Source organism: Lithobates pipiens, unplaced genomic scaffold, assembly GCF_037356315.1.
Source record: "Lithobates pipiens isolate NorthernLeopardFrog02 unplaced genomic scaffold, aLitPip1_a1.2 Scaffold_16, whole genome shotgun sequence".
In the NCBI taxonomy this organism is placed as follows: domain Eukaryota; kingdom Metazoa; phylum Chordata; class Amphibia; order Anura; family Ranidae; genus Lithobates; species Lithobates pipiens.
Window position 1 is genome coordinate 590,987,919 of NW_027507748.1, and position 63,654 is coordinate 591,051,572.

The window sequence follows — 63,654 nt, forward strand, 5'->3', positions numbered from 1 at the left end:
ATCTCCTAAACCTACATGGTTTAGGAGATATTTACAAAAAGACAGGCACCGCTGTCTACGGCGCAGGCGCATGCGCCGTAGACAGCAGCGTGCAGGCGCACTGGGCATCTTGCTTGCACAATAAATGGCACACAATCCTTTTACCCACATAATATGTATTTTACCACAAGTGACAGTCTAAATGACACACCCAAATCTCAGCACATTTTTTAAAAACTTAACTTTTTTATGGTATATGCTTCCTACACACAGAATATAGAGCTAACACTTTGTTTGAACCTACCTTAACGAACGACTATATTAAAATAGTTGGGGACTACATAAATTAGAAGTTTAGCCATAATTGAACTAACTCTATAGCTACTCGCTGCCACATTCTTAGCCCTTGTACACGCGGTCGGACATTCCAACAACAAAATCCGTCAGATTTTTTCTGACGGATTATGTCCTAAACTTGTGTGTTGGAAAATATGATCGTTCAGAACGTGATGACGTTCGTTCGTTACGACGGGACTATGTTGAGGCTACTAGCCAATAGCTTTGGTCTCGTAATTTGATCTGAGCATGCGTGGCACTTTGTCCAATCGGAATTCTCTACAAACGGTCGGAAAAAGTCTGATGTGTGGGATTTTTTTGTCAGAAAATTTGAGATCCTGCTCTCAAATTTTTCCTGTCAGAATTTCCGATGGAAAAAGTCTGATAGAACCCACACACGATCAGATTTTCCAACAATATAATACGATCGGACCTTTTCTGTCGGAATTTCCGACCGCGTGTACAAGGCATTAGTCTTATCATCTCAGTTTCATTACTGCTAATTACTTATTTGAATGCAAGCTCAAATGGTACCCTAAAATATTGGAATTGGGCTTCAACTGCAACTTCAACTTTAACTGCATGTCCCCTGCAGCCTGTGGCATGATATTCCTGTGGTAAAGCCAATGGTGCGTTTAGAAGATCGTGACCTATTTCTTTCTGGATTTTTGAGTAAATGCTGTTCAGGTAGAGAAGAAATGGTTCCAAGCCACCATTGAAGGTCCTTATAAGGAAACAGGTTATTAAATACAAAATTCTCCTCCCATACCGCAACATCCGTAAGTGGCAGAGTGACTTCCCCACCAGCAATTACAACATATATAAAACCAGGTCCTCCAGGTCACAGTATGTGAAACATAGCTACCCAATCCCAAAGAGTTTTTTTACAAGCTTCACAGAGAAGGACAAAAAAAAAACTTTTATTCCATATCAGATCCCATTTGCCCTGAGCATGGAGAAAAATAGCCAAGAGATCTAGTGTTCTACATGTGCAGCAAGACATTCTTTGCTCTTTTTAAGTGTGAGTTCATCATTACAATTTAGGCTTAGTATAGCATTTCTCCACAATGTCAAAAAAAAAAAAAAAAAACAGTATGTGGGGTTGCCTTTTTTAACTAAATCCTCCATAGGAGGGTGATTCTGACAAATAGGTAGATGCCCCTTATGCACATTATCCAGTTCTGAAGAGAAATTCTCAGCGTTGTGATAATGGAAGAACATTCACATGGGTACGTGTGCTAGAAAGTTTTCCTCGAGGCAATTCATTTTGAGATTATATTATTCTCTTTGTAAAGTGAAGATAGAAAGGTAATGACTTATAATATTAAAACGGCTTTTACAAGCAAGTCAGCTCACATAAATCTGAGCAATACCGTCAAATTATGTTATAAAGTAGTGTATCCAAACTAGTTTAAACTTATCTGGAAATGTGATGATGACTACTTTGTACCATATATTTACTCTGTTAAACAGAAACGTAACCTCAGAGGTAAGGATGAGCTGACATAAAGCATCAGGATTCAGCTGATGGGAAGATCGCCAAACAGCTCACTAGTTCTGAATGTTAACCTGAACCCCACTGAGGTCAAAGGGAGCCTAATCTATAAGATACATTTTATATTCTATTTTGAAGGCTAACAAGCAAGGGATTGCCAAATGAATAGCATGGTGGGGGGGTCTGGGTCCTGTCAGGGGTACGTGTACCAATGCTAAAAAACATTTTAAAAATACTGTATATGGGGAGCAGTGGTTTTAATAATATTTAACATTAAACTTTAAAAATGTCCAGTTCCACTTTAATACAGGACACTTTCACCCCCTTCCTGTCCAGGCTTTCAGCACTGTCACACTTTGAATGACAATTGCGTGGTCATGCAATGCTGTACCCATATTAAATTATTACCATTTTTTTGAGACAGAGCTTTCTTTTGGTGGTATTTTAGCACCACTGGGTTTTTTGCTAAATAAATGTAAAAAGACCAAATATTTTGAAACATTTTTTTCTGTTATAAAACTTTGTAAATAAGTAAGTTTTCCCCATTACTGATGTGCACTGATGGGCACTGATTGGCACTGATGAGGAAGCATTCATATTCAGCACTGATGGGCACTGATAGGCGGCACTGATATGCAGCACTGATGGGCACCGATAGGTGACACTGATGGGCACTGATAGGTGGCACTGTTAGGCAATCATAGGTGGCACTAACAGGCAGCACCAATGTGCACTGATAGGCACTGATAGGTGGCATTGATGAGGAGGTACTGACAGACATCACTGATGGGCACTAAAGCCATCACTGATGGCCACTGTTTGGCACTGATTGGCATCACTGGTGGGCACTGGAGGACATTGCTGATGGGGCTGCACTGATAATCAATGTACTGATTATCAGTGCAGATCCCCCTGTCAACAAGAGGGGCACTCACCCCCCCATGTTGAGGGCATGTGGCCTGGTATGGTTTAGGAGGAGGGGCGCTCGCTTGTCCCCCCCCATCTTTCCTGACCTACCAGGCTGCATGCCCAGATATGGGTCTGTTATAGATTTTGGGGGGACCTCTAGCTGTTTTTTTCTTTCTTTTTTTGTTTCATTTTTTTAAAATAGCTGGGTGCCAGGATTTGTACCCATGAGTCAATTTAAATGTGATTGGACTCGTTTTTTTTTCTTTAGAAATTTCATTTTGGCTGCAGCATGTGTTATACATACTATAGATGTACCAATTTGCAGACAGACTGAGGGGACCCCCCCAGGCACTATATTTAAAAGAAGTTAGAATTTATATTGTTTCACTTAAAGTGGGGTTTCCACTTTAAGTGAAACAATAAAAATGAAAAATTCCATTAAATATAGTGCCTGTGTGGTCTCCTTAGTCTGCCTGTAAAGTGGCACTTCTGTAGCATGTATAGAATATGCTGCAGCAACAATGACATTTCTAAAGAAAAAATGCATGAAAGGACATTTAAATTGCCAGCAATACAAAAATGTTTAAAAAAAATACTAGATTTTATGGGCCTGGTATGCCTACTGCAGGCTCCTCTGTTTGACAGTTCTTTTTTTAGGGAAGGGGCGGCACTGCCCCCCTTCTGACATCACAGACAGGTGCATGCTGGGTCCATGACGTCAGAAGGGGCAGTGCCACCAGGTGACATAGACAGGAGGCCCTGCCCTTCCCTATAAAAGAACTGTCAAATGGAGGAGTCTGCAGCAGGCATAGAGCCTCTGTGTCAGAGAGACCAATTTGTTTTACATTTATTTTCAGGTTTGTGGGCAGCATGATTGATGACTGATCTACTTTATTTATTATTTTTATTATTTTTTTGACACATAAAGGGGGGCCTGGGATCTAGGGGCCCCTTGTTAAAGCGGGGCTTCCAGATTCCGATAAGCCTCCTGCCCACAGACCCCATCAGCATGGGAACAAGGTGCTTTGCGGTGAGGGGGCAGAGCCCCCCTTGACCGAAAGCACCCACCCCCCATGTTGAGAACATGTGACTTGATATGCTCGCTCCCCCCCCTTTTCCTGACCTGCTGAAGCTGCATGCTCGGATAAAGGTCTGGTATGGATTTTGGGGGGAGACCCCACACTGTTTTTTCATATCATTTTTCCATTGCTGGGCAATGCTGGCATAATTTTCTTTACATTCATCTGTCAATGGGGAAGTCAGCTGACAGATGATGAATCATGGTTGTTAACCACTATACCAACCGCCCTATAGCAGAAACATGGCGGCATAGTGGTTTCAAAATACTCTCCCGATGTCATATGACGTGATCAGAATTTTGAGCCGCTGCGCGCCCCCAGGGGTGCACATCGTGGTGATTGTTGTTGCGAGGTGTCAGCAACTACAATCTCGGTGTCCAATCACGGCTGATCACAGTGTAAATAGGAAGAGCCAGTGATCGGCTTTTCCTCACTTGCGTCTGTCAGACGCGAGTAGAGGAGAGCCAATCAACTGCTCCTCTGATGGGGGGGGGGGTCGGTGCTGATCGATTATCAGCGCAGCCCCCCCCCCCCCCGAGGATGCCAACACTGGACCACCAGGGACGCCACCAGACCACCAGGGATGCCCAGCACCAGGTATGCCACCCTAGACCACCAGGGATGCCAGTCAGTGCCCACAATGTATGCCAATCAGTGCCCACAATGGATGCAAATCAGTGCCCACAATGGGCATCACTGATTGGCATGTATTATTGTTGGCATTGATTGGCATCCATCAGTACAATATAATACAATACAATGCTGCCTATCAGTGCCCATCCGTGCCGCCTATCAGTGCACATCCATGCCCGCCTATCAGTGCACATCCATGCCCGCCTATCAGTGCACATCCATGCCGCCTATAAGTGCCCATCTATGCCACCTATCAGTGCCCATCCGTGCCACCTATTAGTGCCCATCCAGTGCCCATCCATGCTCAATGGAAATGTGCATTACATCAGAGGGGGCGGAGTCACCCATACGTTATTAGGAAATCCCTGGCTCCCCTCACCAGCGTCAGAGGGGGCGGGGTCAGGTGACGGGTGGCCCCGCCCTCCTGATGTAAGAAACGTCAGCGCTGGGATCCCCGCAGTGTCTCCAGAGTGGAGACAGAAGAAGGATGTATGGACAGCGCTGGACTGAGAGATCCCCCGTCGCTGGATCAGATCAGCCATCGCTGGACCCCGGAGATCTGTCGCTGGATAGCAAGAGTGGATTAGCACCGGTGGAATCTTTTTTTTACTTTTTTTATTTTTAATAAAGGAATTTTTCAAAAGTGTGTTGGTCTTATTTAACCATTTTTACACTTTCTTTGTGAAATGGTAGGGGTACTTTTGTACCCCCTTACCATTTCAAACAGGAGGGAGGCTGGGATCTGGGGGTCCCCTTTTGTTAAAGGGGGCTTCCAGATTCTGATAAGCCCCCACACGCAGACCCCCACATCCACCGCTCAGGGTTGTAGGGATGAGGCCCATCTCCACATCAACATGGGGACATGGTGCTTTGAGGGGGTCACAGACCCCCAAAGCATCCTCCCAATGTTGAGGGTATGTGGCCTGGTACGGTTCAGGAGCGGGGGGCGCTCTCTCGTCCCCCCTCTTTTCCTGCGGCCTACCAGGTTGCATGCTGGGATAAAGGGTCTGGTATGGATTTTTAGGGGGACCCCCACGTCAAATTTTTTTTTTCATTTGATGCGGGGTTCCCCTTAATATCCATACCAGACCTGAAGGGTCTGGTATGGATATTTAGGGGGACCCCCACGTCAATTTATTTTTTTAATTTGACACGGGGTTCCCCTTAATATCCATACCAGACCTGAAGGGCCTGGTAATTGAATTTAGGGGAACCCCCACGTTTTTATTTTTTTTATTTTTTATCAATGAATGAATTGTTGGCTAATACAGAGAACACTCATTGAGTGTTCTCTGTATTACGAGAGCCAACAATGGAAAGTGATTTTAAAAGACTTTTTTTCCTTGCAAAATGACACTTTGTGCAGGGACAGTTCTAAGCACGGGAAACATGTGCCCCTTCACAGGCATACTATAGATACCCCCCAGGTACGAAATTTAAAGGAATATTACACTTTTATTGTTTCACTTTAATCATTATTAAAATCACTGCTCCTGAAAAAACTTCAGTTTTTAAAACTTTTTTTTGCATTGATCCATGTCCCCTGGGACAGGACCCAGGTCCCCAAACACTTTTTAGGACAGTAACTTGCATATTAGCCTTTAAAATTAGCACTTTAGATTCTGAACGTTTGAGTCCCATAGACTTTAATAGGGTTCTAAAGTTCACGCAAAGTTTAGGTCTGTTCGCAGGTTCTGGTGCGAACCGAACAGGGGGGTGTTCGGCTCATCCTTAGTTCTGAGGCACCTTCCCTGCTTCCAGGGAGAATGTTCTAGAAGAGTGTCATGGCCTGGGACTGGAGTGGCAGGCAGCTTGTGTGGGAGCCTCCTATATAAGCTAAGGTAACATGCCACGAGGGGGGGGGGAGAGTTGTCAGCTGAGTGAAATAGAGGATGGAATACTAGAAAGCAGTAGGAGGGCACTCCATCGAGGAGGCTCAGCTGTGAAGGAACTTTACCATTACACGGTCATTGGCAATGTCTTTATCATCACATGGTCGTTGATAAAAAAAACTCCTGGAGCAGAGGAGCAGGTGAAGCTGTTGGAATGTATGGTCCAGTCAAGTTCTCCATCAAGGACTCAGGGCAGAGAAAGGTCGGTGAGTGTACCACACTGGGCTGGAGGTGACAGGAAATCTGTGAGGGAACTTTGCTTTTACACGGTCATCAGCAAAGTCTTCATCATTACACGGTCAATGATGGGGAGTCCTGGATCAGAGGAGAGAGACTGTGGGAATATGTGCCAAATCGATGTAGCCTAAGGGCACAGGATTTACAAGCTGCGCTGGCTGGGAACAGTAGTCCACCATTCAACAATGTGCTTTTAAATTACTAGGCCTCCGGAGAGAGGTGCTGCAGGTCTCTGGTCTAGTAGCTGCGAGCAACCAGAGCCAGCTTAAAGGATTTATGCAGAGTCCTTCTAGCTTCAGAAAAGAATGTGACATTACTTTACTTCAATATAAGGATTGCACAGGAGGAAAGGAGAGCTGTTAAGATTTTTGCAGGAGGAGAGAAGTTTTGGGAACATTACCCCAAGTGATGTCCTCATCCTTTACACGGTAATGGATGGGGAACGCCTGAAAGTAATAGTCTGCGGGAGTTAAGCAGAGGAGAAGCAACAATCTGGTGATGCAGGAGGAAAGATCATAGCCATAAAAATATGCACATCATCTCTTCTGGCTCTAACTATGTACTAACTTTTACAATCTTTGAAGTATGAGGGCAAATCAACTATACTTTGGGCATCCCATATACCCTTTTCCCCTATTTAGTTGTACCCCCCAATAAACAAAAAACAAAACCAGCAAAAGACTGTTCATTGTCTCTGCAACTGATGTATGGGAGTCTGGCAGTGGGGTGATTTGGTGGATGTTTGTTACTAGTTGCAACTACCCCGCTACATACATACATGTTTTATTACATCTTTTTCAGGATTCCTGCTCTATGGGCCCCAGCACAAGCAATTCGCTCCAGCCTAGGGCATAAGCCCCTTCTTGATTGGGGCATTGTCCACATATATATATATCCCTCTTCTGACATCAAACCTGGGTTTGAAATATTCCTTCTAGAGTTCTATTCCAAGCAGGGAGAATGTGGATAGGATGGTGGATGGACTCCATGTGACAGGGTCTCTCTTTTGAAAAATGGATTTGGATGATTTTATGTATGTGCAATTCAACAAAATGTAAGTCAGTTGTATCTTTCCTTATGGATAATGCAACTTGGGTTAAATATGCTGAATTGATTGTTGATTATTTGTATTATATTTTATAGATTACATATTTCTTGTTAAATCCCTGATGAAGATGACCACCTACATCTCCAAAACGCGTTGGATATAGGATGTAGACATGTGTGATTAATTTCATACGAAACGAAACATCCATATGAATTTCTGAAAATTCGTACATTCAGAAGCATCCGAAATATGAATTGCTATGCTTCTAAATTTTATACAAAATTTTGCTGACGAATTTCGGATTTAAATTACGTTACAATGGAAACGTCACTGGTGTTTTGTTGACCAATCAGAGGTTTTCTTCTGCTGCTGAGTGGGGGTTGGGAAATTACCTTTTTTAATATGGGAGTGGGAGACTGGTACTGCTAGTCGATGAGAGATTCAGAATCGGACAAAAAAAGAATGATCATTAATATCATTTTAGTATTGGCATAATAATTATGATTATTTGTTATGATGAAGTTAAAAACCCAGGGAGTCAGCACAGCACAGGGATGGTGGGAGCCCCTCATAATGAGCACATCAGGGGTACAGCCCCAGGAGGAAGTCAGCACAGGATGGTGGGAGCCCCTCATAATGGAAAGGTATTTTTTACTTTTTAAATTCATCATAATGAACATTCGTAATTGTTATGAAAAGTTAACGAACGAAAATTCGTATTTCATACAAATCCAAATGGAATTTTGGACACAAAATCCGAATTAGCGGCTAATACGACACGGAACGGAACTAAAAAAATTTATTGATGGCGCACATGTCTAATAGGATCTCTGTATCATCAATTTGTACAACTTTGATGTCTCCATGTCCAACATTGTGTTCATTACTATATGTATTTTTCTAGATAGTTACTTAATAAAATTTCTATTTTTTCTATAGTGTGTGTTGGTATTGCCTTAAAAATCCCACCCCCTAGGGGTTTCTCTCTATTCGAGTAAATTTTCAGCGGACGGTCTGTTGTCAGATTTTCCTATCATGTGTACACAAGTCCGTCACACAAAAGTCCAAAGTACAAACATGCATGCTCAGAATCAATACTCACCAAACACAACATTAGCAGAAGGTGCCCAAAGGGTGTTTGTCTCTACACTTCCTGTCTTCTCTCCTGCCTTCCTTTTTATTCTGTCTTTTTCTGTTTATTTTCCCCTTTTCTGCTTAAACTGGTTGTAAAACCATAAGGTTTTTCACCTGAATGCATTCTATGCATTCAGGTGAAAAACCCTCTGTATTGCAGCTCCCCCCCTTTTCTTACCTGTACCCAGGGCTGGACTGGAACAAAAATGTGGCCCTGGACTTCATCCAGACTGGCCCACTTTAATTTTGAGTGTCCCCATCAGCACCTCCGTTACATCAGAGTGTCCCCAACAGCATCCCCCTCATATCAGTGTCCCCAACAGCACCTCCTTACATCAGAGTGTTCCCAATAGCACCCCCTTACATCAGAGTGACCCCATCAGCAATCCCCTTACATCAGAGTGTCCTCATCAGCAGCCCCCTTACATCAGTGTCTCCATCAGCAGCCCCCTTACATCAAAGTTTTCATCAGCAGTCCCCTTAAATCAGTGTCTCTATCAGCAGTCCCCTTACATCAGTGCTCCCATTAGCAGTCCCCTTACATCAGTGTCCCCATCAGCAACCCCCTTACATCAGTAGCCCCCTTACATCAGAGTGTCCTTACCATCAGCCCCCTTACATCAGAAAGACCCCATCAGCAGCCCCCTTACATCAGAGTGTCCCTATCAGCAGCCCTCTTCACATCAGTGTGTCCCCATAAGCAGCCCCTTTACATCAGAAAGTCCCCATCAGTAGCCCCCTTACATCAGAGTGTCCCCAACAGCACCCCCTTACTTCAGAGTGCCCTCCCTCTCCCCCTCCCACGTGTACTCACACTTCTGAAGGCAGCTTCTCGTTCCTCTCTCCAGTCATTTGATAAGTGACAAGTGATAAGAGGCGAGAGGAAGGAAAGCCTGCCGGCTGTCTATCTCCCCCTGCAGGTTGGAGGGAGTGGAAAGCCTAATCCTCTCTCCAGCAAGTGTAAGGAACTGCTTCTTGGTGACAGGAGTGAAATTGCAATCACTCACTGTCAGAGAGGAGTGGCTCCAGGACTGCACCTGACCAGCCCACTGAGCCATCGGCCCACCGGGAAACTGTATCCAATCCAATCTAGCGATGTGCACGAGCAGCTGTATCTCTTCTCAGTGGATAGATTTATAGTAGCATAAGTCACGTGGGGGGGGGGGGGAATAGTCCCTCTGTCTGTGTCCATGGAATGGACACAGCAGTGGGACTCAGGAGCGAACCCACACGGGTACCCCCAGGGAAAGCTTTCCCTGGGGGCACCCAATGAAGTGGAGGAGCTAGGAGCGCCAAAAGGGGACACCAGAAGAAGAGGATCAGGTCTCCTCTTTGCACAACCATCGTCCAAGCAGGTAAGTATAGACATGTTTGGTATTTTTTTTTAAAAGGCTAGGATAGTGGTTCATGAATCTTGCTGTTTAATCCCAATCCTCCCAGCAAGAACAATAAAGAAGCCCCAAGATTAAACAATGCCAACTTCGTTCACTTAGAATGCCGAGCAAAAATTAAAGGTTTCATATCTGGAACCATTCATTCAGGCATCTTAATTAGTCCAGTTATATAATTCATCTCATGTAACCTGGCAATACCCTCACCTATCCTTCTCTACATGATGCATTTTTCAAGTCACTAGGATTAGTGTATATTCAAACTATTTGATGAGGTCTTATGCCATGTATACACGGCCGGACTTTTCGACAGCAAAGGTCTGATGGAAGAAATCCATCAGACAATCCAATCGTGTGTGGGCCTCATCAAACCTTTGCTGTTGAAAAATCAGGTGGACTTTAGATTTAAAACATGTTTCAAATTTTTCCAATGGACTCGAGTCCGATCGAAAAATCTGTTCGTCTGTATGCTAGTCCGATGGATGAAAACTAACGCTAGGGCAGCTATTGGCTACTGGCTATGAACTTTCTTATTCTAGTCCAGTCGTACGTTATCACGGTCGAATCCATTGGACTTTGGTGTGATTGTGTGTGGCCAAGTCCGTTCATTTGGAAAGTCAGTCGGAAGTCCGCCAAAAGTCCGTTGGGAAGACAGTCGGACCTAGTCTGCCAGAAAGTACGGTCGTATGTACACGGCATAAGAGTTGTAAATTCACAGTAAACTACCACATCCACTTCTTTGCCTGACAAAAGAACATTAGATAAACATATTCAATTATTAAAGTGATAGGTGCTCCAAATAAAGTGCATATGTGCTCCAAGGAAATATCTGGTGCCATGTGCAACACTCCCCTCTTGTGACCCCATTCACCAGAAATTATAAACCACCAGCTTTGGAGTCTGGGGTCAAAAATGCTGTGATCAATCAGATCTATTATATGTCAGATGAATATGTAAAGGAGCCTCTTCCAAAGTTGTTCTGGGACTTTTAGAGTACATGACCAAGCTCAAAAAACGGGGAAAAAAAGAAAGGACTGACAGTGACTTACTGTTGATAAAGTGTAGAATCGTGGATCTCAGGCGTCACTTACGCGATGGCTGAAAAAACAGGCATCAGTACAACCAAGAAATGCCGCTGGTCGGTGTTCATTCCACGGAGGACGGAAATGGCATCAATGGTTACACATAAAGTGCGTCAACGCGTTTCACCCCTCATCCTGGGCGTCATCAAGGACATCACGTCTTTGATGTCCTTGATGACGCCCTGGAGGAGGGGCGAAATGCAGTTACCCACTTCCGTTTTTTTCTAACCATTGATGCCATTTCTGCCCTCCGTGGAATGCATGCCAATCAGTGGCGTTTCTTGGTTGTACTGATGCCTGTTTTTTCAGCCATCGCATAAGTGATGCCTGAGATGCGCGATTCTCCACATCATCAACAGTACTTCTCTATCAGTCCTTTCTTTTTCTCCCCGTTCTTTAACCACTTGAGACCCGCGCTATAGCCGAATGACGGCTACAGCGTGGACCTCCTTTGCCGGGACTACGTCTATTGACGTCGTCCCGTGCACGAGCGGCCTGCGCGCCCCCTAAAGGGGCGCGCGCGGCACGCTCTGTGATCAGCGAGTCTATGAGACTCGCCTGATCACTGATCCGAGCAAGGGGTCGATCCCGACCCCTTATCACATGATCAGCTGTCAGCCAATGACAGCTGATCATGTGATATAACGGAGCCGGTAATCGGCTATTATTCCTCCTCGCACTGACAGCGCGAGGAGAAAAAAAAAGAGCCGATCACCGCTGCCAGTTCCACCTCATTAAAAAATAAGTTCCCCCGTCAGTGCCACCCAGCAGTGCCCATAGTGCCACCCAGCAGTGCCCACAGTGCCACCCAGCAGTGCCCACAATCTGCCTCAACAAAGGTGCTGCACCCCAGTGCCACATATCCGTGCCCATCAGTGTCATCTACCAGTGCCCATCAGTGCCCAGCAGTGCCACCTATCAGAGCCACCTATCAGAGCCACCTATCAGTGCCACCTATCAGTGCCCATCAGTCCCATCTATCAGTGGTACCTATCAGTGCCCCTTAGTGCCACCCATCCATGCCAACCATCCGTGCCACCCATCCGTGCCATCTTATCTGTGCCCATCTTTGCCCATTAGTGCCGCCTTATCTGTGCCCATCAGTACTGCCTTATCTGTGCCTATCGGTGCCACCTTATCTGTGCCTATTAGTGCCGCCTTAATCAATGCCCACCAATGCAGCCTATCAGTGCCCACCAGTGCAGCCTATCAGTGCTGCCTCATCAGCGCACTTCAATGAAGGAGAAAAATGACATGTTTGCAAAATTTTATAACAAACTATTAAACATGATTTTTTTTTTTTGCATCTTTTTTTGTTTGTTTAGCAAAAAATAAAACTCCCAGCTGTAATTAAATACCACCAAAAGAAAGCTCTATTTGTGGGAAAAAAATGATAAAAAATTCATTTGGGTACAGTGTTGAATGCCCGCACAATTGTCATTCAAAGTGTATCAGCGCTGAAAGCTGAAAATTGGTCTGGGCAGGAGGGGGGTTTAAGTGTCCAGTAAGCAAGTGGTTAAGCTTGGTCGTGTACTCTGAAAGTCCCAGAACAACTTTGGAAGAGGCTCCTTTACATATCCATTCGAAATATAGCAGATCTGATTGATCACAGCATTTTTAACCCCAAACTCCAAAGCTGGTGGTCTATGATTTCTGGTGAGAGGGATCATAAGAGAGGGGTGTGGCACACGGCACCAGATATTTCCTTGGAGCACACATTCACTTTATTTGGAGCACCTATCACTTTAAATATTGAATATGTTTATCTATTATCATGTTGAAAGTATCACTGCAGGGCTATAATAATTCATGCCTGTTTATTGTCACTTGTTTGTACAATTTTTTTCACTAAAGCCGCGTACACACGTAGCCGTCTGTCCGACGGACTTTCCGAACGGGCTACTTGCTCACACACGGCACTTTTTCAGCGGACTAATACGGCGTACTAAGTCCGCCGTACTATCCGTCCTACTTTTGAAATGAACGGACTCGCCCACACATGCGGAGGAAAGTCCGCTCATTTTGAGCGCGTCTCCAGGTAGGCTGCCACTTATATAGGGACAAGGGGCAGTGTCACATGGGTTGATGTCACATGGGTTGGTGTCACATGGTGACCCCGCCCCCTTACGATGTCACAGTCCCGGAGGATGCTGGGACTGTCGCCATGTGACATCAACCCATGTGACCAACCCATGTGACATCAACCCATGTGACACCGCCCCTTGTCCCTATATAAGTGGCAGCGCAGCGCGTCCCTGGCATTGCGGCCGGAGAGAACGTCGAGTCAACATCTCCAGGAGAAGAAGAAGAAGAAGAAGAAGAACGGAAGGTGGCGGCGGCGGCGGCGACAGAAGAACCGAAGAGGGGGACAAGACCCCCGAAGTCGGAAGAAGAGGCCGCGGCGACGAAGAAGAATGCCGGGCTCCTCCGCTAGTAAAAGAGCTACAAGAAGATAGCGGAGGAGTCCGGCGAGAAGACCCCCGAAGCCGGAAGACCCCCGGAGCTGTGCAATAAATTATTTTATCTTGTGTTTTTTTTGTACTTTATTTTACAGGTGAATGGGTAGGGGTACATTGTACCCCATACTCATTCACATAGGGTGGGGGGCCGGTATCCGGGGGCCCCCTTATTAAAGGGGGCTCCCGGATTCCGATAAGCCCCCCGCCCGCAGACCCCGACAACCAACGGCCAGGGTTGTCGGGAAGAGGCCCTTGTCCTCATCAACATGGGGAGAAGGTGCTTTGGGGTGGGGGGGCCGCGCATGTTGAGGGCACGCAGCCTGGTACGGCTCAGGAGGGGGGGCGCTCGCTCGCCCCTCCTTTCCTGGCCGGCCGGGTAGCGTGCTAGGACAAGGGTCTGTTGTGGACTTTGGGGGGACCCCCACGCCGATTTTTTTCGGCGTTGGGGTTCCCCTTTAAGTCCATACCAGGTGGCGGGGCCAGCGACGTATCCTTCGCGGGCCCCGCCCACCTGGAGACCTGCTCGAAATTAGCGGACTTTTCTCCGGGCGGGAAAAGTCCGTTCATTTCAAAAGTACGGCGGACTGGCATACACACGGCCGGACTGTCCGCTGAAATGCGAGTCCGGCGGGAAGATTGGAGTGTAAAACTATATTCTAAGTCCGCCGTACTTTCGGGTCAAAAAAGTATGCCGGAGGCTACATACGGGGGGGATTGTTTGGCGGACTTGAGTTTGCCAGACTTTTCCACCCGCTTGTTTGATCGTGTGTACATGGCATAAGACCCCTTTCACACTGTTGGAATTTTGCAAGCGCTATAGCGTTAAAAATAGTTCCTGCAAACCGCCCTAAAACAGATGCTCCATTCACTCCAGTGGGGTGCGGTGCATTGGCAGGGCGTCAGAAAAAGTCCTGCCAGCAGTTTCTTTGGAGCGGTGAGTTCACCGCTCCTCCACCACTCCTCCCCATTGAAATCAATGGGGCAGCGCTGCTATACCACAGGGAAAACGCCGCTGCGGCGGTGTTTTGCTGGCAGATTTAACCCCTTTTTGGCCACTAGTGGGGGGGGGGGTTAAAACTGTCCCCACTAATGGCCGAATAGCACCGCTAACACTACGGTAAAGCGTCACTAAATATAGTGCCGCTTTACCGCTGATGCTGGTGGAGACACAGTGTGAAAGGGGTTTTATAGTTATCCTACGACACTGTATATATACCATCATCGTCTTTGTGAGGTTCGGTACCTTTTGTGACAGCTGTTGTTAGGTCTTTGGTATCTAAGATTTATACTTGTTTATCCACATATATAATTTAATTAATGTGTGAAGTTTATCCTGCTAGCGCTGTTTATATATTTTTTTGATAAAAGAACGCTGTCCACCCTTCATGCCATAAACATGGGAGCAAACTCATAAGGGTTCCCCGAGATCTGTGTTTGTATTGCTTTGCAAGCGTGAGGATCTCAGTTTGTATAAGCTCTCTACAACACATCTGGGCTTGCTGCAATGCAGTGGCAGCTGGTGATAAAAAAATGTTGGGGGGGCGCAAACCCCTCCAGGTCCCTATCTACCCATCCTCTGCTGTCATGGCTCCTAATACCCGAATACATACACAGAGCGCACAGTACATACAGAGCACACAATGCATACAGAGAACACACAGTACATACACAACAGATACAATACACACAGTACATACACAACACATACAATACACACGGTATATTCACAGAACGCACAGTGCATACACAGAACACACAGTACATACAGAACATACAATACACACACAGTACATACAATACATACACAGAACACACACAGGACGCACAGTACACACAATACATACACGAAACACACAGTACATACAATACATACGATACACACACACAGAACACACAGTACATACAGAACATACAGTACATACAGTACACACACAGTACATACAATACATACACAGAACACACACAGGACGCACAGTACACACAATACATACACAGAATACACAGTACATAAACAGTACATACAATACATACGATACACACACACAGAACACACAGTACATACAGTACATACAATACACACACAGTACATACACAGAACACACATAGTACATTACACACACACAAACACACACACACACAACACACAGTACATACAATACATACACAGAACACACACAGGACACACAGTACACACAATACATACACAGAACACACACTACATACGATACACACACACAGAACACACAGTACATACAACACACACACAGTACATACAACACACACACAGTACATACAATACACACACAGTACATACAATACACACACACACACACACACACACACAGAACACACAGTACATTTACAGAACACACAGTACATAGTACATATAATACACACACAGTACATAATATACACACAGTACATACACAGAACACCCACAGTACATATAACACACACACACACACACACACACACACACAGAACCCCCAGTACATACAACACACACACACACACACACACACACACACACACACACACAGAACACCCAGTACATACAACACACACACAGTACATACAATACACACACACACACACAGAACACACAGTACATATAATACACACACAGTACATAATATACACACAGTACATACACAGAACACACACAGTACATACAATACACACACACACACACACACAGAACACCCAGTACATACAATACACACACATACACAGAACACACTTCTTCCCAGCATGAATGTCCGTTTTGAGTTTTCCACATTTTAAAACAACCTGTTGCTGTGAAGCTTCCCCATCTTATCACAGAGTCCCACAAAGTAGCTGGCAGCTGCCATGCCATGAGTTACTGTATCCGGAGCAGTCTACCTGAAGGGGGGTGAAGAGCAGAGTGACATACAGAGTTCTGATGATATCAGCCGATTTGTGAGCAAAATTCAGTGGAGTAAATGCAGGAGGGTTATAATCACACTTGCATTAAATTTTTTGGAATGTGTATTGAAAAGGGGGGGATCTAATCTGGCTTCTAACAGTACTAACAAAAAGCCTCAGGGCTGCAAGGCACTTACCTTGCTTCCAGCTCCACTCGGGCCATGCAAAGAATGGAGCTGTGAGGTCACTTCCGGTTTGCGCAAAAAATGTTGAATTTTTTTTTCTGCTCTTAGTGTGCATGGAGCCCTAAACTATACATACTGTATGTGAGTGCAATTTTTTCATTTTTTCTTTTAATCAATAAAGGGTTTCACTGCGCTAGATGTATGCACTTTCCATTGTCTAAGTGATCTGTCAGATCTGCTTTTATTCCAAGGACAACATACCTCTATGAAACTTACAGTATCTCACAAAAGTGAGTAGACCCCTCTCATTTTTGAAAATATTTTATTATATCTTTCCATGTGACAAAACTGAAGAAATTACACTTTGCTACAATGTAAAGTAGTGAGTGTACAGCTTGTATAACATTATAAATTTGCTGTCCTCTCAAAATAACTCAACACACAGCCATTAATGTCTAAACCACTGGCAACAAAAGTGAGTACACCTCTAATGGCCTCTACACACGGTCAGAAATTCTGATCGAAAAGGTCAGATCGGATTAAGTTGTCGGAAAATCCGATCGTGATTGGGCTCTATCTGACTTTTTCTGTCGACAGAAAAAATTTGAGAGCAGGATCTCAAATTTTCCGACAAAAAAAATCTGATCTGACTTTTTCCAATCGTTTGTAGAGAATTCCGATTGGACAAAGTGCCATGCATGCTCAGATCAAGTTACGAGACCAAAGCTATTGGCTACTAGCCTCAAAGTAGTCCTGTAACAAACGAACATCATCACGTTCCGAACGATCGGATTTTCCGACAACTTTGTTCGACCGTGTGTATGCACCACCAGTTTCGGACAAAATCCGTCGGAAAAAATCAGACGGATTTTGTGGTTGGAAATGTCCGACCGTGTGTACAAGGCAATAGTGAAAATGTCCAAATTGTGGCCCAGTTAGCCATTTTGCCTCCTCGGTGTCATGTGACTCCTTAGTGTTACAAGGTCTCAGGTGTCAATGGAGAGCAGGTGTGTTAAATTTGGTGGCATACCTCATGGCAAAGAGCTCTCTGAGGATCTGAAAAAAAAAGAATTGTTGCTCTACATAAAGATGACCTAGGCTATAAAAAGATTGTCAAGACCCTGAAACTTAGCTGCAGCATGGTGGCCAAGACCATAAAGCGGTTTAACAGGACAGGTTCTACTCAGATCTAGCCTTGCCATGGTCGACCAAAGAAGTTGAGTGCACCCTGTTCAGCATCATATTCAGAGGTTGTCTTTGGAAAATAGACATATGAGTGCTGCCAGCATTGCTGGTTGAAGGGGTGGGGGGTGAGCATGTTAGGGCTCAGACCATACGCCACACACTGCATCAAATTGTTCTGCGTGGCTGTCGTCCCAGAAGGAAGCCTCTTCTAAAGAAGCTGTAAACAGTTTGCTGAAGACAAGTAGACTAAGTACATGGATTACTGGAACCATGTCCTGTGGTCTGATGAGACCAAGATAAACCTATTTGGTTCAGTTGGCATCAAGCATGTGTGGCAGAAACCAGGTGAGGGGTACAAAGACAAGTGTGTCTTTCCTACCGTCAAGCAAGGTGGAAGGAATGTCATGGTCTGGGGCTGCATGAGTGCAGCTGGCACTGGGGAGCTACAGTTCATTGAGGGAACCATGAATGCCAACATGTTCTGTGACATACTGAAGCAGAGCATGATCCCCTCCCTTCAGAGAGTGGGCCACAGGGAAGTATTCCACTGTGATAACTACCCCAAAAAAAAACCTCCAAGAAGACCACTGCCTTGCTAAAGAAGCTGAGGGTAAAGGTGATGAACTGGCCAAGCATGTCTCCAGACTTAAACTCTATTGAGCATCTCTAATATCCACCAGTTCTGTGATGTTGTCATGGATAAGTGGAAGAGGACTCCAGTGGCAACCTGTGAAGCTCTGGTGAACTCCATGCTGAAGAGGGTTAAGGCAGTGCTGGAAAATAATGGTGGCCACACAAAATATTGGCACTTTGGACCCAATTTGGACATTTTCACTTAGGAGTGTACTCACTTTTGTTGCCAGTGGTTTAGACATTAATAGCCGTGCCTTGCGTTATTTTGAGGGGACAGTACATTTACACTGTTATACAAGCTGTACACTCACTACTTTACATTGTAGCAAGTAGTAATTTCTTCAGTGTTGTCACATTAAAAGATATAATAAAATATTTACAAAAATGTGAGGGTTGTACTCACTTTTGTGAGATACTGTATATAGTAGACATGTGCATTCGTTTTCGTCTGAATGCATTTTCGTCCGAATTTCAGCTATTTTCGTTTTCGTTTTGACAAACGATAACGAAAGCACAGAATCCGAAAAACGAAAGATCCAACATAAATAAATGCTTTATTTTCGTTTTCATTGTTACAACAGTTCGATATAGAATAGGAGATTCGACATGACTCTGACAATAACAATCTGTCTATAGAACCTGTGGTGGAATGTGCCTAACCTTACCTTTATTAGTCCAAGATTATATAGAGAAAATATTCGACAGAGAGAAAAGATTTGACAGAGAGAAAAGATTCTGCAAGTTACTGTCCTAAAAAGTGTTTGGGGACCCGGGTCCTGCCCCAGGGGACATGTATCAATGCAAAAAAAAGTTTTAAAAACGGCCGTTTTTTCGGGAGCAGTGATTTTAATAATGATTAAAGTGAAACAATAAAAGTGTAATATTCCTTTAAATTTCGTGGGGGGGGGGGGGTGTCTATAGTATGCTTGTGAAGGGGCTCATGTTTCTGGTGCTTAGAACTGTCCCTGCACAAAGTGTCATTTATGCAGGAAAAAAAGTCCTTTAAAATCACTCGCAGCTATTATGAATTGTCGGCTCCCGTAATACAGAGAACACTCATTGAAAGTCATTGATAAAAAAATAAATAAAAACAAAAGCATGGGGGTCCCCCAAATTCAATTACCAGGCCCTTCAGGTCTGGTATGGATATTAAGGGGAACCCCACATCAAATTAAAAAAAAATTGACGTGGGGTCCCCCTAAAAATCCATACCAGACCCTTTATCCGAGCACGCAACCTGGCAGGCCGCAGGAAAAGAGGGGGGGACGAGAGAGCGGCCCCCCTCCCTCCTGAACCGTACCAGGCCACATGCCCTCAACATTGGGAGGATGCTTTGGGGGTCTGTGACCCCTCAAAGCACCTTGTCCCCATGTTGATGAGGACAAGGGCCTCATCCCCACAACCTTGGCCGGTGGTTGTGGAGGTCTGCGGGCGGGGGGCTTATCAGAATCTGAAAGCCCCCTTTAACAAGGGGACCCCCAGATCCCGCCCCCCCTGTTTGAAATGGTAAGGGGGTACAAAAGTACCCCTACCATTTCACAAAGAAAGTGTAAAAAATAGTTAAATAAGACAAACACATTTTTGAAAAATTCCTTTATTAAAAATAAAAAAAATTAAAAAAAGATTCCAGCGGTGGTAATCCACTCTTGCTATCCAGCGACAGACGGTCATCTCTCCAGCGAGGGCTCATCTCATCCATACACACAAACTCTACTTACAATTCCTTTATAACTGGTCCACAGTTTCCTTATTGAACAGGACTTTGGACATTAAGTCTTTCAAAGGAAACTTAGTTCCTGTTCTTGCCAGTCTTTCTATCTTGTAGTGCAGCTTTAGCATTGTCTCATCTCTATAATTGAAGCATTGCTTGCAAAATCTAGATGACTCTTTGTCAAAAGGTCAAACTATTCTTGATTCATAATGTGTGAATGGTGTGCATGTATTATTTTTGAGTGCTTAATTTAAACACACAGTTAATTTAAAGTGTAATTTAAAGTGTAACTCCAGCTTTATTGAGGAAAAAAATTCCCTCTGGTTGATCAACATACATTGCACTTCAACATACTTTGTAACAAGGCCCTACCGTTTTGTGTTTTGAAGAAATGGCTGATTGTTTCACCAAGCCCTTTTCAGGCTGATTCCTGGATGGGAATATATGTGTTTATTGTTACCACATGGTGCACTTTAAAGCTTGGTTCTCACTAGGAGGTGCAACAGAGTATGTGCTTTTTATTTGCACGTATTCAACTGTTCCCAGTTATCACATGTAGAGCAATGGGCAATGGACACAAGGAATTGACCCCCAGGCTTGAGAGAGCATGACCCCCAGGCAGAACCACTTTCTTCCCTTTCTTTCTATTCTTTTTAGACCTACTATTCTTTCTTCTATACTACCTTAGTACCTCCCTTCTCTTTGATTTTTTCAATTTCTTTTTGTATGTATATGGCCCTTCTGGTATTGGTATAGAGGTCTTTGGACCCATATACATGGTCGAACAGCTGTCTGGACCTGGCCCTGGAAGGGTACTTGTTATAAGATGAAAATATTGTTGTTGTATAGATTTTTCATTGATGCTCAGATTTTATGATGCCCTAAATTTTAAGGGCTTTTATGTTTCTTACAAGGAAAGGCAATGTTTTCCTTCCAATCGGGGTCCCTCACATCATAGAACTGCTGTGAGTCAGCCCACAATCACTACCTAGACCTGTAATCAAACTATCGAGTAGGTCCCTTAGTACACCCTCTTCTGTGTCGCAGGTGTTATTCCTTTTGCATCAACAGCGGCACTAAGAATATTTAGGGCATAATTGCTGTCCCCCTTCTGTGTCGCATGAGCTTTTCTTACTGCACCAGCAGTGTTTTTTTTTTTTATCATTATCATATTTTTTATTTTTATTTTTTTGCTGAAGCAGAAGCACTCAAAATATTTAGGGCATAATTGCTGTTCCTCCATTCTGCATTCCTCCTCTATGTCAGCTGTGATTCTCCTTTTTTTTTTTTTGTGCTTTTTTGATTTTTTTTTCCAGCAGCAGCAAAAATACATTTAGCTGCACCCTTATTTTCTTTATAAATACAAAAAATAAAACAGTTTATACTGTGCCAAGTACAAATGTACTGAACCCAAGCACCATATTCCCACCCCACGATCTATAATAAAGTTATACAAATCCCCCCCAAAAAAGAAAAAACAATAATAAAACAGTTTCTAGTGCACCAAGCACAAAGGTATTGCACCCAAGCACCATATTTCCATCCCACACTCTATAATGTTTTACAGATACATGTGAGGGGTTAAAGTGCTCAGGCAACACCCAAGGCCCAATTTTTCTGCACCTGTTGGTGCATGTAGCTTCAATTCTTTTTTCACATTTTTATAAGCAGGGTCCATTACTGCGCCCAGCATAAGCATAAGTCTGGCTTGAACATTGCCCATCCAGGTACTCACACCTGAAACTTTCTGGGCACTTAGCAGGATGTTCGCCAGCCAAGCGCACAGTCAATAGGTTGTTAAGGCTTTCCCACTGAGAGCTTAATTTTTTTTTGTAATTCCTTTATTTAATGCCGGAAGAAATAACAGGCACATGGACAACAATAATAAAACATACAGAATTTCAAAACATACATCTTTCGGTGGCACCCAGGTGGGATATACATAGAGACCACCCCCAATATAGGCTCAAACTAAACATGAAAACATTCCCGAACCGGGGGCTAAATTCCCCTCTCAAGACCTCCAACACCAATTAGGCAATCCAATCCCACCCAGGTGAGCAGTAATCATCACATGGTCATGCATTACAGTAAGATGCACAAATTTTTGTTATTTTATAAAGAAAGGGAAGAGGAGGGAGATGGGCGATGGGCCGGGCTCCAGGCGGACAGAGCATACATTTGTTGAAAACTGATCATTCCCAGGGAAGCCCACAACCCGCCGCTGCCCGCCTGGGCTAACCGGCATGATCTAATCATGAAAGACAAAGGGCTGAGGAGGCGAAATGGTAAGGGGGAAGGGGTTACGGAAGGAAGGGACTACAGGGGGAGACAGGTAGGAAGGGGGGCCAGGGGGAAATGAAAGGACAGCAGAGCAGAGAGACAGACCACGTAGAAGAAACAAAGAAAAGGCTCCAGGCGAGCTGAAGCGACGAAGGCTAACAGAAAAGAGCAAAACAGGGACTGTGAGCGCCACCAGACCGCGGGGGGGGGGGGGGGTGGCCGAAGCCAGCGAACAGAGACCCTCTCTCAATGGGCATTTAAAGCTACCACCCGGAGGTAAGCCTCAGTGTAGGGGAAATGATTCCAAGGTCTCCAAGTCTCACGAAAGGCCTCCTCCCTATTATGAAGCGTCGCTGTGAGGTCTGCCATATCTCTTAATTCGTTCACTTTAGAGAACCATAGAGCCATAGCCGGTGGGTTCTCTGATCTCCAGCACAAAGGGATACAGGCCTTCGCCGCATTCAGCAACTGAATAGTCAACGAGTTCCTATACTTTTTAATGGATCGCTCCGACAGGTGCAGCAGGCAGGCCGCAGGGTTCCCCTCCAGAGAGACCCCAGTCAGACGACCGATCGTGTCGGTCACCCCGTGCCAGAAGGGTACCAGCTTGGGACAGGCCCAGAAGACGTGCAGCATCGTTCCCTCCGCCTCCCCACAACGCCAGCAACAAGCCGACACCTGGGGGAAGATGCGGTGGAGAACGGATGGGACCCTATACCACCTAGTTGTGATCTTGTAGCACGTCTCCTGAACCCGTGTAGCCATAGAGGATTTCTGTGCAAAATGGAGAATTTTCTGCTGTTGATCTGGAGTAAAGTGGGTGCCAAGCTCCGCCTCCCACTTCGTCACGAATGGGGGGACATACCCCTCAGCTGGGCGAATCAGGGCAGAGTAAAGGAGCGAGAGGCAGTGCCGCACCGGTTCCCCCCGATGACAGATACGCTCTAACTCCGTGAGGGGGCGAGAAATGCCCGGTGTCCGCAAACAGTTACGCAAGAAATTCCTCAATTGCAGACCGCTCCAAAAGTCCAGTGGAGGGTCCACTGCCCGCTGCCCTGCCTCCGGGGTGAGTCGACCATCCGGGCCAATAAAGTCACATAGCCGCCGCCTGTCACCCATCTGCAGACGATGAAAGCAGGGATTCTGGAAGCCCGGTATAAAGTCCGGGTTGCCCAGAACCGGCACCATAGGGGAGGGCACCGGGGACACCGACGAGTTCCGAAAGGCCTCCCTCGTCACCCGCAGGGTGCCCCCCAATGTGGGATGATCCAGTATAGCCCTTGGCAAAGGCGTTGATAACCAGGGCCTGCTCCCGATCATGTCCCCAGAGTCCTCCCTCTCCATGGCCACCCAATGCTTCGCCCCATCATGACAATGCCAGTCCACCAACCTGGACAGGTGAACTGCCCTGTAGTATGTCCTCACGTCTGGAAGACCAACTCCACCCCTGTGGTTAGGCAGATGCAGAATCTGTAATCTAAGACGTGGTCTCCGGTGCGACCAGATAAAAGCACGGAATAGGGAATCTATCCGCTTGAAAAAGGTGGAAGGGAGGTAAATGGGCAATGCCTGCAACAGATACAAAATTTTGGGCAACAGAGTCATCTTAAGCGCACTGCACCGACCGAACCATGTCAGCGTTAGTGAATGCCAGTGCAATAGATCAGCCCTTAAGCGGTCCACCAGAGGAACAAAATTGGCTGTATAGAGGGACGCCGGGTCAGGGGTAACCTCAACACCGAGGTAGCGGATATGACTGGTAGCCCACTTCAGCGGATAGGCCCCCCGTAAGTGTTGAGCCACCTCTCCCCCACGGTGATGTTAAGGATGGAGGATTTAGCTAGATTAATTTGGAAAAGGGAGAGAGAACCGTACTCTGCCAAGGAGGACAGCAGGATAGGCAATGACGTAAGGGGATCCGTTAAAAAGAAAATTAGGTCATCTGCAAATGCGGCCACCTTGTGGGTACCCGACGCCTTCGCATAACCAGCAATGTCCGTATTTGACCGAATATGGCACAAAAAGGGTTCAAGAGACGAAATAAAAATCAATGGGGACAGGGGACAACCCTGTCGGGTGCCGTTCTTGATAGAGAAGTAGGGAGACCTCGTTTCGTTTACCTTAACCGCCGCAGTAGGGCTTGAATAAAGGGACAAAACCCAGTGGAGCATGGAGTGGCGTAGCCCTATATGTTCCAGGGTAGCTCTAATAAACGACCAGTCCACGCGGTCAAAAGCCTTCTCCGCGTCAGTTGACCTGAGAGCCTAATTTAACAAAATTATTAATTATTATTATTTAAAAAAAAGAATGTAAATAAAAAAAAAATGGGCGTGGGGGGACCCTTTGGGTCTGGTATGATTTTTAAGGGGAACCCCATGACGGAATTAAGAAAAAAAATTGCATTGGGTCCCCCCAAAATCCATACCAGGACATTTGGATCTGGTATAGGTTTTCAGGGAAACTCCACACCAAAATAATAATAAAAAAAGGCATGAGGTCCTCCTAAAATCCATACCAGACCCTTATCCGAGCATGTAGCCTGGCAGATCAGGAAAGTGGAGGGGACGAGGGGGCGAGTGCCCTCCCTCCCTGAACCATACCAGGCCACATGCCCTCAGCATGGGGGTGGGTGAGCCTACCCTGCCCCACAGCACCTTTCCCCATTTTGATGGGGACAAGGGCCTCTTCCTGACAACCTTGGGCTGTGATTGTCAGGGTCTGCGTGTGGGGGGCTTATCGGAATCTGGAAGCCCCCTTTAACCCCTATGTGAATGGGTATCGAGTACATCATACCCCTACCCATTCGCCAAAAAAGTTTCAAAAGGTAATAAAGACAAGAAACAGTTTTTGACAAGTCCTTTATTAAAAAATAAAAAAAATAGTGTCCCTCAATGTACATCCATTGTCAATCATGCCACAACCAGAAGGGGGCGGTGCAACTGAGTGACCTAGTCAGGTGGCCACGCCCCTTGCCTATATTAGAACTGTCAAGGCGCAGAGTGGGCAGACGGTGGAAGGCCTCCCAGGAGGTGGAGCATTTTTTTTCTATTTTTCGTGTCCGAAGGGCATTGTGATTGATTATGGATTTACATCAAGGGACACTATTTTTTTTAATAAAGGCTTTGTCAAAAACAGTTTCTTGTGCTTTATTTAACTTTTTCTTTTTTCACATGCAGGAGAAGGTGGAATCTGGGGGCCCCCATGTTAAAGGGGGCCTTCCAGATTCCGATTAGCCCCCTGCCGGCAGACCCTGACAATCACAGCCCAGGATTATCAGGAAGAGGCCCTTGTCCCCATCAACGTGAATGTCGTCCCTGCCCCAAAGCACCCACCCTTCCAAGTTGAGAGCACATGGCCTGGTATGGTTCAGGAGGGGGGGGGGGTGTTTGCTCAGCCACCCCTTTCCTGGCCTGCCAGGCTGCATTCTCGGATAAGTGTCTGGTATGGATTTGGGGGGGGGGGCACTCCATTTAAAAAAAAATTGGCATGGGGTTTCCCTTAAAATCTATACCAGGCCCAAAGGGCCTAGTATGCAGGGGGGGGCCCCAAGCCATTCATTTTCATTTATTTTTCTTTATCTGAATTGCTGGCAGCTGGCAATACATTACAGCAATTAACAACTTTAAATTACATTTTTTCCTTTATGGCTCTATAGGCAGGTTTTATATATCATACACATGCACCACTTTACAGGCAGACTAAGGGGACAACCAAGGCACGATATTTAAAGCAATTTTTTCACTTTAAGCACCATTAACATTACTGCTCCTTTAAAAAATTATTGTTTTAAAAAAACAAATTGCATTGATACATGTCCACCAGGGCAGTACCCAGGTCCCCATAACCTTTTTATGGCAATAACTTGCATATAAGCTTTTAAAATAAGGACTTATGATTCTTCATTTTTGTGTCCCATAGACTTTAATAGCGTTTGCATGTTCAGTAGAACTTTTTCCCTGTTTGAGATGTTCTGGTGCAAAGCGAAGCAAACCTGGAGGGGGGGACGGGGACGTATTAAAATTATTATCACAATTAATAATAACGTATTAAAAATTATTATTAGAATTAATAATAATGTATTACATTTAATACGTTTTAAAATTAAAACTTATTCAAATTATTTAAAAATGTTTAAAAAATACATAGAAATGATAAAATGATATTGAATAAAACTGAGTAAACTTTAAGTAATATACACTCATATAAGCACGCCCTTAGACCCTTAGAGCTTTTTATGCCTATTAAGTTGTGTGTGAGTAACTAATTAATCACTATAGAATGTCTCCCATCTGAATGTTGTGCCTCTAGAATGGTGGCTTCTGTTTTCCACAATTCACACCCATCTCTATATCTGATGCATACACCCCTTATTGTTCTTTATGTCTGTCTCCACACCCTGCACAATCATGGTTGTCCACACAACACAAGTGCCAAACATTTTTGCCACAATGCTGACTTTATCCTATATTCACGCATGCCTTTATACATCATTCAGTCAAAAAAGACAATAATCTGTATTCCATCAACTCACTCATGATTTACTACAATATGAAACTCAGGCTAATGGATTGTGAGAGATTATGATCAGGGCAGGGACCCATTGTTCATGTTGACCTAGGTATAGCATTTATTACCGAATTACATAATGCAGTATGGTTAGGTTCAATGAGTCTCACAAATCTTAAACAGATATTCAAACAGATATTTATACAGCAACATTTATGCACGTATTCAGTAAGGTAGGTTCTATCAATGATCAGATTTTTATAATATAATTATCTTTTATGGGTTCTTGCATCTATTTGCGCTACTATACTAAATAAAATCAGAGTCCATTTTTTTATTTTTATTTTAATTGTTGTATTTTACCAGATGAAATGTCTCTCTGGCCTCTTTTCCTGGCCAGAGGTTGTCCAGAATCATCTAGCCCAGTGGCCCCCAACCTTTTTGGCACCGGGGACCGGCTGCGTGGAGGAAAATTGTGCCAAGGCCTGGCGGGGGGGGGGTTGGATGTACGCAGATGCGCGGGGGGTAAGCGAATTTTGCGGCCAATTTACCAGGGGAATAGCTGGTGTTCTGCTGTTGGTACTTCAATCATCATGGCACCATGGTTGGTATAGTGTCAGAATGATTGAAGAGCAGTATTTCTTATATTACTTTGTAATATAAATTAAATAGTTCAACTCACCATAATTCAGAATCAGTGGGAGCCCTGAGTGTGTCACTTTCCTTGTCACCTGCCCCCAGATGAGAAATGCCACTTGCCACGCTGCATGCCACCAGAAGAAGAATGCCACATGTCACGCTGCCTGCTACCAGATGAGGAATGCCACTTACTACTCTGCCTGCCACCAGATGAGGAATGCCACTTGCCACATCACCTGCCTGTTCCACCAGATGAGGAATGCAACTTGCCACGCTTGCCTGCCACCAGATGAGGAATGCCACTTGCCACGCTGCCTGCCACCAGTTGAGGAATGTCACTTGCCACATCACCTGCCTGTGCCACCAGATGAGGAATGCCACTTGCAACATCACCTGCCAGTGCAACCAGATGAGGGTTGTCACTGCATTGGTGACACTGGTTCAGTGGTCTTTCTTAAATGAGGGCAGGAGAGCAGAGATGCGGGGCGGGCAGTGAGAGATGATGTTATCTCTCTACTCCTGACGCACCTCCGACATTCTGTATGCTGTGAGGGCGGAAGAGCGGTGATGCTAGGATGATGTCATCTCTCTGCTCCCTGCCGCACCGCTGACATTCTGCGCGTTGTGAGGGCAGAAGAGCGGTGATGCTAGGCAGACGGAGAGAGATGTCATCTCTGCTCGCCAGCCCTCTTCTCTTATTCGCCTGCCCGCTTTCCTCTCTGATCCACCGGTGCCTTACAGCCTGCCGTGGCCTGGCTGCAAAGACGCTTTGGCCCGGGGGTTGATGACCCCTGATCTGCCCAGATATGTCAAACACAAGGCCCATGAGTGGAATCCGGCCCACCAGCTTTATCATGTGTCCTGGCACCCATTTTTACAGCCGGAATATGACGGAACGCCATTCCTCCACCTCTGGCTCTCACTTTCTGCTCCCACTCTCTGCTGTCACTTCTGTGTTTACAAAGGACAGCTTTGCTCAGTGGTTCAGGATCTAACAGATCTCCAGAGAGAGAACAATCTCCCTGCAAGGCAAGGCATATCTGCCTACACATTGAGGTATTAGAGCTGGGCCAGGTAGTAGAGAGAGATGCAAAGGGGGGATGGGATTGGGGCACACACACTGCAGTCTGTATGCAACACAACCCTAAACCCTGCATTCTCTACATAATACACCTCTGAACTCTGCATTCTGTACACAGGGGAACCCCTGAACTCTGCACATAACACATTCCTGAACCCTGCACTCTGTACATAATGCACTCCCATAGTCTGCACTCTGCAGGTCCTTTGAGGGCAACCATACTACTGATACAACCCGCAATGAAAATTAGTTTGACACCCCTGATCTAGCCCTTTCCTTGCTAGCCAGTCCCCAGCCTACCTCTTTCATCAAGCTATGTACAAGCCCTTACTGCCCCCCCCCCCCCCCATTAGCCATGATCTGCGTGTATTTTATAGAGAAGCACAAAGACCCAGTGATGACATTTTGTTAAATAACATTTTGATGAAGGGGAAGGGAGGAACCAGGGAAGTCAAAATGGAATCAGAGAAAACTTCATCTTTACCTTCCTTTAAAAAAGTTAAGCCTAAAGCCCATTCCCAATCATCACACCCCTCCCTGGCCCCCTCTGTAAGCAGGTTGAAATGTGTTTTGTTATAGCAAGTCAGCAGATGCCCCAGGCTAGGGGAAAGTGTTAATTGTTGCAAGCTTAGTTCCTGGGCTTTTGGGCCTAGCTAGCCCACCTGTGCCATAAAAAGGGGGAAGGCTGAGGCCTGAGGGTTCTGGTAGTACCTGTGAGTCACATCGGTTGGTGTGTTTCGGAGGGGGAACTGCTGCTTCCTGCAGTGCTCTGAAAGCACCAAGATCCTCTGAGACATCCAAGCAATGGGCAATGCCATTATGGACTCTCAACTCACAGAGTTATGCCTGGGCAGCCACACTACAATAGTTAGGGTTAGGGGGAAGGACGTTGTTCATATTGAACTGTAGCACTTAATCTGTAAAGTTATATTAACCATTATGAGCCTGTTCTGAAGTTATTCAAAGAGGTGTATATTGGTTCTGGCATATCTAAAGAACCAGGGCATGTAAGGCACTAAAGGGGTAAGACGTAATATCATTACCAATGGGTTAACTCAGAAAGGCAAGGAAGAGAAACATTGTTGCTAAGGGTAACCAAGCACAAGTTTGTTAGGCGTGCAACCTGGTAAAGGTGACAGGTCCTCCGAGGGGGGTTGATATGCTTTCTCCCTCCATAGCGGTCGGTTTCAAATAGCAACCAGAGCCAAACTCACATTATGGAGTTCCTCAGCCTGGTCACAAGGTAAAATATATATTGTTGTATACTGTAATAAAAATTGTAATTCAAATGATATCATAGTCCAGTCCCAAAATTGAAAAAGTGCCACATGCAAACTGAATTCCACTGCCCATTTCAAAGAACAAATCTCCTCTGTGATACATTTGGTGGCAACTGTAAAATTTCCCCTCAATTTTTTTTCTTAGGCCAGCCGTACACAGTTTGAATCTCGGCTGGTTCAGCTGAATGTGCTAAGTTGATTGATTGGGACAGCCAGCCTGCGGGATTCTCATGCGATTATGGCTAGTGGCTGCTATACACAATAGCCCGGCATGAGGGATTCCTGCATCAACACTGTCTGTGTTTATGAGAGAATCAAGCAAATGTCTTTCCTGCAACCCTTTTTTGCAGGAAAGAAATTTGCTCCGTGCATGGCCGGCCTTAACAACAATGACCATAAGTAACAAATAGAAGGGTGAAAAACTTGATGGTGGGTCTATTAATGGCCATACATTATTAATTTTTTTTTCAACCAGCGGGTCAAAAAAAAAAGAACCTATTCCGCCATCCACCTTGAGTCACTCCTGCTGTGCTATTATGTTCTGATTGCAGGAAGACTCATTCGAAAAATATCTCAACAGGCTGGTTGTTCACAAGGCGATCAGTAGATTGACCAGCCTGCCCTTACATGGATCAAAATGCAGCTGGTCCCTGCTGAACTGGTCAATTTTGGAACAATCCTTCCACCATCTAAACAAAAACAAAAAAAAGTTTTATATATAAAGATACATTTTAATTTTGATTTAATTGAATTTTCTTAAACTATATGCAACTATGCTATAAATGATAATAGCCTCGTTTTTTTTTTCTGAATAAATATTACTTTCCATTTCTTATCTTGGTGTAAGAGCCCTTATGGGATACAACTTATAATACTCAGCTCTCTGTGAAAGCATTCTTGTATTTACTTGTAATCAGCAAATTTTGAAATGGTCAATCATTTTATTAACAAACAGATTTATCTACACTTAATTTACAAGGCGTGAGTTAATCAGATGAGCTCAGTGTTTAGATTGCTAGAAGGCATACCAAACCCACTATTGAGGCAGGATGATACACTGTCAACCCTGTGACCAAACCCACATACTGAGACAAATAAAAGGGGAAGCTTTGTTAGAGCATCCACTGAGCCATTTACTATTGTTTTGAGCTCATCTTCAAAAACACAGATCTACCAAGAATCATGTCTGTATCTCGCCAAGCTACATACTCTCTTGGAGGAACAAGGAAAAGTACAAGCAGTGCTTCTGTTGTTCCATCTGTGGCAAACCGAAATAACTTCAGCTCAGTCTCTGTCTCTCGGTCCAGTGGTGGAGGTGTTGGTGCTGGCCATGCTGGCTCTGGTGGCTTTGGTAGCAGAAGTCTTTATTGCTTGGGAGGAAGTAGAAAAATTTCCATTCCTACAGGTTTACAGTCCCAGTTTGGAAGTGGTTCTGGGTATGGAGCTAGTGTCGGAGCAGGGTTTGGACAAGGTTCTGGATTTGGTGCTGGCCAAGGATTTGGTGGTAGTTCTGGATTTCCTGTATGCCCACCAGGGGGGATCCAACAAGTTACAATTAATCAGAGCCTCTTAGCTCCTCTCAATTTGGAAATTGACCCACAAATTCAAAAAGTTCGTATAGAAGAAAGAGAACAAATAAAGACTCTGAACAACAAGTTTGCATCCTTCATCGATAAGGTAAGTACACTTATTCAAAGAGGATCTTCACTGTATTTTACAACCCTTAGCACTTCACACTCTCGCTAGGTTATGTTTTGTGAGAACTGTACTTCCTTATTATCAGTTGTAGTACACCTGCTAGTGAAATGTTGCACTCCATTATATTTTATTATAACCGTAATGGTTTGGATGAGAACCAGTACATTCTTAATTTTGAACTTCACTTCTTTAATAACCATAAATAGTCATCCTGCTGTTTCAGGTACTGGTCCCTACAAATAACTGTCTGGGGAGTAGATATTGCTTTTATACCAGTGTGGCAACATGACCGATTCCCCACAACACTTGGATGCAGAGTAAGGCCCCTTCAACTTCCTCTCCCACAACTCCCTGGGTTTCTGGACACACCCAGGAAAAATAAGTTCCTCGGGTTTCTCTCCCTCAGCAGCTCACAGAGGCCTTACCTAATGAGGCTGAGGTAGCTGAATAAGTGATCTGCAGCCAGGTGAAAGGCCCTCCACTGTCAGAACTGTCATGTGGCCAGCAGCCTAATAGCACACGTCTTTTTTATTAGTCCCTGATACTGTGGGGAGCAGCTTCCTAATTTGTACCAGAGTACTTTATTTCCAGTGGGGTAGTCCTTTGTTATTGGGCCTTGGATCTCGCCTATGAACTTCAGTAAAGGGAAGCTGTTTATGAGGATATGCATAAGTAGCTGTTTGTATTCTTAACAGTTTTGAAGTGATTTTCATCTAGACTTTCTGTGATTATAAAATTGTATAGAGACTATATTATGCAGCCACATATTACACTTAGTAAGCCAAAGAAACAACGGGGTAGATTTATTAAAACTGGAGAGTGCAAAATCTGGTGCAGCTAGGCATTGAAACCAATCAGTTTCCAGGTTTTGTGTCAAATCTTAATTGAACAAGCTGAAGTTAGAAGCTGATTGGCTACCATGCACAGCTGCACCAGATTTTGCACATTCCAGTTTTAGTAAATCAGCCCCATTGCATACATTCTTTTTACCATTTTTTTTTTTTTTTATCATTGCTTCTAACTTTGCACCTGTTTTGTAAACTTATGGTCACAATTACTCCCTGCATGATCATTTGGCTTACTACCTATTCTGTTAAACCATAATATCATGTTTCTTAGTATATAAATGTGAAAAACATATGTTTACTTTATATTTCAGGTAAGATTTCTAGAACAGCAGAACAAGGTTCTTGAAACAAAATGGAAGCTTTTGCAAGAGCAAGGAGTAAAGACTGTGAAGAATACAATTGAGCCTCTCTTTGAAGCCTATATTAATGCATTACGGAGACAGCTGGACAGTCTAGTAAATGATAAGTCACGTCTGGATGGAGAATTGAAGCAAATGCAAGATGCTGTAGAAGAATTCAAAGCCAAGTAAGTAAATGCAGTGTGATCAAATTGCACCATTATTGGGGCTAAATTTATAGAACACAAGTCTCTAGGTAATATTTATTATTCTATGCCCTGTATAATGAAAATGCAGGCCATTTATAAGCTGCATTGTTTGATACACTTTAGAAGTGTGAAACATTCTATCCCATTCACTTAAGACATGAAATTAGGCAAACTCCCATGCTATGCAGAGGGAAAAGCCCCCTCTGGCTTATTTATTTAGCCATTAGCAATAATTTCCAAGAAACAGTCAAAAACATTTTCTTCAATTGCATGCAATCAAGCAACTTTAGCTTTACACATACTAAACAATGATATTTGGCTAATTTGTACTATACATTTATTTCAAACAGGTATGAAGATGAAATTCACAAGCGCACAGCTGCTGAGAATGAGTTTGTGGTACTCAAAAAGGTATATATATATAAAATGATTTTGGTATGTAACACACCATGTAAGACCCTATGATATACAATAAAATATTACTCCATGCTTATCTTAGGATGTGGATGTTGCCTACACAAGCAAAGTGGAATTAGAATCCAAGGTGGCTGCTTTGACAGATGAGATCAACTTCCTGAGAGCCCTATATGAAGCGGTATTTATCAATTGTTGCTATCAAGTATATTTCATACAATTCTTTACATAAAAAGATATATTGCCATTAGTTACCTTTAAAAGTATGACAGTTTTTGATTGTCCTACAGTGAGTGCAATGCGGATAGTTCTCAGTGTAGAGCTTCTGGCGTTGAGGTGGATACCTAAGGTCCCTATCACCTGACCCTCATTGTAACTGACCCGTCTTGTAACTCTAGCAATAAGTTTCACATTCATTCTGTCTGTAGCCCTTATCGTCCTTTCCATTTCTCTAAATTCAACCACTAGATTGCATACTCAAATCCCCAATGATTAGATCCTTTGTTACAAAGACCAACCTTTTATGTGTAAGAAAACACCAGTGATAGGCTTCTGGTAGTAAAGATTTGTGAACCATTTCCAAAAAAAAAGGTGACTGTAAAAGTCTGTATGTAAATCAATAGTTTTTCTAGGTTTGGATGTAGCTTGTATCACAAAGGTAGGCAACAACTGGTCCCCAACTTTTACAGAATTAAGTATCCTAGCAGGCATCAACACATTCACATGTTACTTACCTCTGCATACTTTGATACCAGAATAAGTCACTCGGCAGCATCTAAAGTTGATGCAGTACACCGTTTACAGTGAATGCAGGTACGAACTACTGGATACCAAGGCTGTAATTGACAGCAGCCCCCAGGAGCATTGTGAAAGCATAAGATGGTTTGTAGTGTCTCCATTATAGAGAATGCCTAGTACATCTGCTGATCAATATATTTTTAAATTGTGTGATAATATCCATTCTTCTACCTTTACCTTTTAACATAGTGAATTTCTGATCCTGATTTGTTAAGGAGCTGTGGTGACATTTTGAGGGTCATAGAACCATAGTCCTTAGACACCTTACTAATACTATTACTACTTATACTTACTGCGGGTTTAGGATTGTGAATATAGGATTGTATAATTTTTTTCCCTTCTATTGGTTGAACTGGATGTGCTTTTGCTTCTTGCCATGTTTTTAGGAACTTGCCCAGATGCAGGGTCAGACCTCCGATACCTCAGTCATCCTGTCCATGGACAATAACAGAGCTCTAGACCTACAAAGCATCATTGCAGAAGTCAAGGCTCAGTATGAGGATATCGCCAACAGAAGCCGGCAAGAAGCTGAGGCCCTGTATCAAAACAAAGTGAGTCCCTTATTTAAATAATGCATTTGTGTTAATTAATGGAGCCTAGTTTGATATAAATGTCTATATTTATATTTCCTCTTCAAAGCTTCTTTGGCCTTTATTTTAGATTCCCCTAATACTATAAAGTATCTTAAATCCCTCCTCCAAAGTAGTTAACCCAATCACACAAATCTTTCTTTTTTTTTGGTGGGTGGGGGGTGTCGGGTAGTTTGCTGTCACTGGCCTCAGTGGGTGGTACTCTTGCTATCGGGCTCTGGCTTATGGGTTGGCACTGATGGAAAGCAGAGAGATCGCTCTGATGAGGATAGCCATCTCCCAGATAACCCCGTGCATCCTCCTCGATACCGGCCAATGTGGTTGCTTCTCCTCTTGACTAATCAAATGAGTCTTAAGACCTGCTTCCTGGTTGGCTGGGAGGAGAAGCAGGAAAACAATTTTTTACTGTCAGGGCAATAAGGATGTGAAACTCTCTTCCACAATGGGTGATGGCAGTGTAGAGTATGGATATTTTTAAAAGACACTTGGATATGCATCTTAAAGAACACAACATACAGGGATATGGTAAATAATTATAGACACTGACACACATACACCCACACAGGCTGAACTGGATTGACTATTGCCTTTATTCAACCGTATCTACTATGTAATTATGTAACAATAGTGAATATTAATTCACTATTGTCACACAACTTGGTGGGCTCAGGGAGCCGTGCTCTGCGTCCCAAGCGTGCCCTTTTTCTAAGCCAATTAGAGCCTCAGGCTGTAATCATGTGCTTAAAAAAATGTAAATTCATGCATTGGGCATCCTGTATGTAGATTAGGGGCTGGGCAAATGGATTAGGGTGGCGGCACCCCTATAGGAGCGGCCGCCACTGGTGAAAGCAGTGGAACGTGATCTTGTCTTGAAGATCTTTGGTTAGACATTTCCTAGTATTGAATGACAATCCTCTGCCCTTGCATGCCAATTGCTTTCCTGTGTTGTCACCTTGTCATATACACTTCTGATGGAGACTATAAGAAGCTATTACAATGCTCAATGTGTACACATGTTCCACTGCTTTTACCATCAGTAAGCTGGTCTACAGCAGTGCAGTGTGCATATTGTGCAGTTTTGGTTGGGGCAAAATGTAAAAAAAAAAAAAAAAAATTCACATTCGTTTTTTCACTCAAAGATCTTACAGCATGTAGATATGTATTATTGCTACTGCAAAATCAGCTATCATTTTGTAAATAAAAACCAACTGTAGTTCTATTTAAAGCCTAAGTTTAAAAAAAATAATCAACACAGGGGACATTGCTTGTCATCAATGTGATGTGTCCCTTGTTCTGTTGGCTTCTACTTCATTTGAAATTTTCCTCCTCCCATACCACCCCCCCCCCCCCACCCTATCTGCACCCCATCCCCATCCTCGCATGCTATCATTTTCTGGTACAACAATTCATAGAGCTGAGGGACCTGTTAAATGCACTCATCAAGATTATACCTGCCCTTTTCTCCAACCCAATCCATTCATTGATGCTTTACTATAGCTTCTATGAGTGTTCGTCGTACACCTGCTCCATAGTTGATAGCATAGAATACCTGTAGTACTGTACACATTGTTGGAGCTTTCTGAGTCTGTCCAAAACGCAAGTTATTACATCGTCTCATTTGGTAATGAGTACAGCAAAATGTCTTTGAGCACAAATACTTAGGGGGAAATAGGGGGAATTTGGGCCTAAGATCAACTGCTGGAACTATATCCATCTTGCTCTTAAAACTGTCAATTTTCCTATAGGTTTCAATAGTTGTATTTCCACAGTAACATTATATTTTTTGTTATTTCTGCAGTATCAAGAGCTTCAGGTCTCTGCTGGAAAACACGGCGAGGATCTGAAAAGCACAAAAACTGAAATTGCTGAGCTGAATCGTTTGATAAATAGACTTCGCTCTGAAATTGACAGCGTGAAGAAACAGGTACTTTAAAAGCAAAACCTTTAGAGATCATTATCCTTCATTAAGCTGTCAGATGTGAAAACACTCACTAGCAAAAGACTATTTATTATTCCATCACTGGGTTTAGGAAAGCTATTATTATCTGAAAATTTCCTTAGAAGAAACATGCCCACTTTTTTTTTTTTTTTAGGTTAAAAAATTAAAAAGCAATACCATGTGTAGTAATCAGTGGCCTGCCTAGCGTATTGGACACCTGGGGAGAATTATTTTTTAACACTCCTCCTCCGTACATCAAAAATATTTTCTGCAATAATCATGAACATAACACAAATTAATTAATTGGAACAACGTTTCTGAAAATCACATTTATAATCAAGGCAAAAATAGCATTCAATTGAAGGGTTTTACAGCAGTGCACTTAGTGCACCACAGTGTATAGGTGCGCTTTGATATTTACAGGCCTGCTGTGGATTTCCCTATATAATGTCACTGGTCTTCTAAATAGCAGTGATTTGACAATACAAAGGCAAAAAATCATAATCCTGATAATATGATATAATATGCTATAGCGCTGCTAACAACTAATAAGTGTCAAAATAATAATAAAAAACAATCAATATCAGATAAATTCATAAAAGTTAATAAAGGTCCATGATCATAATAAATAAATGGTGATTTTCTTAAAGCCAGTGTATAACAAACTTCACCATGAAGGTGCGTGCCTCACAAAAAATTCCATGACTTGTGCTCCCTTCACCAGGTAAATGCAAGTTCACCTCCTTATTATACCCCAAACAGGGTCAAATGTGCTCTGGATAATAACTGATGCTCCTTAGGAAATGGCTCCACATTACTCACCAGCAGCTCCAAGCAAACACGAAAAGACAAGAATGCTTCCAATAGTGCAGCACCTGGGTATTAGTCTTGTATAAACCTCACAAACCCAACTTCAAACATTGCACTCACATTTATTGAATATAGAAACAGCATGTACAATAAAAATCCAGCAGGTCTCATGTAATAACGCCACTACCACCACCAGGCCCTACCCCTATGCATTACGCCACCATCCTCGAGCGCATTTGACTCCATTTAGGGTATAATAAGGAGGTGAGCGCGTATTGCACCTGGTAAAAGGAGCACAAGTCACAGAAATGTTTGTGAGGCGCGCCCTTCACAGCGAAGTTTGTTATACACTGGCTTTAAAATGATTACCATTTATCTATTAAGAGCATGGATCTTTATGAACGTTTATGAATTTATGCTTATATTGATTGTTTTTTATTATTATTTTGGCACTGCTAACAACTAATATCATATGGAGGTTACACATAGGGAACACATAGGTGATAGCTGCAGCTTTTCCAATTTATCTTTTTCATTTTTACTTACCACTAGGGGGCAGTGTGCAACTATTTTGTTATTCAATCCTGATAATACATAAGGTACAAATGGGCAATTTTATACAATAGATTGGCAACTAACAGTCAACTGTTGCAATACCTGGGCAACAAATGGACAATTGTAACAATATGTTGACATCTCCACCTGCCAAGTTAGACATTTCTATGACCAGCCTCGTACAGTACACCACAGCTGGTTGTACCTGGGGCAAATTGCACCTCTAAACCCACAATAGGTTCTCTACTGGTAGTAATTACAAAGGTTTATTTAAAAATGATAACTCCCTGGGCAGGCCAAATTTTACCTTTTTTCATGGGGATCTCGATGAACACACATTTTTGTAGCTGTAAAGTTTTTTGCAACTTAATGACAACAAAATTAATATTTGAACAAATAAAATAATTTTTATGCTTACATTATTTTAACGATTACAGGTTCAGTCTGCTATCTCCTGAAATAGCATTGGGGCCCTTGCACAATGGTGTTTAACTTGCAGGCCTATAAAAGATTTCAGCATTTCATATTTTAAACAGAATTTGATATTTTTTTGCTTATGTTTGTCTTATTAAAAGTGCCCTGTTCTAATATTTTTTTTATTTATACTCTCAGTGTGCCAAACTACAGACTTCAATTGCTGATGCTGAACAGCGTGGCGAGCTTGCACTAAAAGATGCCAAGCAAAAGCTTGCAGGACTAGAAGATGCTCTGCAGAAGGCCAAACAGGACATAGCTCGCCAACTGAAAGACTACCAGGAGCTGATGAATGTCAAACTTGCTCTGGATATTGAGATTGCTACCTACAGGAAACTTCTAGAAGGAGAGGAGAGCAGGTACTGAAAACAAGGACTTTATATAAACATATTCTCATATTTAGTAAATGCTAGTGTCTAAATGTGGGCATATGTTCATATAAGGGTAGTTACATTATCAGAATCCAACTCCTTGCTGTGGTTCAGGGAATGACCTGGCCAACATCTGATTTTTATTTTTTTTTAAGTGCAATTTGATAGCTTGGATAGAGTTGGATTCAGAGGATTGCCTGAGGTAACATCCAACCATAAATTGGTATCAGTATTGTAATTTGCTAATCCTGCTGGATCTACCAACCCGTGTTCCCTATACAGACAGTTGGGTTAAAACTAGGAATTTACCTTTAGTCTATTAGCTTTGCAATGCAAACATAAATTTTCTGGTTTGGTTACTGAATCCTTAGAACCAAGCAACTGTTAAATCACTACAATATGCTTTGGTTTAGTGTCATTGTTATAATTGTGTCTTCCTTTTATACAGGTTGGCTGGAGAAGGTGTTGGCCCAGTAAGCATATGTAAGTTGTACTTTTAAGTTTATTATTATTTATAGGTGAAAAACATATATATAAAATGTATATAAAACCGAGTGATATTTTCTTCTGACAGCTGTAGTGAGCTCAACCTATGGTACCAACAGTGGAGCAGGCCACAGCTATGGAGTTGGAGGTGGTTTCGGTGTCGGCAGTGGAAGCGGATTTAGCACCGGAGGTAGTTTCGGTGTTGGCAGTGGAAGTGGAGTTAGCACCGGAGGTAGTTTCGGTGTTGGCAGCGGAGTCAGTATTAGTGGTGGACAAGCCATTGGTGGTGGAAGCTACACTGTAAACAACCAAAAATCAACTGGCTTTGTGTCTGGTGGTGGCCGTAACTCAGGTGCGCAGATAGTATCAACAACCACCACCACATCCTCCCGAAAAAACTGAGCGCCACCAAAACTGATCTTAGAGAACAGCAGCCTCATATTTTGCCATGTATTTAAATAAGTGTTAAAACAATAAAATGCTGAGGTATACTATTATGATATGCAATTACATTATTGAGATTATTCAGTAACAGAGAAAAAGACAATTCTGTTTAGTAACCCATCATTGTCATCAATCACATCATCTTAGTCTATTAACAATAAAGGGATTCAATTATAACCATTAAAAACTTATTTAATGGGGCTCAGCATCATTGTGGTCCCAACATTGCATATTAATTTATGCAATTAGCAATAGCATTTGACAAATAATTTTGGATAACTTTAATGCATATAAAGTTTGGTAACCCAGGCTATATATTAATGCATGTAGGTAGCAATAGAATTTGGTAAATACATTTGGATAAATTGAATACAAATACAATTTTGTAATAAGCTATAGATATCACTAGCTGGATGGAAAGAATAAAGAAGTAGGAGACCCCTTAATATTTTTGCTAGTGGGCCCCATCACACATAGTTACACTTCTGCTAAGATTGGTTAAAATTGTTACCATGAGTTACTGCATACCTTTGCACTTTGAACTGTTATTAAATACATCCCTATAATTGTCTTAACTTGGCAGTGTTACCCAGACCTAAAAGTAATAAAGTGTACCTACTGATTTGGAAAATAAAATCATTGCACTAGGATGACACTGTTGTTTTGAAAACCTGATAAAATGTTGTCTGTCACAGAAATATTCTTCTTTTTTTTCAAAATCTTGGTGGATTTATATTCTACTCTGTATGTTACTTTTACCAAAAAACTGTCCAGAAGCCTTCAATAAATCATTCTAAAAAAACTGACTTGTAGTACTCAATTTATTTTTACTTTAAAGTGGTTGTAAAGGCTAAAGGTTGTTTTCACCTTAATGCATTCTGTGCATTAAAGTAATACTAAACAAGTGTTAATTTCCATAATTCATTCACATAAATCATATATATCATGCCACTATATTTTTTTAAATCCTCCAAGTAACTTTTTCTTGCAGCACTGTTATGTGGTCACATAATCTTTCCTTGTCCTTTGGTGTCTGCAGGGAAAGATCCTTGGGAGGGACGTCTATTACTCTGCTGATGTATTCTCTCTAAAGTGTACAGAGTCTTTGTCTGCTCAGTACTGATTGGTGCTGTGCCAGTCACATGAAAAAATGTTTCAGAAGAGCAATTTAAATTAAATTATAAATATCAAATAACTGTTCTACAGCTCCCAATAAATCTTTATTGAACATCAAATGTGTATTTTTTTGTGCATTAATATGGTGTAGGCAGAGTCAAAGATGATTGACACTAACTTTCATTTTGTTCAGCCAGCATCTGCATCCAAAGCTCCTTTTTTTACTTTACAGGTATTAGCAATTACATTTGATATATTTGTAGCACCCTCTACCATAGGTAGGTGCTAGAGTGAGGAACTGTCAGTACAGGTAAATTTAGGCAGGCCTATTCTTCAGGCTAGGCCTGTCTGTTTTTGATCTGGTGGTAGGAAGTGCTTAGTGTAGCAGTGGGTGTGACCACCTGTGCTTTGTTTCAGGGGCGTCTCCCCTGCTTCCAGGGAGAATGTTCTGGAAGAGGGGCAGGGCCTAGAACTGGAGTGGCAGGCAGCTCATGTGAGGAGCCCTGACCAATCCCCAACTGGAATTGGCAGGGGGCAGGCCTCCCATATAAGCTGAGATAACAGGCCACTGGGAGGACTTTTCGGCCTGGAGAAGTGGAGAATGGAGTACAAGACATCAGCAGGAGGGCACCACCATCTGGGAAGGGGGGGGGGGAGGGTGCGCCGATCATGGGTGGAGGCCCGGGAGAGCTGTGAGGGAACTTCACCCTTACACGGTAATGGGATAAGTCCTCATTTTTACATGGTCATTGATGAAGAGTTCCTGGAGCAGAGGGACGTATGGTCCTGTTAAGTTCTCCATCATGGACTTGAGGCAGAGAAACAGGGAAAGATCGGTGAGTGTACCACAGTGGAATGCTGGATGTGGAGACATGCCAGGGAGTCTGTGAGGGAACTTCATTCTTACACGGTCATGAATGAAGTCCACGTCTTTACACGGTCATTGATGAGGAGTCCTGGGTCAGAGGAGAGACTGTGGAGAGTAGTGAGGGCACAGAATTTGCAAGCTGGGCTAGCTGGGAACAGTAGTCCACCGTTCAGAACATGCTTTTAAACTACTAGGCCTTCGGGGAGAGGTACCAAAGGCCTCTGGCCTAGTAGCAGCAAGCAACCAGAGTCAGCACGAGGAACTATTCAGAGTGGGTTCTTTTGCTTATGAAGAAAATGTGTCAAGAAATGAATAACTACAGTATAAGTTTGTGCAGGAGGAGAGGATTTCATGGAAATCACCCTTACACAGTCAAGGGTGATGTCCTCATCCTTACACGGTCATGGATGAAGAAGTTATGGAAGCAATAGTCTGCAGGAGTTACACACCAAACCAAAACCAGCAAATGACTGTTCATTGTCTCTGCAAGTGATATATGGGAGTCTGGCAGCGGAGTGATATGGTGGATGTTTGTTACTAGTGGCAACTACACAGCTACAGAGGGATGGAGAGAGGAAGGAAGGGGTGGATAGGGGGGAGAGAGAAAGACAGAAAGAGATGGAGGGAGGAAGAGATAAGGAAAGAGAAAAGGAAAGAAGGAAGGAAAGAGGGAGGGATGGAGAGAGAAGGAAAGAAGGAAGGAAAGAGGGAGGGATGGAGAGAGAAGGGAAGAAGGAAGGAAAGAGGGAGGGGTGGAAAGAGAAGGAAATGTAGAAATAATGAAAGAGAGATGGAGAGAGGGAGGGAGGAATGGAGAGAGAAGGGAGAGAGAGAGATAGAGAGAGAGAGAGAGAGAGAGAGAGAGAGAGAGAGAGAGAGAGTAACAGTTGGAGGGAGGAAGAGAAAAGAAAATAAAGAAGGCAAGAAAGAAGGATGAAGGGAGGGAGAGAGAATGAAAGAAAGAAGGATGAAGGGAGGGAGAGAGAAGGAAAGAAAGAGGGAAGGAGGGAGGGAGGAAGAGAGAAGGAAAAAAGAGGGAAGGAGGAAGAGAGAAGGAAAAAAGAGGGCTGGAGGGAAGAAGGGAAGAAAGAAAGCAGGAAAGAAGGAGGGAGGGAGATAGAATGAAATAAAGAAGGAAGGGTGGAAGGAGGGAGAGAGGATTAAATAAATAGGGAAATAAGGAGGGATGGATTAAGGGAGAAGGAAAGAAAGAAGGAGGGAGGGAGGAAGAAGGAAAGAAAGAGGGATGGAGGGAGGGAGAGAGAAGGAAAGAACGAAGGAGGGATGGAGGGAGGGAGAGAGAAGGAAAGAAAGAGGGATGGAGGGAGGGAGGGAGAGAGAAGGAAAGAAAGAAGGAGGGATGGAGGGAGGGAGAGAGAAGGAAAGAAAGAAGGAGGGATGGAGGGAGGGAGAGAGAAGGAAAGAAAGAAGAAAACAAAGAAGGCTGGAGGGAGAGAGGGAGAGATAAGAACAAAAAGAAGGAAAGAAGGAAGGATGGAGGCAGAGAAGGAGAAATAAGGAAAGAAAGAAGGAGGAAAGGAGGGAGGGAGAGAGAAGGGAAGAAAGAATGAGGGATGGAGAGAGGGAAGAAGGGAGAACAAGAGGGATGGGGGGAAAGAGAAAGAAAGAAAGAAAGAAAGAAAGAAAGAAAGAAAGAAAGAAAGAAAGAGGGATGGAGGGAGTGAGAGAGAAGGAAAGAAAGAAGGGGGGTGGGGGGGGGGGAAAGACAAAAGGAAGGAAAGAAAGATGGAGGAAGAAAGAAGGAAGGAAAGAGGGATGGGGAGGAAGAGAGAAGGGAAGAAACAAGGAGGAATGGAGGGAGGGAGGAAGGAAGGGAGAGAGAAGGAAACAAGGAAGGAAACAAAGAGGGAAAGAGGAAGAAAGAAAGAAAGAGGGATGGAGGAAGTGAGAGAGAAGGAAAGAAAGAATGAGGTGTGGATTGGGGGGAGAGAGTGTGAAAGAAAGAAAGAGGCTTGGAGGGAGGGAGAGAGAAGGAAAGAAAGAAGAAAAGAAGAGGGGGTTGAGGGAGGAAAGGAGGGAGGGAGAGAGGAGGAAAGAAAAAAGGAGGGATGGGGGGGGGGAGGGAAAGAAGAAGAAGAAAGAGGGAAGGAAAGAAATAGGGAGAGAGAGAGAATGAAAGAAAGAAGGAGTGATGGAAGGAGGACGAGAAGGAAAGAAAGAAGGAAGGAAAGAGGGATGGAGGGATGGAGAGAGAAGGAAAGAAAGAGGGATGGCGGGGGGGAGGGAAGGATGGAGGAAAGAAAGAAAGAAAAAGAAAGAGAGAAAGAGAAAGGGAGATATCTGGGTTCTCAGCCATAATACACTTGCATGCAGAGCAAGATTCTAGTACATTTGAGCCATAATAAACTTTGTACTTGCTCACCTCAATCACTCAATAACTAATGCAGCTGGCTTCTTTCCAAGGCAGCTCCGTGCCACTACATGGGCAGTAACAGGGCAGCGAACAGCACACCCATTGACTAGAATGCGGTGCATCCCGCCTCCTGCTAACTCTTCAGCCAAAAGCTCCTTGAAGTTTTCTGGGACATGCCTCCTTCTCTATCACCCTGCTCCAACTAAGGCTCGGTTCACACAGGGGCGACTCCGTTCTGACTTCAGGTCACCCCTAGTCGCCTCAGGTCGGACAATATTTAAAAATCAATGTAAGTGAATGAGAGCCGTCTTAATGCATGCTACTGAAGTGGCCTCCGACTTCAAAAGAAGTTCCTGCACTACTTCAATCCGACTTGTAGGCGACTTGTACCCATTGATTTCAATGGAGGTCGCCTCCAAGTCGGATCTCTGTCTATACGGAGGCGACTTTGACAGAATTATTAGCTCTGAAGGGGGAACTCCACGCCAAATTTCTGAAAAAAAATTTGGCGTGGGTTCCCCCTCCGAGAGCATACCAGGCCCTTAGGTCTGGTATGGATTCCAAGGGGAACCCCCTACGCCGAAAAAACGGCGTGGGGGTCCCCCCCAGATCCACACCAGACCCTTATCCGAGCACGCTACCCGGCCGGCCAGGAAAGGGGGTGGGGACGAGCGGGCGCCCCCCCTCCTGAGCCGTACCAGGCCGCGTGCCCTCAACATGGGGGGTGCCTTGGGGGAGGGGGGGCGTGCGGCCACCCCACCCCAAAGCACCTTGTCCCCATGTTGATGAGGACAAGGGCCTCTTCCCGACAACCCTGGCCGTTGGTTGTCGGGGTCTGCGGGCGGGGGGCTTATCGGAATCCGGGAGCCCCTTTAATAAGGGGGCCCCGGATACCGGCCCCCCACCCTATGTGAATGAGTATGGGGTACAATGTACCCCTACCCATTCACCTGTGAAAAAAAGTTTAAAAAAAACACAACACAGGGTTAAAATATTTTATTGCACAGCTCCGGGGGTCTTCCGTCTTCGGGGGTCTTCTCGCCGGACTCATGTGACCAACCCATGTGACATCAACCCATGTGACACCGCCCCTTGTCCCTATATAAGTGGCAGCGCAGCGCGTCCCTGGCATTGCGGCCGGAGAGAAAGTTGAGTCAACATCTCCAGGAGAAGAAGAAGAAGAACGGAAGGCGGCGGCGGTGGCGGCGGCGACAGAAGACCGGGCCACCGCCTGTAAAAGAGCTATAAGTAGGCGCGGTGGCCCGGCAGAAGAACCGAAGAGGGGGAAAAGACCCCCGAAGTCGGAAGAAGAGGCCGGCGGCGAGAAAGAAAGCCGGGCTCCTCTGCTAGCAAAAGAGCTACAAGAAGATAGCGGAGGAGTCCGGCGAGAAGACCCCCGAAGACGGAAGACCCCCGGAGCTGTGCAATAAAATATTTTAACCCTGTGTTGTGTTTTTTTTTAACTTTTTTTCACAGGTGAATGGGTAGGGGTACATTGTACCCCATACTCATTCACATAGGGTGGGGGGCCGGTATCCGGGGCCCCCTTATTAAAGGGGCTCCCGGATTCCGATAAGCCCCCCGCCCGCAGACCCCGACAACCAACGGCCAGGGCCTGGTACGGCTCAGGAGGGGGGGCCGCCCACTCGTCCCCACCCCCTTTCCTGGCCGGCCGGGTAGCATGCTCGGATAAGGGTCTGGTGTGGATCTGGGGGGGACCCCCACGCTGTTTTTTCATCGCAGGGGGTTCCCCTTGGAATCCATACCAGACCTAAGGGCCTGGTATGCTCTCGGAGGGGGAACCCACGCCAATTTTTTTTCAGAAATTTGCCGTGGAGTTCCCCCTTCAGAGCTCATTCTCTGATTGGCCACGGCAAAAGTCGCCTGGCCGGGGGCGACTTGTAAGTCGCCCCAGGTCGTGTCTAAAAGTCGTGTTCAAGTCGTCTCCAAGTTGCCTCACAAAGTCGTACTGAAGTTGTGTCGCCCCTGTGTGAACCGAGCCTAACAGCCCACCCAGCTATACTAGAGAACACATTTGCTGACTGCACTCATGCTGCACCAGGTGACAGTGGAGCCATGCAGCTTTTTTATGGAGGATCAGACCCTCTGACCCAGTCCGCCCCTGCCTGGGACAAATATTTTTTTTTCCAGGATTCTGCCTGGGACGTGCTCAGACTGGGACATGGGTCTGAATTCCGTGAATGTCCCAGGCAAATCGGGACCCTTGGCAACTGTGGTCAGGGCGCCCTTGAAAAGTAATTTTAGTCTCAAGGCACCCCAGTCTAAGGCTTGGTTTACATTACTATGTATCACAGGATGCGTGCAAAATCCTATGCATTCCTGACACGCAGACAGACACACTGCTCTTTGCCATTACACATTGGCAAACTTGGTGAATTTTTCGTGTAGCACAATTAAAACAATAAGGGATTTTTTCTGCTGTGTTTCTGCGGGGCAGCCTATTGAAATTCATTTGCTGCCCTATATGCAACACACAGCTGCACAGATGTGAACCAAGTGCTTGTTCACATGTAAGGTTGAGGGACAGTAAAACCACATGCTTTAGCTTAATTTTTACCACCCCCACCATCTCCTCTTTAGCTGCAAAGGAAGCAGCTGGGGGTGTACACATGCTGTGGATGCAGCTGGAAGTACAGTATTCCCCCAAGTGAAGGTGGCTGTGCTGCAACTACCCTGCAACCATGTGCATTGCAGTTGTAGCATAGTGATGATGCATTTAGGGGGTTAAAACAGGAGGTGGGGAGGCAACATATGCCTGGGAGCTAGGTTCACGTAACAACTTCTCTTTATCAGGATGCTGAGGCACCCAATTAGAAAAAGGTTGGTGCAGAGAAACATTTTTAACTTGGACATTTGTTAAAATAATACCTAGCAATAAATAATTTTATAAATGCTCTTTTCATTTACAGCCTTTCCATCATTTTTCCCATTTGATTTACATTTTTGTGTACATAGTTCACTTACCTGAAAAATATACATGAGTATAATACAGTATATTGGCTGACATAACTGATAATGAAGCAGAAACAAGCGTCTCCAACAGATTACATAATTCATGCTTAAAGTGGTTCTAAAGTCTTAAGCTTTTTTTTTTTTTTTTTTTTTTTTAAATAAAATTTTATTGAAAAAGGGTATATAACAAATAATACAAAAATACAAAGACGAAGAATTTTCTCATTGTAGTATACAGATCGAGTGAAAGCGGTCATATAACCTAGGGTTTGGTAGTAACAAAGCATTTTGTACATTGCTCAAGGGAGACTTACCATTCTCCCCAAAGGAGGGAGAAGGGGAAGCCTCAACTGGATGGATCTGGTGGTCATAAGGTATCATGGTATGTTTTATAAAAGAGAGCTACAGGGTAATATAAAACATATAAGGAATATGAAATAAAATAACTATGGGGGGGGGGGGAGGGGGCGGGGGTGATCAGGAGCAGGTGTGACTTTTTGCATATCGGGGGGGGGGGGGGGAGGGGTGCTGCATAGATCCTGGCTGTCGGTGAAAGGTGATGAGTCCCCGTGTGAGGGGGAGAGAGTCAGAAGCACAGAGACCCGCTTGGTAAGGTTTTAGGTTGCAGCGACTATCGCCGTTGGCGCGTGTCCCTTATGGATGAAGGAGTGGTCCTCAAGGTGGGCTCGTTCCTGTGGGGTGAGTTTAGATGCTATAAACAAGCCCCATCTGTTGTGAAAGCGTTGTTTGGCTTTTGCGTGAAGAAGGCTAGTATTCAATTTGTCCCGAAAGAGAAGGTGCATAAGTTCCCTGTTGACTTGAGAGACAGAGGGTTTAGTCGTGGTTGTCCAGTTGGCTAGGATGGTTCTCCTAGCGAGTAACAGGCAGAGCAGGGCCCACTCCTTGCCCAGAGGTGTGGGGGTAGCCGACCAAGGGAGCAGTTTGGGGTCCCAGTACCCAAAGATGAGAAGTAGCGGGTCCTTGGGGAGCTTCAGGAGTGTTATCTCGAAGATAAAAGTCAAAATCCTATCCCAGAACGAGGAGATGACCAAGCAAGACCAGTAGCGGTGAGTGAGGGAGGGTCTAGGATGTTGGCATAGAGGGCACAAAGAAGCAGAGGATTGATGCGAAGGTGAGGAGGGTAGAAAAGGTATATGCGCTCGATGTGCAATTTTTAGTTGGGTTTCCCTCCAAGTTTCATTAGGAACCAGATTATAGACTGATTGGAGTCCGTGTAAGATCTTATCCACAATATCGGTACTTGGAAAATCTTTGGCCCAGTTGGAGACCGAGGATGATTCCAGAGAAGGTGTTGTATTTAGTAGTAGAGGTTTGTAAATATCAGAGATGCCATAAGAGTCTTTGTGGAGAAGTACTTTGATTAAAGAGGATTGGAATCTTGCATGTTCCACCCTGCAAGTTTTCTGCAAGAAGCTAAGGCATTGGCCATGATGGAAGGTGGATGAATCCGGCAAGGAGAACTTGGCGGCCAGCCGGCGGAAGGGGAGTGCACGACCAGAGTCCGGGTCACATAAGGAGTAGAAGGTGTCGAGGCCCTTTTGACGCCATGTTTCATAGGGTTGGCGGTCCAGCCCCGGGGTAAAGTTCGGGTTACCCTGTATCGGGAGATGTCTAGAGATGAAGGGAGACAGCTTGAGGCTTTTCCGTGTTTCTCTCCAGGCAATAGCCGTGTCTCTCAGTAAAAGGTTATGTTGCAGTGACGGATCCAATTGTTTCCATTTGCAGTGGAGAAGAGCTGCTAGGGAGTAAGGATGGGTCATTGCAGCTTCCAGTGGGTAGTTTGAGCAGCGGGATTTTTGGGTTATCCAGTCCAGACCTACCCTCAAAAGACATGCTAAGTTATACATTCTAAGATTGGGAAGGTTAATACCCCCTTCGCTCCTGGGAAGGTGAAGTTTAGAGAAGGCTATGTGGGGTCTCTTGCCTCGCCATAAGAATTTAGAAATTGCTGAGTTTAAAAGTTTTGTATCCTTATGTCTAAGGAGCAAGGGTATCGTCTGAAGGGGATACAGGAGGCGTGCGAAGCTGACCATTTTTACCAGGTGGCACCTTCCCAAGAGCGAAAGAGGCAGATCCATCCAGTTATCCAATTCTTGTGTAAGTTTGGCAAAGAGGGGGGGGGGGGGGGTAGTTCAGGTGATAGAGAGATGAGGGGAGCCTCCCTATCTTAATGCCCAAGTATGTGATATGGGTTCTAGCTACCTTGAAAATGGAGTGGTTTGCCCATGTCGGAGGTGGAAGGGATCCCAAGGGGAGTATTTCGCTCTTGGAGTAGTTGATACGCAGTCCCGAGCACTGTCTGAAACGGTCAAATAAGGATTTAATCGTGGGCATGTCTGCTGAAGGGTTGGCGGAAAATATCAAGACGTCGTCTGCAAAGAGGGAGGTTCTTAATTTGTGTGACCCGATTTCGATCCCGTGTAACGGTGCTTTATATGTCAGGTATCTGGAAAGCGGCTCCAAGGCCATGTTAAAAAGGAGTGGGGACAGGGGGCAGCCTTGTCTGGTTCCCTTATGTAGCCGGAACTCGTCCGAGAGGAGGCCAGTGGCCACCAGTCTAGCTGCAGGGGAGGTGTACATGGAGCTGATCAGGTGTAGAAAGGGTCTGGTGAAACCCATATCCCCCAGCACCATGGAAAGCCATTCAAAATTAACATTATCAAAAGCCTTTTTGGCATCTAGGGTAATAATAGCTAGATCGCTGGTAGGGTTACATCTAGCATGTTCTAGTGCCATCATCACCTTCCTGATATTAATAGTTGCCGTTCTGCCCTTGACAAAACCTGACTGGGCGGAGTGGATCAGGGAGGGGATGATGTCAGCCAGCCTATTAGCTATTATTTTGGAAAGAATTTTGACATCAAGATTTAGGAGCGAGATGGGTCTATATGACCCAGGCTCTTGTGGGTCTTTCCCCTTTTTTTCCAACAATTTAATAATTGCTTGATTGCCGGACGGGAGATAGGGGCCGCCAGACCATATATGTTGGTAGACATCGGTGAGGGTCGGGGTCAGAAGTGAGTTTAAAGATTTATAGAACTCGCCTGATAGGCCATCCGGACCTGGGGCTTTGGAGGAGGCTAGCTTACGAATCGTATCGGATATCTTCGAGGAGGAAATGGGGGCGTTTAGCGAATCGAGTTGAGAGGGAGATACTCGGGTCAATTGTACTTCGTCGAGGAAGTCGCGTGCTGTGGGTTGGTCAATGGGGTCCGCCGCATAGAGGGTAGAATAAAAGCGAAGCATCGCCGCATTAATGCCCTTCTGAGTAGTCGTGACTGTACCATCAGGGTCGCGTAGCGACGATATAACCGTGGGGCGGTAGGGTCCCTTGCATAATCTGGCAAGAAGCTTGCCAGCCTTATTGCCAAATTTGTGTAGGGTGGCATCAAAGTGAGCTTGTTTAGTGGTTTCCAAGGTTTTGGCCCAGGTGTCAAAGGACTGCAAGATTTTCAGGGGAGTTTAAGGCATAGAGTGCTCGCTGGGCCTGATGTAATCTGGAATTGGAGGCTTTGTATTGAGACAGGGCGTGCTTCTTGAACGAGGATGCATAAGAGATAAACCGTCCCCCGAGGAACGCCTTACCTGCATCCCAGAACAAGTTTGGGCTATCAGTATGTATTGCATTCGTCTGCGTATAGGATGCCCATTCTTTCGTTATGTAGGCTTGAAAGTCTGCGTTGTGTTGCAAGTAGGAAGGGAAACGCCATAGTTTGGGGTTAGGGTGTATGTCGGGGGTCTCTAGAGTCACTGAGATCGGAGCATGGTCTGATATAGCTATGTCATGGATTTCCGCTTTTGGAAGGATGGGGATTAGGTCATTAGAGCTAAAAAAATAGTCAATCCTAGAAAAGACATTGTGGGGATAAGAGTAAAAGGAAAATTCTCGGTTGGTCGGGTGGTGAAGTCGCCAAATGTCATGCAGGTGAAGGGATTCCATAGTCATTGCCAGGCTCGTGGGAATAGTAACGGTTGAGGAAGACATGGGGCGCAATGATGAGGATTTGTCATCTACCGTGTGGGCAACAGAATTGAAGTCGCCCCCCCACCAGGTGTGGGAGGTGGGGGAAGCGCAGAAGCCAACTAGTCAATGCGCTGAAAAAGGGTTTCGTGGGGCTATTGGGGGAAAAAAGTTGGAGATTGCAATTTCCTTGGTCCCTATGAGGGCCCTAATTGTAAGGAGTCTGCCCTGTTGATCTGCGTCCGTAGATAAGATCCTACAGGGAAGATTCTTGTTGATGAGAATAAGAACCCCTGCTTTTCGGCCTACAGCCTCAGAACCTACCACCTCACCTACCCAGAGCTTCCTCATCCGAACAAAGTCAGATGAGGAGAGATGGGTTTCTTGTAACAGCGCTATGTCCGTTTTAAGTCTCTTAAGGTGTCGCAATATCTTCAGACGTTTGTTGGGGGAAAGAAGCCCTTTAACGTTCCACGAGACTACTTGTAGCATGGTGGAGCGTTAAGTGAAGTAACAGTGGAGATTAATAGTACCATGTGGTTGGGAGGACCAGGGTCATGTAACAACAGGAGCTGTGCTCCAGATAGGGCCAGTGCGGCCCCTGATAAGGTAGCAGCAAGGGAGGGTAAATTGAAGATAAGTGCAGCTGGGGGAAGAGGCAAAAGGAAGGGGTGGGGAAGGGAACGGCAAATGTGCCAGACATAGCAACAAAGAAAGTAAATACAACTCACTATCAGCTTCACTTTTTTCCGCATGGGGGTCACTGTGTAGACCAGCTCCCAGAACCAGGCCTCCAGACTGACATAGAAATGGCTGCCCTAGAAAGAAGGAGCATTGCACGCCGTCAACCCAGGCAAGGATTAGAAAGAATTGAGATGGTCTGCACAGAAGAATCCACAGGGGGAACAAGTGTGTGTAACCTGAAAAAACAAAAACATTGAGGGAAAACAGTTACAATAGAACAACCAGAAGCCGAAAGCTTATGGGACATGTAAGAAAACATAGGTTCAGTCAATGCAGCACACGGGGCCGGTCACGGCCCTTGGTCAAATATTACCTGAAGAGCGCATGCATAGCGCAAGTGGCCCGGGAGGAAAGTGTTCAAACACAAGCCACTTCTACCATGGGAGAACGGGTGGTAGGCAAAGCTTCATCCCTAGGAGAGAGAGAAGACAAGAAAGGTCACATGGTCCTGGAGTCCATCAGCGTGGGTTCAGAGCGTGTTGAGCTGGACCTGAGGCTCTGAAGCGCTTGGGGGAGTCCTTCCGTGGGCTCCTCTGGTCTAGAGCCCTATTAACTGGAGCCGCTTTGGGTGCTGGGCTGAGTGGAGGGCCTGAACGTAGCGATTTCAGGAAAAGAGTTGCATCGTCCGGGTCTTGGAAAGAGAGCTGTTCTCCGTTGGGTGCTTTAATCCGTAAGACTGCCGGAAATGCCAAAGTGAATTTCATCTGCCGTTGGAATAGCTCCGTGCAGATATGTTGAAAGGCCTTCCGTTTCTTGGAGACATCCACTGAATAGTCAGCAAAAATCAGGATTTTGACCCCGTCAATCTGGAGTGATCTTGACTGGCGATACTGCTGCAGAATGGAGGCTTTGTCTGAATAATTCAGGTATTTGGCAATTATCGGGTGCAGGGATTTGCGATCTGAGTTGGGCGCCCCCACACGATGTGCTCGTTCCACGGTGAAGGGTCCCCCCAGACCTAGAGCCTCCGGGAAGCGGCTTGCACACAGGTCTGACAGAGCGGATTGGTGAAGCGACTCGGGGATACCCACAAAACGCAGGTTGCTCCTCCTGGATCTATTCTCGAGGTCATCGAGCTTTTCCAAAATATATTTGTTGGTTCTGTCTTGGGCTTGTTCCAGGGACTGCGTTTTGTATAATTCTTCCTCTAAAGTAGAGATGCGATTTTCAGCCTCATTGAGTCTGGAAGCATGTTCCCCGAGCTGGGCTTGAAATTTATGCATGCCTAGGGTGACAGCTTTTTCAACAGAGGCAGCTATCATAGGGGAGAGGAGAGCAGCAACAGCTTGTGCCAGAAGTTCTGTCTGTCGATCCTGCAGCGGTGGGGATGGCAGAGATTGCAGCATGGCAACAGGCGCCACAGGCCCAGGTATGTGTTTGGAGGCTGGAGATTGTAGGGAAGAGGGTGCCTTTGAGGCTGTCTGGCCTTGTGTGGGGTCTCCTACCTCCATGCCTGGCGCTGTCTCCTCCGGATAGGCCGCGCAGGCCGGAGCGTTGGCCGGAGCGGTGTAGGCCGAAGCCGGGGCCTCAATTTGTGGTGAGGCCTGCCGCGCAGTACGAACGCGGCCCGGTTTTTTCCACGAACCGGTCCATCCTGGAGCTGGTGGCGTGGGGAAGTCAGCTGGCCGGTGGAGCGGGCGAAATTGCCGGATTTGTAGCCGATTTAGAGGCCGGTTTGCGGGAGCTGTGGGAGAGGACAGCTACTCCATGCGGCGCCGGAACCGGAAGTTCAAGTCTTAAGCTTTTTTACCCTAATGCATTCTAAGCATTAAAGGGATTGTAAAGTAACTATTATTTTTTTTTTAAATAACAAACATGTTATACTTACCTCCATTGTGCAGCTCGTTTTGCACAGAGTGTATCACTGTATCACTCGCCCCCCCCCCCCCCCCCCGGTGCACATTGGATGTTATTGACAGCAGCGCAAGCCAATGGTTGCGCAGCTTTCAATCCATCCACTGTAACCAATCAACGGCCAGGCTAGGTGGCGAAGAGGATGTCGGGGGCGAGCATGGGACTTTTGAGGGGTCAGGTAAGTAAAACGGGGGGCTGGGGGGGCCGGCACTGTCAGATGTTTTTTCACCTTAATGCATAGAATGCATTAAGGTGAATACAATTTTACATTTAAAACCCCTTTAAGGTAAAAAAAAACCTTTGTGCTGCAGCTGCCCTCCCAGATCCCCCCTTTTTCTTAACTGAGCCCGATCCGATCCAGTGACTTGCACGAGCACAGTGGTTCCAGATGCTGTCTTTCTGCTCATTAGACAGATTGATTGCAGCGGGAGCCATTAGCCCAATCAAATCCTGTGACACGGGAGCAGGGCGCGGGGCCGAGTCTCACTGTCTTTGTCATTGGACGCAGCAGCCTGGCTTGGGAGCGAGCACGCATGGGTCTCCCCATGGAAAGCATATTTCCGTGGTGGCACCTGGCGTAGGGGAGGTGCCTGGAGTACCAGCAGGGGGCCCTAGAAGAGGAGGATTGAGGCTACTCTATGCAAAAGCACTGCAAAGGACAGGTAAGTATAGCATGTTTGTTATTTTACAACAACAAAAAAAAGCATTAGAACCAATTTAATACATGCTAGTTATGCACTGGTGGTGATAGTAACAGCACAGCACATTTAGCAAGTTATAACAATTAAATAATGTACTTTTTACAAGAAAGTTATTTCATAAGAACTAAATAGAAGCCTATAAAATGTTTAATAGTGTAGCAGCTAATACATTTGCATAAATATTCAGACACATTTATTGTGATTTAGACCAGGTGTGGGATGGTTGTAAACCCTGTCTTTTGCATCATGTATGTATAGATACATTTTAAATATATGGGGTTTTATTGTTTATTGGCTTCCAGACAGTTGTAAGGCTTGTCTGCAAAAAACTAAAACTACACTTCATAACTAGATTCTGCTTCTTATCTATATATCTTATCTATATATCTGCAGTGCAGATTGAGACAGTCTTGAGATGGACTACAATAAACCATTATTAAGCCAATCTTACCAAAATAGACTCCAGTACAGTCCAGTCTATGTACTTTAACCACTTGCTTACTGGGCACTTAAACCCCCCTCAGTCCCAGACCAATTTTCAGCTTTCAGCGCTGATGCACTTTGAGTGACAATTGCGCGGCCATACAACACTGTACCCAAATGAAATTTTTATCATTTTTTTCCCACAAATAGAGCTTTCTTTTGGTGGTATTTAGTTACAGCTCGGAGTTTTATTTTTTGCTAAACAAACAAAAAAAGATGCAAAAAAAAAAAAAAAAAAAATCATGTTTTAATAGTTTGTTATAAAATTTTGCAAACGGGTCATTTTTCTCCTTCATTGAAGTGCGCTGATTAGGCGGCACTGATAGGCTGCATTGGTGGGCACTGATGGGCTGCATTGGTGGGCACTGATGGGCTGCATTGGTGGGCACTGATAGGCTGCACTGGTGGGCACTGATAGGCATAGTTAAGGCGGCACTAATAGGCACAGATAAGGCGGCACCGATGGGCACTGATAAGGCGGCACTGATGGGCAAAGATGGGCACAGATAAGATGGCACGGATGGGTGGCACGGATAAGTGGCACGGATGGGTGGCACGGATGGGCACTGATAGGTACCACAGATAGATGGGACTGATGGGCACTGATAGGTGGCACTGATAGGTGGCTCTGATAGGTGGCACTGCTGGGCACTGATGGGCGGCACTGCTGGGCACTGATGGGCGGCACTGGGGTGCAGCACCTGAGGCAGATTTTGGGTGGCACTGTGGGTGGCACTGCTGGGTGGCACTATGGGTGGCACTGTGGGCACTGCTGGGTGGCACTGTGGGCACTGCTGGGTGGCACTGTGGGCACTATGGGCACTGCTGGGTGGCACTGACAGGGGGTCACTTACTTTATTTCAGGATGGCACTGCGGGTGGCAGGTGGGCACTGGCAGGGGGCAGGTGTCCTTTTAAATTGCTGGCCGTGATCGGGACTGATGTCCCGAACACGGCCGCCGGCGATCGGCTTTTTTTTTTCTCCTCGCGCTGTCAGCGCGAGGAGGAATACTAGCCGATTACCGGCTCCGTTTTATCACATGATCAGCTGTCATTGGCTGACAGCTGATCACGTGATAAGGGGTCGGGATCGACCCCTTACACGGATCGGTGATCAGGCGAGTCTCACGGACTCGCCGATCACAGAGCGCGCCGCGCGCGCCCCTCAGGGGGCGCGCAGGCCGCTCGTAACCGGGACTACGTCAATAGACGTAGTCCCGAAAATGTGGGTCCGCGCTATTGCCGTCATTTTGCAATAGCGCGGATCCCAAGTGGTTAAACAACATACTAAAGACAACACGTATAGTAAACAATAGTTTTTGATCCCTTGTTGCATCTCGGTGCTTTAGATCTCCTGTTGCCACTTCTTTATACATTTGTGGCTGCAAGGCCTGAGTGCCCTGATGGTGACAAAATGTATGTATAATTATGTATTAGTATACATGTGTCTTGTAGACTCCCTTTGAAATGCCAAAGAGAATATCTTGAATGAGATCAGATACCTTGCTGCTTAGGATAAGGTTGAGTGTGGATTGTCATAGTTCCAACCAGGGCCCCCATCAGGGGGTACAGGCAGTACCCATGTAAGGGGCCCAAATGTCCCAAGGTGCCCATCTGGCCAGGACCCGCTCCCCCTACAGCAGCACATGAAATATAACTGTAGCCGGCACCCGCTATCTCTATAGAGAAGGAGAAAGAGAATCCTCAGCCTCCTATCACTTTCACCCCCCCCCCCCCCGGATATATTGTGGAGAGGGATGGATGGTGCTGGGTGGAGGTGGGGATATATTGTGGAGAGGGATGGATGGTGCTGGGTGGAGGTGGGGATTTATTGTGGAGAGGGATGGATAGTGCTGGGTGGAGGTGGGGATATATTGTGGAGAGGGATGGATGGTGCTGGGTGGAGGTGGGGATATATTGTGGAGAGGGATGGATGTGTTGGGTATAGGTGGGGATATATTGTGGAGAGGGATAGATGGTGCTTGGTGGAGGTGGGGATATATTGTGGAGAGGGATGGATGGTGCTGGGTGGAGGTGGGGATATATTGTGGAGAGGGATGGATGGTGCTGGGTGGATGAGGGGATATATTGTGGAGAGGGATGGATGTGCTGGTTATAGGTGGGCATATATTGTGGAGAGGGATGGATGGTACTGGGTCGGAGGTGGGGATATATTGTGGAGAGGGATAGATGGTGCTGGGTGGAGGTGGGGATATATTGTGGAGAGGGATAGATGGTGCTGGGTATAGGTGTGGATATATTGTGGAGAGGGATGGATGTGCTGGTTATAGGTGGGCATATATTGTGGAGAGGGATGGATGGTGCTGGGTCGGAGGTGGGGATATATTGTGGAGAGGGATGGACGGTGCTGGGTCGGAGGTGGGGATATATTGTGGAGAGGGATGGATGGTGCTGGATCGGAGGTGGGGATATATTGTGGAGAGGGATGGATGGTGCTGGGTGGAGGTGGGGATATATTGTGGAGAGGGATGGATGTGCTGGTTATAGGTGGGCATATATTGTGGAGAGGGATGGATGGTGCTGGGTCGGAGGTGGGGATATATTGTGGAGAGGGATGGACGGTGCTGGGTCGGAGGTGGGGATATATTGTGGAGAGGGATGGATGGTGCTGGGTATAGGTGGGGATATATTGTGGAAAGGGATGGATGGTGCTGGGTCGGAGGTGGGGATATATTGTGAAGAGGGTGGATGGTGCTGGGTCGGAGGTGGGGATAGTGTTAAAATAAAAATGGGTGCACCGAAGGACTCAGTGGGTGGGCCCCAGGGAATGTTGGTGGCCAGGCCCCAGGGGGCTCAGGCCTGAAGCTGTGTAAGGGACCCCAAAATTTCTGATGGCTGCCCTGGTTTCAACAACAGTACTAAGGATAATTTACACCAAATGTAAAAACACAGGCACCAGCTACCAGGTTTCATTTCTGAAAATGTATTACTCATACAGTTACCACACAATATAATTGGCAGATACAGTGTATAGTAAAACAGACATAAGCAATGATCAGTTGGGAAGTTGGGAAGGATTAAATTATAATGCACTCATAAATACATATTGCAGTGCAATGAAAATGAAACAAGCATGCAATACTTTATCCAGGGACAACATATACATATATTTACAATGATAAATCCACTGGTAATTAATGGCCTACTTGAGGACAGTGTTTTACAATATATCTGTGCGGAATTTTTAAAGCTATTTCCTGTCTCTTTACTCATACTTCTTAAAAAAAAAAAAAACATAAGAGTTTTTTCTTTTAATGTCCATAATTACAGATATAATTCTCAGTACCTATTTTTAATGTTGTATGTTGGATATGCAAGTTTAATACAATGCTAATATGATGATTCCTTTACTTTAAAGCAGTGGTCTACAAACTATGGCGGGGGGGGGGGGTGTGGAGGGGCTCAGATGTGGCCCTTTGCTTGCCTTTTACTAATCTTCCTGCTGACACCAATGATAGGGCACTATTCTTTGCACTGACACCAATGATGAGGCACTAAACAGAATATATAAAAGTAGTTGCGTGCTGCCACCTAATGAACCAAACTAGGTACTGTATTTATCGGCGTATAACACGCACCTTTCTCCCCCTAAAATCAGGGGGAAATCGGGGGTGCGTGTTATACACTGATCCCCCACTGTTTCTAACCCTTTCTGCGGCTTCTGGGTATTTTCGGCCGTTCTCGGCTATCTTCGGCCATTCTCGCCTATTTTTGCCCGTTCTTGGCTATTTTCGGCCGCGCTCTGCCATTCTCAGCGGCTTTCGGAGTGTGGCCGAAAATAGCCGTGAACGGCCAAAAATAGCTGAGAACGGCCGAGTGCGGCTGAAAATACCCGAAAGCCGCCGAGAACAGTCGAGAGCTACCGAGTGCCGCCAAGATACACAGGATATCCGTTCTGTATCTCGGCGGCGCCATTTTTAAACGGCAAAGACACTGACAAGACTGCAAATGACTGACAAGGCTGCAATGGAAGGCTGCAAATGACTGACAAGGCTCCAATGGAAGGCTGCAAATGACAATGACAAGGCTGCATTGATGGGCATTAAATGTAAGTTTTTTTCCTTAAACTTCCCTCCTAAAAGTTTTTTCCTTTCAAATTCCCTCCTAAACTTGAGGTGCGTGTTATACGCTGTCACGTGTTATACGCCGACAAATACGGTAATTACGGTCTTATCGGGATGCCATTGAGATTAGCAGTACAGCCTATATCCCTACCCTTGTGTGGATCCTGTAGGAGAGCCTTGGTAATACTTTGGCCAGGGTGTTTGGCCACATGCTCAGCTGATGTCTCTTTTATTGGAGGGTCCATTGAATTTGGTAAGCTTGCATTTTTACTGAGGTTGTGGTGTCACAATTTGGGAGACCTGAATGGTGATCGGATGCTCGCTACCTATAAACTTTCATTTAAACATTTCCGAACAGTTCACTTCTAATCTTCACAAACTTTATATTTTTGTACCTTTAATTTTTTCAATATTTGCATACTTTCTTGCACGGTTCATGCACTTTATTGCTGTATTTGCACTTGGACTGCATTGTGCACAGGTGTTATACAATAGATTACATGAAATTTACATTATCATGGCACATGATATGTATATCACAGCCATGCTAAAATAGGCACTCAAATCTCACAGGATTTCGGTGCCAATAGCAGGCATTGGATTTCCCAAGATGGCTACTGAAGCTCAGAGCAAAGGATAAAGCAGTACTCCTCTGGGTTTTTCTAGTGCACACAGCACAGCAGAAGGAATGTGACTTCTCTGTGCTCCATACAGTGACACTTTGTTCCAAAGAAGAAATTGAGACACCTAGTGACCAAACAGTGAGATGAATCTCACCCAAAGTAATGGATAGAAGTAGTAGAAGAAAAGCTCTGTTTCCTATCTAAAGCCTCTTTACAACATTACTCGTTGGATGACCACATTTCCAAACTGACATTCAGGGACAATTATGCAAAGGACCGGGGGAGGTTGTGTTGAATGTAGTCTTGGGGTTGACGGGATTTCGGCAGCGAGTGATTTGTCGGGTGAATGGCTGGTTTTAGCACTTATATCATCCCAACACCAACACCTTGCTTATATCATCACTAATGTATTTCTATTATTACATTGTAATAATAGACCCCCCTCCCTTAGTACAGACCCCCTCTCCACTATGTATAGACCCCCCTCCCTCAGTACTGATCCCCCCTCCCCTAACTATAGATCCCTCCCTCAGTACGGACCCCCCTCCACTAAGTATAGATCCCCCTCCCTCCGTACAGACCCCCCTCCACTAAGTATAGACCCCTCCCTCAGTACAGACCCCCTCCACTAAGTATATACCCCCTTCCTCAGTACAAACCCCCCTCCACTAAGTACAGACCCCCTCTGCCTCAGTACGGACCCCCCTCCACTAAGTATAGATCCCCCTCCCTCAGTACAGACCCCCCTCCACTAAGTATAGACCCCTCCATCAGTACAGACCCCCTCCACTAAGTATATACCCCCTTCCTCAGTACAAACCCCCCTCCACTAAATATAGACCCCTCCCTCAGTACGGACCCCCCTCCAATAAATATAGAGCCCTCCCTCAGTACGGACCCCCACTAAGTATAGACCCCCTCCCTCAGTGCGGAACCCACTTAGTATAGACCCCCCACTAAATACAGACCCCTCCTTCCTCTGTATGGACCCCCCCTCCACTAAGTATAGATCCGCCTCCCTCAGTACAGACCCCCCTCCACTAAGTATAGACCCCTCCCTCAGTACAGACCCCCCTCCACTAAGTATAGACCCCTCCCTCAGTACGGACCCCCCACTAAATATAGACCCCCTCCCTCAGTACAGACCCCCTCAGTATAGACCCCCCACTAAATACAGACCCCTCCTCCATCAGTTTAGACTGCCCTGACTAAAAATAGACCCCCCTCCCTCAATACAGCCCCCCCACCAAGTACAGACCCCCTCCACCAGTATGAACTCCCCACTACGTACAGACACCCCTACAGTACTGACCCCCCTCCCTCAGTACAGACCACCCCACTACTGACCCCCTCCCCTTCCACTTGTGCTAATAGAGAGGTGAGGGTCGGAAATGTGCTGGGGGGGCGCTTTTTACCTTTTTCCTTATCGCTGTCCAGTGTCCACAGAGATCTTAACCCAGACTGCAGTGCCAGGGATAGCCTTGTCCGGCATGATGGAGAGTGTTTGGCGCGGAAGAGGAGAAAGTTAACTTCTCCTCTGCTTTGCATGATGGGTAGAGTGAGTCGTGCCTGTGAGATCACTGGCTGCTAGCCGCCAGGTGGCTATAGCAACCAATGGTCAGAAGGTCTAAGGTAGAGCTGGAGCGAGCGCCAGGGTTTGCTCGCTCTGTCAATTTCATTTCGGGACACTGTATTGTCCCGGAATTAAGGTGCCCAGGACCTGGGACAGACCTGCTAACTGTCCAGGACATGTGGGCACCCTAATTACTCAGAGTTTAAGATTTTAGAAGCTATGTAGCATCATTGCCACATCAGCACAGGATGATGCATTACCTGAACTTTACTGGCAGGATCGATAAGTAATTGAGTGAATTTGCACTAAGGGACTAAGAGAAAAATATGAGGCAATAGTTCTACTTTAAGCTTTGAAAAGCATACCAGGCACAAGGCTTAATTCCTCTTTTATATGAGCTCCATCTCTGTCCAGCAATGTCCACGAATGTCTAAACTGTCCAGGACTCTCCTCCTTATTGGTTGAGAAACAGCAGCGGTGCCATTGGCTCCCACGGCTGTCAATCAAAGTCATTCAGCCAATCAGAGCGGAGAGGGGGGTGGGGCTGGGCCAGGGCTCCATGTCTGAATGGACACACAGAGCTGTGACTCGAGCACCAGTGCCCCCATGAGTAGGTGCTGACTGCGGGTGTACTCGATCTGTGCCAGGAGCAGCAAAGAGGGACCCGAGAAGAGGAGGATCTGGGCTGCTCTGTGCAAAACCAACTGCACAGAGGAGGTAAGTATAACATGTTTGTTATATATTTTTTTTAAACAAGACTTTACAATCACTTTGAACCTACATGTGAGATTATGAATCCCCCATCAAATCATTCTCTGCAGCTATTACCTTTTGTACCACCACCCTCTCCCTTTAGAATGTAAGCTCTACGAGCAGGGCCCTTCTGTACCTTTTGTATTGAACTGTACTGTAATTGTGTTGTTCACCCTCCACCATACATTGTAAAGTGCTGCGTAAACTGTTGGTGCTATATAAATCATGCATAATAATAATAATGAATGCAGTAGGATGTACTGCACTCCCAAAGTGGCCAGGGATATGTATAAGTAGCTAAAGCAGTAACACTGCTAAAGAAAGGTTACCCTACTGACTTCTGCTTGTCAGAAAACCAAGGTCCTGTTATTTATCAGCTATATCACTACTGTCTCTAAATGACAGATCCCTTTTGGCTTCTGTTTGTAAACAATCAAACTCATAAATGTATTGTAAAATGGTCTCAGGAGCTTTAGTTAAAGTGGTTGTAAACCCTTACAAACCACTTTGACCTACAGGTAAGCCTAGATTAACCACTTGCAGACCGGACCATTTTGCTGGTCAAAGACCAGACCACTTTTTGCAATTCGGCACTGCGTCGCTTTAACTGACAATTGCGCGGTCGTGCGACGTGGCTCCCAAACAAAATTGATGTCCTTTTTTTCCCACAAATAGGGCTTTCTTTTGGTGGTATTTGATCACCCCTGCGGTTTTTATTTTTTGCGCTATAAACAAAAATAGAGCGACAATTTTGAAAAAAACGCATTATTTTTTACTTTTTGTTATAATAAATATCCCCCAAAAATATATAAAAAAACATTATTTTCCCTCAGTTTAGGCCGATACGTATTCTTCTACATATTTTTGGTAAAAAAAATCGCAATAAGCGATTATTAATTGGTTTGCGCAAAAGTTATAGCGTTTACAAAATAGGGATAGTTTTATAGCATTTTTATTAATAATTTTTTATAATTTTTTTTTTACTAGTAATGGCGGCGATCTGCGATTTTTATTGTGACTGCGACATTGTGGGGGACCCATCGGACATTTTTGACACATTTTTGGGACCATTGTCATTTATACAGTAATCACTGCTATATAAATGCAGTGATTCCTGTGTAAATGACACTGGCAGTGAAAGGGTTAACCAGTGGGTGGCAGTGTAGGGGTTAAGTGAGCCTAGGGGTGTGTTACTAACTGTGGGGGGTTGGGCTTTCATTTAGTGTACACTGATCTCTGCTCCAATCACATGGAGCAGAGATCAGCGTCACTAGTTGCTAGGCAGAATGGAGAAATGTTGTTTATACAGCATTTCCTCCATTCGGCCGCTCCGTGAGACGATCGCGGGGATGCCCGCGGCGATCGAGTCTGTGGCTCCCGCGACCGTACTCACGGGGGTCCCGACCAGCGCGGGAGCACGCCGCCGGCGGCGCGCTCCCGATGGCAGGGCGGCATCGAATATTGGACGTACCTGTACACCAATATGCCT

The 63,654-nt window shown here is 45.2% G+C and overlaps 1 protein-coding gene across 1 annotated transcript; it reads left to right on the forward strand.

The window, feature by feature from the left end:
- Nucleotides 1–31,168: 31,168 nt before the first annotated feature.
- LOC143983816 (keratin, type II cytoskeletal 75-like) lies at nucleotides 31,169–40,843 on the forward strand. Its single transcript, XM_077483912.1, has 9 exons — nucleotides 31,169–31,740; nucleotides 32,921–33,135; nucleotides 33,507–33,567; nucleotides 33,656–33,751; nucleotides 34,755–34,919; nucleotides 36,757–36,882; nucleotides 38,875–39,095; nucleotides 39,556–39,590; nucleotides 39,682–40,843. The coding sequence occupies exons 1-9, from the start codon at nucleotides 31,246–31,248 to the stop codon at nucleotides 39,993–39,995; spliced, it is 1,728 nt and encodes a 575-aa protein (XP_077340038.1). The 5' UTR covers nucleotides 31,169–31,245; the 3' UTR covers nucleotides 39,996–40,843.
- The last annotated feature ends 22,811 nt before the right edge of the window (nucleotides 40,844–63,654 follow it).

Coding starts and splice junctions, on each gene's coding strand:
- LOC143983816 (XM_077483912.1), top strand. CDS start 31,246: ATGTCTGTATCTCGCCAAGCTACATACTCTCTTGGAGGAACAAGGAAA. Junction 33,752..34,754: donor TGAGAGCCCTATATGAAGCG/GTATTTATCAAT, acceptor CCATGTTTTTAG/GAACTTGCCCAGATGCAGGG. Junction 34,920..36,756: donor AGGCCCTGTATCAAAACAAA/GTGAGTCCCTTA, acceptor TTATTTCTGCAG/TATCAAGAGCTTCAGGTCTC.